The 69,615-nt window shown below is 33.2% G+C and overlaps 10 protein-coding genes, 1 long non-coding RNA gene and 1 pseudogene across 13 annotated transcripts in view; 4 read left to right on the top strand and 8 right to left on the bottom strand.

The window, feature by feature from the left end:
• LOC105768114 (uncharacterized) overlaps positions 1-4,962 on the bottom strand; it is a 6,785-nt gene extending 1,823 nt beyond the window's left edge. Inside the window, exons 1-5 of one of the 3 annotated variants that reach the window (XM_012587865.2) lie at positions 4,710-4,962; positions 4,486-4,582; positions 4,173-4,406; positions 2,687-3,064; positions 315-684 (exon numbers count right to left, since the gene is read on the bottom strand). In XM_012587865.2, coding sequence (XP_012443319.1) covers positions 315-684; positions 2,687-3,054 — 738 coding nt within the window. In that variant the 5' untranslated portion in view covers positions 3,055-3,064; positions 4,173-4,406; positions 4,486-4,582; positions 4,710-4,962. Of the gene's footprint in view, positions 1-314; positions 685-2,686; positions 3,065-3,341; positions 4,145-4,172; positions 4,407-4,485; positions 4,583-4,709 lie in introns of those variants that run through there. The other 2 variants (XM_012587866.2, XM_012587864.2) reach the window with 2 other exon arrangements.
• Positions 4,963-6,433: 1,471 nt separating this feature from the next.
• On the bottom strand, positions 6,434-11,954 carry LOC105771434 (vacuolar-processing enzyme-like; annotated as a pseudogene).
• Positions 11,955-12,289: 335 nt separating this feature from the next.
• Positions 12,290-14,736, bottom strand: LOC105771433 (vacuolar-processing enzyme). Its single transcript, XM_012592901.2, has 9 exons — positions 14,527-14,736; positions 14,274-14,438; positions 14,008-14,164; positions 13,793-13,878; positions 13,494-13,696; positions 13,187-13,235; positions 12,848-13,015; positions 12,529-12,735; positions 12,290-12,442 (listed from the first exon to the last, which is right to left on the bottom strand). Exons 1-9 carry the CDS (start codon positions 14,734-14,736, stop codon positions 12,290-12,292), a joined length of 1,398 nt encoding a protein of 465 aa, XP_012448355.1.
• A 1,165-nt stretch (positions 14,737-15,901) lies between these two features.
• On the top strand, positions 15,902-18,385 carry LOC105769714 (uncharacterized). Its single transcript, XM_012590528.2, has 4 exons — positions 15,902-16,291; positions 16,412-16,517; positions 17,481-17,624; positions 18,065-18,385. Exons 1-4 carry the CDS (start codon positions 16,032-16,034, stop codon positions 18,299-18,301), a joined length of 747 nt encoding a protein of 248 aa, XP_012445982.1. The 5' UTR covers positions 15,902-16,031; the 3' UTR covers positions 18,302-18,385.
• A 221-nt stretch (positions 18,386-18,606) lies between these two features.
• LOC105769713 (probable protein phosphatase 2C 72) lies at positions 18,607-20,348 on the bottom strand. Its single transcript, XM_012590527.2, has 5 exons — positions 20,072-20,348; positions 19,591-19,920; positions 19,378-19,492; positions 19,067-19,290; positions 18,607-18,969 (listed from the first exon to the last, which is right to left on the bottom strand). Exons 1-5 carry the CDS (start codon positions 20,246-20,248, stop codon positions 18,784-18,786), a joined length of 1,032 nt encoding a protein of 343 aa, XP_012445981.1. The 5' UTR covers positions 20,249-20,348; the 3' UTR covers positions 18,607-18,783.
• A 17,204-nt stretch (positions 20,349-37,552) lies between these two features.
• On the bottom strand, positions 37,553-39,036 carry LOC105769423 (uncharacterized). Its single transcript, XM_012590046.2, has 3 exons — positions 38,686-39,036; positions 38,387-38,548; positions 37,553-38,099 (listed from the first exon to the last, which is right to left on the bottom strand). Exons 1-3 carry the CDS (start codon positions 38,983-38,985, stop codon positions 37,743-37,745), a joined length of 819 nt encoding a protein of 272 aa, XP_012445500.1. The 5' UTR covers positions 38,986-39,036; the 3' UTR covers positions 37,553-37,742.
• A 1,697-nt stretch (positions 39,037-40,733) lies between these two features.
• LOC105769422 (serine hydroxymethyltransferase 3, chloroplastic) lies at positions 40,734-44,213 on the top strand. Its single transcript, XM_012590044.2, has 11 exons — positions 40,734-40,941; positions 41,418-41,845; positions 41,946-42,120; positions 42,214-42,331; positions 42,419-42,531; positions 42,668-42,790; positions 42,937-43,041; positions 43,176-43,262; positions 43,345-43,452; positions 43,576-43,648; positions 43,739-44,213. The coding sequence occupies exons 2-11, from the start codon at positions 41,451-41,453 to the stop codon at positions 44,014-44,016; spliced, it is 1,575 nt and encodes a 524-aa protein (XP_012445498.1). The 5' UTR covers positions 40,734-40,941; positions 41,418-41,450; the 3' UTR covers positions 44,017-44,213.
• Positions 44,214-45,184: 971 nt separating this feature from the next.
• Positions 45,185-45,986, top strand: LOC105771400 (uncharacterized). Its single transcript, XR_001126490.2, has 2 exons — positions 45,185-45,584; positions 45,737-45,986. It is a non-coding gene; the product is annotated as an uncharacterized LOC105771400 (long non-coding RNA).
• Positions 45,987-48,141: 2,155 nt separating this feature from the next.
• LOC105768670 (ferrochelatase-2, chloroplastic-like) lies at positions 48,142-49,702 on the top strand. Its single transcript, XM_052631412.1, has 7 exons — positions 48,142-48,294; positions 48,373-48,516; positions 48,596-48,697; positions 48,792-48,898; positions 48,991-49,230; positions 49,305-49,400; positions 49,564-49,702. The coding sequence occupies exons 1-7, from the start codon at positions 48,142-48,144 to the stop codon at positions 49,700-49,702; spliced, it is 981 nt and encodes a 326-aa protein (XP_052487372.1).
• A 385-nt stretch (positions 49,703-50,087) lies between these two features.
• On the bottom strand, positions 50,088-52,358 carry LOC105768671 (uncharacterized). Its single transcript, XM_052631088.1, has 3 exons — positions 51,573-52,358; positions 50,974-51,137; positions 50,088-50,421 (listed from the first exon to the last, which is right to left on the bottom strand). Exons 1-3 carry the CDS (start codon positions 51,711-51,713, stop codon positions 50,235-50,237), a joined length of 492 nt encoding a protein of 163 aa, XP_052487048.1. The 5' UTR covers positions 51,714-52,358; the 3' UTR covers positions 50,088-50,234.
• Positions 52,359-52,504: 146 nt separating this feature from the next.
• Positions 52,505-57,590, bottom strand: LOC105768669 (uncharacterized). Its single transcript, XM_012588742.2, has 6 exons — positions 57,182-57,590; positions 56,689-56,972; positions 56,503-56,592; positions 56,350-56,421; positions 56,021-56,137; positions 52,505-53,780 (listed from the first exon to the last, which is right to left on the bottom strand). Exons 1-6 carry the CDS (start codon positions 57,492-57,494, stop codon positions 52,671-52,673), a joined length of 1,986 nt encoding a protein of 661 aa, XP_012444196.1. The 5' UTR covers positions 57,495-57,590; the 3' UTR covers positions 52,505-52,670.
• Positions 57,591-59,437: 1,847 nt separating this feature from the next.
• LOC105770067 (serine/threonine protein phosphatase 2A 55 kDa regulatory subunit B beta isoform) lies at positions 59,438-65,080 on the bottom strand. The gene is made up of 14 exons (XM_012591112.2): positions 64,464-65,080; positions 63,395-63,498; positions 63,171-63,269; positions 62,955-63,074; positions 62,581-62,766; positions 62,330-62,421; positions 61,991-62,109; positions 61,523-61,646; positions 61,273-61,396; positions 61,048-61,116; positions 60,851-60,942; positions 60,666-60,743; positions 60,382-60,449; positions 59,438-60,133 (listed from the first exon to the last, which is right to left on the bottom strand). The coding sequence occupies exons 1-14, from the start codon at positions 64,576-64,578 to the stop codon at positions 59,991-59,993; spliced, it is 1,533 nt and encodes a 510-aa protein (XP_012446566.1). The 5' UTR covers positions 64,579-65,080; the 3' UTR covers positions 59,438-59,990.
• Positions 65,081-69,615: the final 4,535 nt, after the last annotated feature.

Raw genomic sequence — 69,615 nt, 5'->3', positions numbered from 1 at the left:
TATACGATTTTTATGCTAAGTTTCTCTCTTTCTTTGCAAAATTTCTCTATTTCTTTTTCTCGTAGACCAAAGAGGGGCATAAAAGTATTATACTAAATCAATTTAAAGAACAAAAACAAACCAACCCATTATTCATTTATTTCAAGTTGTTCACAATAACTGTCCTTTCTATTTCCAGTTCTAGACAACATATATTAAATTAATTTCACATAAAAACCAAAGACTAAAGATCCAAATTCATCCCAATTTTTTAATTTCGTTATCAGATTAAGCATGAATCGAATTCGAAAGAAAGGAAAAAGAAGAGAGCTTACATTGAGGGTACGTTGAATAAATTTTGATCGCTTTTTTGGTCTTTGTGGCAGTTTAGATCCTTTAAAGGTCATGAAATCTTCTTCTTTCTCTTTATTTGTTAAAGCAATCACGAATTTAGGTGGCCAAACCATGGGTGCAGGAGCTATCTCACCGCTCCCAGAAGATGACCCTCCTTTTTTGCTATCCTGAGCTGTCTCCGAAGATGCCGCCGATTTATTGTTGTGGTGGTGGTTATCATGGTTGTTGCTGTGGTGGTTGTAATTGTTATTGTTGCCACCTCTCTTCTCGTGCACACCCCTGTCTGGCGAAGTGAATCCTCTTACACCACCGTTGCTTTGGCCTCTCATAGCACTGGAATTCTCACAGTTCCTGGAAAGATAAAAAAAGAAAATTAAAATAACTGGGAAAAAAAGAATAAAATGCTGTGATATTTTGAAAAAATAATAATAAAGTTGTAATTAAATTTACAAATGTAACCTTGGAGTGATCTAGATCGGAGATGGGTGAAAGAGACTGGGTAGAATCTAGACAAGTATTGCGTAGAAAATGGTGGTGGTTTTTTTGGAGGGCATTCTTAGGGAAAGGGTGTGAGAGTTTGTGGGGTTTGCTTTTAAATAGGAGAGTTGTTAATTTCTTTTTTTGTTTGTTTGTTTTGCAGAGAATAAGTTCAGATATTTGATAGAAAAGAGTGATTCTATATCTATCGCGATCTAGGGTGCACAGCTGGTTTTTAGACGGGTTTTAAGGCTTGGGGCATTTTTGCCATAATGGAGGGTTGAAATATGGCATGGTGTTCCTAAACTCCAATTTGTGATCGGACGGCTGACAAGGGCTGCGATCATAGAAAGACTTTTTCATAGACACGTGGTGAGGTAACTGTCGATTCAATGTTTCCAATGAGGACACGGGCCCATGAGCATGGGACGGATGCGCTAGGCATCATCATGCCATCCAGGTTCACAATTACCATGTCTAAGATCGGTTGTAAATATTAAAAAAAAAGAAGAAGAAGCTATTAGCTAAGCCATCACAAGCATAGCAACTACCCAAAATGAAAACAAAGATCAAACACCGATTTTTACATGGAATTAATATTGGTTTTCTTCCAAGATTGAGGATTAATTAAAGGGCATGACCTACTCCACTATTTTTTAAGCCAACCATTAAAATAAAAAAAATACAAAAAAAAACAATAAACAAGAGGATATGTAGACAGATCTGAAAATCTAGAAAAATTAATAATTCAAACAGCACCTAGGGAAATACTTTCAAACAAAAAAGTCTAAAAATCTGAAACCTCCCTGAAAACAAGCACAAACTTGTTTAAGATTATGTTTCAAATAGTGTACTTACTATGACCCTCTTGGAAAAAGTTAAAGCTTCCCCCATAATTGATCTTATGTCTATTTAAAGAAAATAATCTCTCAATTAGCATGAACACAACATTCACAAACTCACCACGACCATATCCCGAACCTACACTGGCGCCTACCTTACGAAATGGAGAATGCACAATTGAGATATCCTCGCACAACTATTAGTTTGTGAAAAAGAAAAAGCCAAAATCTTTTGATGATTCCGGATCCCCACTAAAAATAGAAATCGGAGGCCGAGATGTTATTTAATATGAGACACAAACAAATACCATCACCACCAAGTCAAAAGGCCTATATGGAAATATCCATCCAAAGTACGTAGATTTTTTTTAGGAGTGTCAATAACGCCAACTGTGCAGCTTATCCATTCTCGCAAAAAACCTTTCTACTACCACTGGAAAAAAATGTAGTAGGGATAAAGAAAGCATAATTATCAATCAAAACCAAACAAGTCAACAAAAAAGAAACTATCGAACCTGTGAAAAATCGAGAACTTATGCCTCTCAGAAAATTGAGGATCTTTGTATCATGATTGAGAAGAATTTCTTTTAGGTATGAAAAATCTCCAAATTTCGAACAAAGAACAAACAAAAAAAAAAACAGAAAAGGGACAATGAAGTAGGAAAATATTTTACCTAGAGCAAAGCTTATTTCATCAAATGTTATGTCAAATAAGTTAATACAGATCAGTAAAAGAAAAGGACAAGGAAGTGGGACCCGGAAATGATGGATCTGTACAATCATTTTACTCGCGCCAATTTGAACGGAAAACCTAACGCAATGGCAAAAGCAAAACCAAGTGATAACAGAAACGAGACATCAAATTATCCAACAATATACCATATTACTAGTACCCTGACCCGATCCCCCTATCTCAACGGAGCGTACATACACGCGCCAAAATGTCAAACACTCGAAGAGAAAATAGTAAATCTGACTCTTGAGTAAATAACTGAACTCATAGATGAGCGTAATTTGTGAATATAATACAGTACCTGAGAACGCGCTGAGGTGGCGGGGCCTGAGGAGAAGCAGGCCGTTGACGGAGGTTAAAATTTCCAGTCCCGTGATTGTTATTATTGCTGGGCTGATTTGAAGAGTCCTTATCGGCCCTCACGACACGGCGATCGACTCGAACCGTGGTTCGGTTAACCGGGCCGGATTGGTCGTCTTTGACCTGGATCTTCATACACCTGAGACGCTTCCGGTTTCCCCACTGCAAAACAAAATCAGAAGACGACGCCGTTTGTTTGGCCGGATCTGAGCTGGATCTTAACAATCCCGCATCACCTCCGGTTCTCTCTCTGTTGTAGTTCGCGCTATTACCATTGTTATTGCTCCTTAAAGAGTCCTTCTCCATCATTTTCTGCACACTGTCCATGGTTAAAGCAAAAATTTTAAAATTTTAAAAAATTATAATTTTAAATTAATCTCAAAACTTCAGATAAAGTGCTAGCTCCGAAAGGACAAGGAAAAAAGAAAATACGATTGGGAGAATTTCAATAGGGTTTCTCTTAAAACTTCCATACAATTTGAAACAAAAATTTCTCAGTTTAGCATTAGAATATGAGCATTGGACGGCGAGGAATTTTCCCGGAAACTTTGAAAAAAAATCTGAGGAAAAATAAAGAAGAAGAAAGCAGCCTTAACCGTGACGAAAAGTTGAAGATGGGGAGAAAAACAAGCATCGAACGGCCTTTGCATCTTCTTGAGGGGAAAAAAGATGACAACCAGGAGATGAAATTAAGCGATTTTTATAAAATAATCAATGGATTGAAGGAGGACAATGGAGATTATGAGAATTATTGGTGGGGTTGAGAAAATTAAGACTACAATAGCAGCAATAAAATGACAAAATAGTTTAAAGAGCTGTTGAAGAGGAACATAGTTGGAACACGGAAGACACAAAGCAAGCGAAAGTTGCCTTTCCTCGTAGTTAGAATGTTAAAGTGCCGAGAAAATTCAATTTACGAACATGAAAAGAAAAAGCAATCGAACCATGAAAACATCATAACAAAAGAGGAAAGCCGCTTCTGAATGGAGACTTAAAGGAAGCGAAAATTTAAGATAGAGACAGAATATAGCGAAAAAAAACATTAAAGATCTAATCTGGTGAAAAAATCTAAGCGGAAAAGGTCAAACTCTACTTCAGGCTGTTTGAAAGGGGAAAAAAACCATTTAAGGATTAAGAAGAAACTTGTAACTGGAACTTTGAGGAAAAAGGAAAAAAGAAAACAAATAAACGGGCAAAGCGAAATTAAAATCTGAAGCACAGACTCTCCATAGTAATTAAATGGAGGTCTCAGGAGAAAGAAAATCCAACATTCCCGTTAAAAATCGACTCTGTCAAAGAAATCTCCGATTCTTAATCACAGCCCGGCCCTGGTGTATCAATGGCGAGTAATCATTATAGGTAGATTTAGAATCCATACTCAGATTGTCGGGCTCCTGATCTTATCGGCGAGAAAATGACTCTCGTACCTGAATAGCTAAGGCTCTGCCGTTACAACTTTCCTTTCTTCAAAGTCCTTTGCTATAAACACAAAATTTGTTCTGGACTTTCAACAAAATAACGAAATATGAAGCCTATTCTTCCGACTTTCAGTCGTTGTAAGATTCTTATGATTTTGATACGTAAGCAATTGATCTGCTTTTTTAAAGATTAATTCAGTCGAGAATTCTTCAGAAAGTAGCTATGCTGTCGTTCAAATGTATCTGTCAGAAAAGAAAAAAAAAATCAGAAACAAAATCATTCAAACATGTTTCAAATCTCTTGAACTTGAACTTCGTGTACCCGATTCTCAAAACTTCCGCAAAAGAAAACAAATATTGACGATCAGTTAGAACCAGCAAAAATGTTCCTCAAGTTTCTTCAATTGTATCTGCAAAATCTAGGAAAAAGAAAAGTTCAAAAAACTTTTTGCAGATTGCTCGTTAACAGCTATCCATTGAAAAATAGACAATGAAATCCATCACAGTAAACCAAGATATAATCAATCTCTGCTCTCAATTACAGACCTCACAAAGTCTCAGATCCTTCTCTTCTCCTCCCTCTTATGGCACGGCTTGGTTTGAATTTAGATCCTCAACATCTGATTAATCATACTATCCATAGATTTTCGTTTTTCCTTATGAGTATTCTGTTTGTTTCTCGAGAAAGAGAAGAAAGTAGAAGCAAATTAGCAGAGAAGAAGAAAATTTGAAAAAGAAAACAAAAGAAAAAGAGTAACAGGGAGGCTGTCTCTTCTTCTGATAAAACGAAATGCGCTCTCTCCCTTTCAAAACCAATTTTTAATACCTCCTCTTACCCTCCGTTACACCACAAGTGTACATCACCAGGGAATTTCTAACCATTGATCATTAATCCAACGGCTTCAATTGCCTTTTCTTTCGAACCGTTAACTCCGTTTATCTACAATCCCCGTTACGTAACTTTCATGTGCCTTATTATCCGTAACAATAGCTCACGGCGTTAATAATTAGCGGAATCTTCATAAAAACGCTGGAATTAAAAATATATTTTCTAAATTGCTTTTCAGTTTTTATTTTATTTTATTTTATCAGTTCAGTTTTAGATCAAAATTACACGCATTTTACAGTTTTTATTTTATTTAAATTTATTATATAATTGTTTATTGATTGAGTCAAGCTAAACCTATATATGTCATTAACATTTTATATAATTAATCAAGTTTGGTCGGTCTAACTCAAAATATTGTACTTACCTTTATGTTCAATCATAAAAATTTTATACTAGGAGTTAAATTATAGATTGTCTTTTTCTTAAAAATAGATAAATTAATTCATGCATGTTAAATTAAAAAGTAAATTCATTATTTTTATTAAAATTTAATCTATTTCGTGGTTAAAATTGGTATAGTGACAAAATAACTAGATAATTACATATGGTGTGCCACGTGTACCTTATCTTGATATAAATAAACCAGTTTTAATAATAGAAATGGATGAAATTGTTAATAGAAAGACCAATTTACTTTTGATCTAATGTAGAGGACTAATTTGCTCATTTTTTAATAGAGAAAACAACATAAAATTTAACTCCTAATATAAAATACTCCATGGTACTTTTACCTAATTACTACTAATCTCTCATACTATATGTCAGACATGCTTAGTTGATATGTATGCTTGATTGTTTTGTTATTTAAACTTATAAATTAGTGTATTTCTATGTTGAATAAAATGATGTGGTTTTACTTTAAAAAAATAAAAGATAAAATGATATGATTTTTAGGTATCAATGCAATGCTATGTACGTTATTTTGTGATTAAGAATTTTTTTTCACAGTGGGCATCGTTAAAGAATAGATGTTTAAAGTTTGGTTTTAAATTTTAATTCTGTTGCTGTGTGTTCTCTCACTGATGTTGTTGCCTGACTGATGCTTCGATATACTGCAAATGCTATGATGTATTTCCTTGTATGCTGGCAGGTCATTGCTAATATTTACACGACCAAAACACAAACACATGCAAAACACACCATGCGCGAATTAAACGTCTTAAAAATTTTGTTATCAGTTCAAAATGAAACCAAGGTTTTGCGTTGTTTTTGTATCTGTCTTATTGAATAATTTTCACAGGCTTGTTTAGTACGAAAAAGAGAAAGGAAAGAGAACGTTAGATAGCATAGGGACATTGCCTTAACCATTGAACTTATGTGCTACAGTTTTCATACAATTATATGCGTACCTTTTTTCTTTTGACATGATCATTTAAATATATGTTTATACCTGAAGCATATTTACTTAAAATTAAGCAGAAAGGTTCAGAGTATATACTAAATTATATGAACAATCACTTCCAGTTATTTTCCCCTTTTATTTCTATATTTATGCACTGAACCTTTCAATGACCGATCGGAATGCTGGCACAAGCTTGTGCCGATGCCTCAACCATCTGTTCGGTCTGAATTCTGGCATTACAGATGTTTTGCAAAGGAACGCCTGTGTTTCATCCCTTACGGGGTTAGCTTTCCACAGTGTGTCTCAAAAGTTCTCACCTGTGTAGGTGAACATAGCAAAGTGTCTTCTCAAGTAGCTAGGCAAACTATAGAATGACGAAACGAGAAGCTGAGGATCGAAAATATTACCATTTCTTTAAGGCATTTCCAGTCATCAACAAGAGGTTGTCCAGCTGGTCAAACTGTGTTCAGTACTTCTGGGCCTCTTTCGAATAAGAGCATGCCGATGAGTTTCACACTGTGGTCTATGCGCATTCTGCAAGACATAATTTCAACAAGCTGCTTTTGAGCTTCAGTCTTCTCAGCAGAGCCTTCAGGTGCCTTGCGATACTGTAAATTCATGTCCATTGCTGAATGTCTGATATATGTATACGCGACTAATTTATATTTTCATAAAATAAAAAAAAAAGGCATTAGAGACAAACCTTCTCCAAAAAATACACAAGATCAGCATCACGCTGGTTAACAACTGCTGTTGGTGGCTGCAAGGAGTCGACGTCAACGAATGTGAAATTATCATTTGCAGGATTTGTGCCAAAGTATGCAAAGAGAGCATCCTTGCTAAGCGCTATATCACCGTATTGCATAACGTGGGACCTGGTAGTCCGCTTTTTTACCTGCCGAAGCCATCAAAATGAAATTGCATAAGAGATCTCAACAGCAAAACCAGATGGTTTGTCGGACACATTAGGACATAAAAAATGGAGCCATAGGGAACATATATTCGATGTTAAAGGAAATTAGATGGACCGTTCTTAGATCTAAACCACACAAGGATAAAATGATTACCGCTATCAGCAAAAAAAATCACATTGAGGAAGGAAGAGGTCATCCGAATACAATTTTAAAAACCTTACAAGTTCATATTGCTTCTGCAAAGTCTCTGCCCGCAAATTATGTGCGTCGCTGCTCAAAAGAAACAGAAACAGTATATTAAAAGTGTTAACGTATATCACCAACCTCTAATCTCTTGACTTTTTATATTTGTCCATCAAATATTTAGATTGTGACAAGATGGACGTATGAAATCAATTGAAGATGTTGAATCCATACCTGTCTTCCATCCAAGCAAGACTGTATAAGTCTCCCAAACAGGTCTGATGGTACTCTGGGGGAGCACTTGGGTCATCTCCAGGACAATAGGCTGCAAAGCTATTCTCGCTTGCGTTCGATGCTGTCGTGGATAGATATTCAAACCTTCAGGAAGAAGACCCTCAAAGATACTTCCTGAATCACAAGCTTCAAGGTGGAATACCTACAAAAGTTGCATGTAGACAACACACTAAAATGTCACCAAAATGATGGATAATGGGTCCAGCAACCGGGAATTATTAACCACAACAATTTACCAGAGCCTTTATAAGTTCCTGAAGCATGTTTTTTCTTTAAAAGCTCGATAAGTTGGTGATATACGGGCCGGGCCTCGGGCACCACTTTTTTGGCCCAGGCCCGGCTCGGCCCGGCCCGATATAATAAATATATTTATTTTTTAAAATTTTTTTAATTTTAAAATATTTTTAAAATACTTTTTTATTTTTTTTAATTTTAAAATATTTTTAAAATACTTTTTAAAATATTTTTTTAATTTTAAAATATTTTTAAAATATTTTTTTTATTTTTAAAATAAATTTTTGGTATTTATTAAAAATAGGCCGGGCCGGGCTCGGACTTATGATTTTTTTCTCGGGCCGGGCCAAAATTTTTTATGAGCCCAATCCGAACCCGGCCCGGCCCATGAGCACCTCTAGTTCGGTGGCTAAGCCAATAGCAAATAGAGGTCTTCACTCCTTGGTTAAATGAGATAACTTTCTTTTAAACTTAAATAATTTAAATTCAACATTTCAACTCTTAAATAAATAAAAATTTGTATTTTGGCTAATCCAAAATTTAATAATGTAATTTAATTCTTTTTAACGCAAAGTTTATTTTTTTCTTTCAACATTTTATAATTATACCTCAATCTCTTAAATAAATTTATTGACTACACTCATAATGTCACGAATTAAATGAATATTAATTAAATTGCAAAAATTAATTTTAAATTAAATAAATTAGATTTTTAAAAGAATAATGAGTGACTTTTTGTTGAGATTTATTCTTCATGTTGGTATCGATATTGTAAATTTTTATATTTAGTTATTTTTAATGGCCATAATCTAAATTTAGTTGAATATTTTAACATAAATCATTTATATAAGTGATTCAATCATTTCTCCTAAAAAAATTAAGAAGTCTCACCTATCAATTATTAATCCTTAATTGGTTGCTAATTTCCTAAAATTTTGAAAATTTAAAAATAATCTCGATCAATAAAATTTTGGTATAATTATTTAAGACAGACTTTAAAATTTTTAAATACAGATTTCATAATTATTTAGTACCGGACTTCAATTCAACGTCTGCATATTGTATGGATGAATATTGAATGTTTTGGAATCAGTTGACAATGATGAGAAGTAAATTTATTTATTCACTTCAATATTGTATTGAAATTATAAAATTTGAAATAAAAATCATTTATTTTATTTTTATTTTGATAATGTGTAATTATTTTGAAATTTTGACTGCCTATAAAATTATAGGTCGTCATTACATCAAGGCTTTATTCATGACGGTTTTAAATAAAAAACTAAGACCCAATAATTTTCAAGACATGTAAAATATTTTTCATGTCATAATAATTTGATAAATAATATTTTTCATATTATATTGCTTCCCACATTTGATAAATAATATTTTTCATATCATATCCTTTTAATAGTTAATATCCACCAAATAGCAAATCTTCAGATCTCAACTCAAGCACTGCTTGTCAATAAAAAAAAAAACCTCAAATCCTTGATTCAACTAAACTCTTTCTTTCTTTTATTATTTCTTTATTCAATCATGGAAAATCCAAGCTTTCATTTGATTGGTCGAATTTTGATGGCTCTCTTCTCAACAGTGATGAATTTCGCACGGTAGATTTAAACATATTTTTCATGTTTGCTAGAGGAGATGAAAATGGCTTTTGATTTGAAGAAGAAGAGGAGAGAGACAGAGAACGTGGGTGGGGAAAGAGAGAATAAAAATATATTAATTCCATATGAATGATGACGTGTATGAAATGGCACGTGGGATGCTTTGATTGGCTCTACATGGTTGATTGGTTTTTTTTAATTGTGTTAATTCAAATAGATGGAATCGAATGTCAGAAGTAAAGTTAATGTATTAATATGGGAAAAAAAATAATATTAATATAAAAAGGGAGATATAGTTTAAGGGTTAAATTGTAAATAGAATATTACATTAAATATTACTTCATAATTAATTAAATTATAAACTTTTATATAAAGTATTATTTGGTAGATTGATATTGATTTTTATAATTTCGTTAAAACAAGCTAGAGAATTTATTTAAATATGCTTAAATACAAAATTTGTCTAAATTATATTGTTTCTCTCACTTGGATACCTAAAGTTTTTTTTTTGGTCAAAAGGTACTTAAATGATCATTTTGTCTCATTTTACCCCCTAAATCACGATACCAACCAATAAAAAGATGGCATGTGTACCTGTTTTGGGTAAAATAAGACAAAATTGATAGTTTAAGTACACTTTTGACAACAAAAAAAAAACTTTAGGTACTTAAATGAAAAAATAATATAATTTAGGGGTCAACTTTGTAATAAAGCCCTTTAAATACAATCTAATGAAATGTGTTATGTTTTTTTAAGGTCAAATATTTCTAGTAGTTCTTATACCATGCGCAAGTTATGGATTACTATAATTTAGTCAATTATGGTCGTTGTACTTTTTAAAATTTGAAATTTCATTCTCAATCCAAACGATAGCTTTTAAATTTGCTCGATCAAATCTTGCTATTATTCTTGTACTATGTGTAAGTTGCGAATTTAGTTCTTGTTCTCCAATTTGTTTATTTTAGTCCCTAAACTTCTCAAAATTTAAAATTTCAATTTTAATCAAATGGTAATCATTGAATTCATTAACTAAATTTTTTTACGAATATTGTGTGAAAATAAAATAATTAACTTAAAAGATTTAAAAATATAATTTGAGTAGGATTGAAATTTTAAATTAAAAAATAAAAGATTAAAAATGTCAAATTAAAATGTTGATGTTAAACCCACAATTTATAAATACTAATATCATAATTTGATTTCTTTTAATCCCACTTGGTAAATTTTAAAAAATTCACTATCAACCTACACAATAATTATCCTTTATATAAATATAAACAAATGTAAAGTAATTACATTAAAATAATATATACAAATAAATTTCAATATTAAGAAATTAAATACGTATTATATATATTTTAGTTTAAATCAAATACATTCTAAAAAGTAATAAAACAGATTGCACTACGTCAAATCCAAAATTCAGGGTTTTATAAGATTTAATAATCAAATTTATATACATAAAAAATCCCTTTGATCAATTGTCTAAATTGGTTATATGAAGTAGAAGGAATCTTTAGGGTGTTTGATTTGGAGACAAAAGACCCTTCTATTAATGGGTGAATGTAATTCTATGATCTAACACTTCTCTTTCTCTCAATATTATCATTTCCTTAATATTGTAATAATAACAATAAAATGTAGCTCTATCGTGGCTTCATAAAATAGACATTGGTCCAAGTTAGTTTCATATATACTATAAACTACTCTATGGTGGCTTGAGAAAATTTACATTATTTTATCAACATATACATCATTGTTGGCGTATTAAATATAAGAGTTCAAGAAATACAAGATTCTGTTATCATCTCATTCTCTTAAATTTGTAATGAAATTTTGGCTTAATTAAAAGAAATGGTTTTAGGAACTTTGAAGTCTTAAATATGTAACGGCCGATCGTGATTATGGTTATTATATAGTTGTTTATTTAATAATTTTAAAGATTAATTTTCTAATAAATTAGATAATTTATTTATGAAAATAGTTATAAAATGAAAATAATAAATATATTTTACTTATGGTTTTACTATATGCTTGATATGCCAGTGTCGTTCTTCATCTGTTTATGCTTTAAATTATGTAATTGTTTTGCATTGTATTTTACTTATGGTTTTACTTGTAATGACTAATGAGTGAATAAATAATCTCCGAAAGCTTTGGTGAAGAATTTTCATATAGAATCGACCTAATGGGATCAAAACTCTAAGAGCCCACCAAAGAGAGATTAAGTAAAATGGGATTGAATGTGCTGCAATCTTTATAGCAAGGAACAATGTCTGAATCATTCAGGCGATACTAACAGTAGGACGTCTCGGGTGGCATCTCTATGGACCGTAACGATTATTTGATCTCTCTCCAGTAATTAATTGGATGGCATATATATTTATTCACATTCCATCTCAAGAAAAAGAGAAAGGAAAGAGAATGTTATTAGATAACATAGGAACATTGTCTGAATCATTCAACACATATGTTAAAAACATTTCATACAATCTTATCCGGACTTTTATTCATTTATTCGTTTACACCCAACAAGCATATTTATGTAAAACTAAGCAACAAGGTTCAGTGTTAATACTAAACTACATGAACAAAAATTTCTAGATTTTTGTCCTTTATTCTATATTTTATGCACCGAACCCTTTCTAAAGAGAGCTTCAATGATCGGCATGAATGCCGACACAGGCTTGTGCCGATGCTTCAGCCATGTGTTCGATCTGAATTCCAGCATTACAGATGTTTGCGAAGGAACGGATGTATTTCATCCCATACTGGGCCAGCTTTCCACAGTGTGTTTCGAAAGTTTTCACCTGCGGAGGCGAACAGAGCAAAGTGTCTTCTTAAGTAGCAATATACAAAATATAAGGCAACAAAAAATGAGAATCGAGAATATTACCATTTCCTTAAGGCATTTCCAATCATCGACAAGAGGTTGTCCAGCTGGTCGAACGACGTTCAAAACATCTGGGCCTATTTCGGTTCCGAATAAGAGGTTGCCGATGAGTTTCACACTGGTGTCTATATGCATTCTATGAGACATGATTTCGACGAGCTGCTTTTGAGCTTCAGCCTTCTTAGCAGAGCCTTCAGGTGCCTTGCGATACTGCAAAGTAATGTCCATTGCTTAATGTCTTATATTATATTCTGACCAATTGAAGGGACAAAGAAAATTCTCGTGTTTAATTTATAGAATTCAAAAGACACAAGGCACAAACCTTCTCCCAAAAATGGACAAGATCGGCATCGCGCTGGTTAATAGCTGTTGTTGGTGGCTGCAAGTTATATTTTGCAGTATTTTCACCAAAGTATACAGAGAGATGGTCCAGGCTAAGCACAATGTCACCGTATTGCATGACATGAGAGGTGGTTGCCCTTTTCTTTACCTGTAAAAGTTGGCAAAATGAAATTGCACATAATCATAGATCTCAACAGCAATATAAACTTAAATTTGAAATCAAAAGAAATTTGGACGGACCTCTAGGTATAATTTCATAATTTCTTACATTTAAAATAAATAAAATATTGGCAAAATACACAATTTTCTAAAACCATACATTTTGATATTGTTGCTGCAAAGTCTCTGTCCGCGGATCATGTGCTTCACTGCACAAAAGAACCCTCAACATTAGAAAATTTCCTAATTTAGTCCAAACATTAATAGAAGCAAAATTGCTCGTATGTCACCCACTTTGCTCCTTGACTATTTGTCCATATATTATTAATTGTTAATTTCAGAACAAGGTGGAGCTATGGAATCAATGGAAGATGCTGATTAAATATACAACATTAAGAGATATGGAGAAAACAAATATAGGCAAATGATGAACATGCTTGGAATGGATCCATTATATTCATCCATACCTGTCTTCTATCCAAGCAACACTATATAAGTCACCCAAACAGGTATCGTACTCTGGGGGAGCACTTGGTTGGCCTCCAGGACAATAGGTTGCCCAGCTACTCTCTGTTGCATTCGACGCTGTGGTCGCATAGATATTCAAACCTTTGGGATCAAGAAGACCGTCGAAGATACTTCCCGACTCACAAGCTTCAATATAGAATACCTACAAAGTTACATGTAGACAATACACTCAAATGGCACGAAAGTGATGGATGAAGGGTACAACAACTGTGAATTATTATTGACAACAACAATTTACCAAGCTTTTATAAGTTCCTGAAGCATGCTTTTTCCTTAAAACCCAGTTAAGATCGTTAGCATAAATATAACTATCGTCAGGCATCCCTGGATTAACATAAAAACGAACGTTAGTACGTAACTGTAAAAACTAGTGTCAATTTTCAAGCTAAAAACCATATAATCCTCCTTCATAGTTATAAGGCTAAGGTGAATTATTAAGGAGAGACTACTAACCAAGCACACCGGAAGCACCATGGTCACTGTAGAATATGAAGATATGATCATTAGGGCCACTATTAACGACCTTCCCACTACCGCCTGTGATAGCAGCTTTGTTTCCGAGGATAACATTGAAAAAGTTGTTGACAGTGACATCGTCTCCTGTATAATCCTACATAATTACACCAATTATGCGATAATGAGAATCATATAAATTGTACAACTATTAATCAACGTACATCGTTTACAAATAAAGCAGTAGCCAAGAAAGAAGAACATACCTTTGGAACTCCATGATAAACATCAGAGCCGTTAGGACTGTTAATGATGATTCCAGGCCTGGGGTTATTTTCATTGTAAGCGATATCATCATACATAAAGACAACTATATTTTCATCTTTCAGACCACACTTCCTCAGGAGTTGATAAGCATGACAAACATCAGCCTGAATAAGTTTACCTTTGTTAACAAAATTATAATATTTTGAAGTGATCATATATATTTTTAAAAAATATCATGGGAAAATATATGACCTGATGCCTGTAATTCTCATATCCACGAGATCCAGCTATCAGGACCGCCCATCTGGAACCACCAACTCTACCATCGTCGCTTTGATGGAAGAACTTATAAGCTTCGGGCGATACTAACCGTAGGACGTCCCCGGTGGCATCTCTCTGGGCTGTAACGATTCCGGTCACCGATAAAAGAAGAAGAAGAACACCGGCCACGAGAGTAGTCATTATTTGCCCAAGCTTTGATCAAACTTGAATTAGATAAACAAAACAAAATGATATTGATGATAATGCAAAAAATCAATGCTCTGCACTGCGTATATATAGTTGCATGCAAGCATGCATAAGCAGAAGTAGAGATGCATTTCGATGAAAAAGTTGGGTGGTGGTCCACTTCAATTTCGTTGGCTTTTTCATGGATCTACCGAGTCCCATATGTCCATTACGTAATATGAATACATTTGACTTGGAATTTTTTGAAATCAAACCTTTTCTTTTTATTGAAACAAAGCTGACATGGCATTTGAATGTAATCTGAGTTTGGTTCCGTCGAATGTTAAAAATATCAGTGGGTGAGACTAGTTTATTTAACGATGAAATCAAATATTATAATGATGAAATTTGTGATTGAACATTTTTTAGTAACTTGCAATAATAAATTCTGATATTAAGAGATCAAACATATATTATCTATATTTTTTTTGAAAAGAGATTAATATAAAACATGGTAATAAATCAAATCCAAATTTGTCATAAAAAAAAATTCAATTGGAGTATACAGTTGGCATGAGGAAGTTGATATTATTTTGGTCACATGTACTTGCTATACACTAATAGTCAAAGATCTTGATGTTTTATATGAACAAGTAAATAATAACTTGATTCAATTACCAATTGAAATTAAAAAGAAAAAACCTCGATTCAATTACCAAGGGCGGTCATTTTCTATGATGCTAGTTGACTTCATGCTATGGTACAAAAGGCTGTCCGTTGATAACCGTTCACAACTTGTTAAACTCTTTTCTTATTTTAAATAAATAAACACATTATATAATATATTTTAAAATTTTATCTCATTAAAGAATTTTTCGCAAGTAAATAAATAATTTTGTCAACTAGTCGCTGATGACAAATGTAATGCAAGGTTTGATTAAGTACTTGTTGACATAAATCTCATATTCAAAACTAGATAACCACTTCCTCTACCCACTATAAAAATAAAATAAAAGAATCCCAGAGCTCTAGAGAAGAAATTCAATCTTAAATCATATGGGCTAAATCCATCATATTACGACAAAACATGGGCCTTGAATTTGTTAATGCACAAATTGCAAGGCTTTCAGCCCACCCGAAGTGACCGCTTCTTGAACTCTCTCTCAATTCTCACATCCTACGCCCTACTCTTAAACTCGAATGAATGGACCATCTCCGCCGACGAACTTCATAGTGTTTCAATCAACTCTCAATTCAAAAAGGGTTATTAAGTAAAATTTTGGGTCTTTTTTTTTTGGCTTGAAAATTTTATGGAGAAATGCGAGAGCATATTGGAAGCGATCTGCGAAGAGGATGATTTAGGAGATGGGGGAGATGTGGAGATGCTTGATGTAGAAGAAGGGGAGCTCGTGGATGGTAACTCCGTAAATGATCGAGACAAAAGCGGCTTCGCAGATGTTAATGGTGAAAATCAAGGGTCCCAAAGTAAAAATAAGAAGCGGAGAAGTAATAAGAAGAAGAACAAGAAAAAAAAGAGTGGTTCAGGACCTAAACCTTTGGATATTAACAGGTTAATTTTGTGTGGAAATTGAAATTTATTTTCATCAACAAATAAATGAACACGAACTTTTTTTTATTTTTTACGGTGAAATTTGGTTTATGAAACTTTGCTAAATTCGGATTTTTGCAGGTTTGTGTTAGATACTTGTAGACGGTTAAAAGAGAAGAAGTCATACATGGTGTACACTGCTGTGGGATGTTTGGGGATTTCTGCACTGAGTGATCTTGTTAAAGAGGTATTTTTAACTTAATACCTTGCAAGATATGAAATTCAATGTTGAATTTACCATAAATAAGTTAATTAATTAGCGGATAGTTTTTTTGGATATTCTGGACTTAATGTTGCCTGTTCTAGCTAGTATGCTCTCTTACAAGCTCACCTTGTCTGGTTGGGATTTATGGTGTATTAATACCTTATAACGATGTTTGTCACTTGGTAGCATTTCTTCCCTCTACTGTGTTGGGGTTTAGAGTTTAGGGGTTATCCCTTTTACAGTTTAATCCACAACCTCTATTCATTTTGTTCTTAAAGGAAAGGTCAGAATTTGGGTTGAAAACAATTCAACTCTTAGCATCTTATAATCTACATTGTTTCCTCTACCATTGCAGATTCCATTTGCCACTTAAAATCCTGTGCTCTTAGTTGAGATGACTGACTTCATTAGTTGCCTTTTGATATAGCTTATTACCTTTCTCTTTCCTAGATGTGAGCCACTCTGCGGTGATGTAGAGTATGTTATCAATTAGATCGTCACATATCAGAAGCTAATTATCAGAAACTAAGAATGAATATGTTAAAAGTTCATAAGACAATCATTCGCATGTATTTATTTGGATGGTAGGATAACGGCAAATGATGTAAGCCTCTTTTTGAATGGATACCATCAAGTTCGCTGGTAACAGGAGATGGGTTTGTGATTGTATATACCTTTTTTTTTTTTAATTCAAGAATTTCTAAAACATAAAGTTGAGTGGTATGAAGTGTGAACTTGAAATAAGTTGCTAATTTAAGAATCACTTGTATCGTTTTGCTGATAAGTGGTTGACAATTATTTGTATTTCGCTGCAATTGATAAGCAAATCTCTGGTTCTGTAATATCACTCCCTTCGATGTTTCTCTTTCCACGCTCAAGACCTTTTGCACTCTTTTCCCTGCCATTATTCATATCGGGAGGTATGATGAAACCTAAAGTTCTCAGGTGGATGCAATTCAATCTTGTGGAGGTCAGATGACTGCTGATGGCCGACGATGTCGGACAGGTGGTGGCATATTATGGAATATCATAAAAGCACGAGAACCAGCTGCTTATCGAGAAATAATGAAAAAGGCCAAGGAATTTGAGGTGTGTACTTATTTGCACATAAAGTTCTATTCTTTTTTTTTTTTCTTTTTGTCTGCTGAATATAAACATGTGTGCATGAAAACTTCCAAGTTCATTTGTCAATTGGATGTCTAAATAACAATCATTAGGAAACAGTTGCCTTGCCCGGTTGTTTATATGCTTTGCTTGTTTTCTTAGATTAACTTCCAATCTTCTGCAAAACTTTTGTAGATTTTGGTTTTCCGGCTTCGTTATCTAATTGCAGCAGTGACAAGTGTTGTTAACATTAGTATTATGATTCAAGGAACTCTGTTTTTCATAAAATAGCCTTTGAACTTGGCTTGAGATGGAATCGCAGCGTGATTTACGGGCCTTTGGCTCATGTATCATGTGGTGTATACTTTTTGTTCTTCAAATACTAATCTAGAACAGATGCCTAATTGGTATTTATAATCTTGCAGAAGCACTTTAAGCAACAATATGTCAGACAAGCACCAGCACAGAGCAAAGAGATCTCTTCTCAAGAAACTACACGCTCGAATGGAACTGCAGCAAGTGTTCCACAAGATGCTGGACTTATTCCTAATGACCCGACAGAAGAGTTCAGTGCCGAAGGAACACGCAAATCTGTTCATGAAAGAATTAGGGTCCCTGTTTCATATGAAGACCTTCTAGGAGAGGATTCAAAAGACCATTAATTTGAGCATTTTCAAAATATTGAAACTTTGCTTGGCATCAATTTTGCATGTATAGATTTGTTGATAAAAAGGGGTTTTACATTATTTGCAAAGATACAGATGAGATCATTTTCATTAATGAAAGAATTATGAGGTTTAAATTTGATTAAAAAAAAGTCCCTTGTTTTTTTACCACTTTTTGAGTATATTATGCATTAAGCAGTATACTTACATAGAGGGATCTTTCATTCGTACAACCTACTACATTATTGTAGCCTACGTTTTTTAGTCGTTAATCAATTGCATGACTCATCATGGAAGAATAGTTGAAACTGACTGGTTCCGAACTCGTTATCATGCCAACGTAATGGATACAACATGGTTACAATTCACTGGACCAAAGAGCATCTCAATCTTTGGAATAGTTAACGCTGGTTAACAAATTAGTCACAGCTCACAAACGGGTGTTTGAAAACATATGTTCCTCTCTGCCACACAACTATTTAGCTTGGCTTTTGCTTCTTGTGGAAGAAGAGGCAAACCACGGTGCAGTCATCTACTTTTGAAGATGGGAACTTCTTTTTCCATGAGGCGGTAGCCGCTTCCACCACCGCCTTTGCCGCCTCCTGCTCACTTTCTGCTTCCATCACTATGGAGGCAACTTGGTTGTTGTTGAGCACGTCCCATACCTAATAAACAGGCCCCCCCAGAAAAAGAGTTTTTTAGGTTTCATTCTTTATCTAGAAATAACAGCATTATTATTCCATTGAAAATGGACTGGCTTACCCCATCTGTTGCGAGAACAATGAACTGGTCATCTGGGGTTAAGTGATGACGGAAGACGTCAGGGACTGCAATTATTCCGTGGTTCTTGAGTAGGAAATCACCAAAAGCTCGAGACATGGCTAAGCCTGGAGAATCTTCATGGGGCAGCCATACACGCTGGATATGTGGTTCTCCCTTTAAAGCAAGGACCCTTCCGTTGCAATTTCTTATTCTTTCTGCTTCATCTGCATCAATATATTTCATCACCCACTCAATCAAAATATTTCATCAATATATGGTCAATGTTGGTTAATTGGATGATCTGTTCTTACTTGGTAAACCAGGCTTCAAATCAGTGGTTAATTGAACAGCCTTGATCCCGTTCTCGGTTATTGCTCCTAGCACTGCTCTTGAATCGCCAACGTTTGCAATAACAAGATCTTCACTCTTTGAATGAAAAAAAAAAGATGATAGAAACTTTATCATGGTACACACATAATTTTTGTCAAATCAAATTATGAACTTGAACTAGAAGAGTTTCTTACCTGTCTGACAACAACAACTGCGGTGGTTCCACTGGTGGAACAATCCAAATTCTCTTGAAGCATTATCTCCTTGTCCAGCACCTTGAAAGCACCGATACAAGCTTCTTGCCAATTAAGAAAATCCTTGTTTGGTATCGATTTGACGTCTGTTTTTGCGACTTGATGTTGAAAACTCTTATCATCTGCTGCTGTTCTAATCTTTTCCAGAGCATTCTTTTGGTTTAACAAAAGTGATGGCAACCTATTTCTCACCATATTGCTCACTAAGTGACCGTTCTTCCCATGACCATCAAAAACTCCACAAAATGCTCCACCTTCTATTCCATAGTCCTTCAAAAAAAAAAAAAAAACCAACCCCAATGCTTTGGTTAACAAAAAAAATCCAGTATTTGGTCAAACTTTTCTTCTTGAAGAGGATTTACCCTTTTAAACAGACATAGATATATATATATATAAAAACCAAAGAGTTGCAGTGACAAACCTGATAAAGGATGGCAGCATCCTGGTTTAGCCCTTTGCTTCCTTGTTTAGTATAAAGAGAGCCAAGTCCTTGAGTTCCAAGGGAAGCGATGTTTTCAGCCAAGAAGACAACGTTTTCGTGATGACAGTCATCGGCCTCGTGAATCTCTGAAGATGCAACGGATATGCAGATTCCCATCTCAACTCAATTAACACACACACAAAAAAAATTAATTAATTTCCAATGGACTTTGTGAAATAGTTTCCTCAATCATGTATTTAAGGACTCCGTAACGCGCATGTTAGCGAGATACCAAATTAATAATTATTAGTATTATAACATAAGAAGTGGTTCCCAATGACCTGAAGCCACACTCCAATTCCATTAATAAATTTACTGTTTCTTTCTAAATAAATATATTGTTGAGTATTATTATTGGCTACCCCAAGATTCACTTAAAAAGCCATATGAGGTGTACTTTTTCGTTTCTTTTTGCAACGATTCATCATCAATGCAATTATCAATTTTTATATTATTATAAATATAATTATTATTCTTTTTGACATAATATAACAATGATATTAAAAGTGTCTAAAAATACTAGTAGTAAAACCCATTATTTATGATCAAAATTTCATATTATTAACTATAGATTTGCATATTACGTGATTTATAAGTTATTATTTTTGGGTTATATTTTTTTAAATGAGTATAATATCATGATTGTTTTATTTTTATTTTTTTGATAAAATGTCTAGAACTACATATAATTTCTCCTAAACCCTTAAATAAGAAGATAATACGCTTCGGTATACTCAAATTCATATCTTCCTATACTGTCAATAATATCAATACTACCCAAGTTAAAAACTTATATTATTTCATATGAAAATCTCATAAAAACCCAACTGTGTGGCCCTGAGGGTTATAAAAGCCTATGTTTATTTGTGAAATTAAAGGTCGACTATTGGTCCCTACAAATAAACATAAGGGAAGGGCGGTTGATACTTTAACAAATATATGCACTTTACAGAGAAGAAGGAAAAAACAGCTGGATACAAGGCCAATGGAATTAATTAAATAAAATATTTTTAAAAAAAATGACCATGACAGTATGACACATCTATCTATATAATTATATTGTGATATATTATTTTAAAACATTATTAAAACTTTGACATACTAAATAACTAATTATTATAAAAATTAAGTTTAAGACAAAATTATGGAAAGATGCATCAAAATGTTGGTCAAGACTTGGAGAGAAAAAAACAAATAATAATTATAGCTATTAAAAAGGTTTAATCCTACCCTTTAAAGAGTTAAGACAGCGTAATCATAGTTAATCATATTCTGCCAAGCATGCACTAGTGGACAAATGGCTGGGTTTGTGTATGTCAGTATGTGCTATTAGCTTAATCTTATATAAATTTTATCAAATCGATCTTTACCGTATATATCGTAGACTTTCTTTGTGACCATTAGATTCTAAAGCAAATTGGGTGGGTTTTAGAAGTTGACTTTTTTCTTTCCTTTCTTATGTTGAATTATTTTAAACAAATAGACTTTTATCAAATAAATAAATCCATAAATTGAGTCTCCTCAATTGGTCTGTCTAATCAAAAATTAATATAATTAGATTTAACTAAAGGTCTGTTTGATTGACAGAATTGATTTTTCGGAAAATCATTTTCAACTTTTCCAGCGTTTGATTGGCTGAAAACATTTTCCATTTGGAAAATGAACTCCAAAACAAGGGAAAATGGGTTACATTTTAGGGAAAATGTATTACCCTTTCAATTTCCGTAAGACATTTTCCGTGCTCTCCTCTCTATCACCTCCTTCATTCCTTCCTTCATTTCCGTAGAAAAGCGCTTCATTTATCGATTTTCCAAGAACTTGTTTTTTAATTATTCAATACTTGTTTTTTAACACAATTACAAATAATTTATTTGATATTAATTTTTTCAATTTATAACGATTAATATTGTAGCTTAATAATTGAGTATTATTATAAATAAATCATTGCAATATATGTAAAAATAATTTAAAATATAAAAATTTATTAATATATATTAATATATGTAAAAACAACTTTTCCGAAAAATATTTTCAAAAATCATCAAGCAAGCAGAAAATATTTTACATGATTCAATCAAACACCGAAAATATTTTCCAAGAAATCATTTTACGAAAAGTAAAACATTTTCCGAAATCATTTTACGGAAAATATTTTACGGCAATCAAACAGAACCCTAAGTTTAAAATTTGAAATATTTATTGTTGGGAAAATTTTATTTAAATATCCTCGACACGAACAGAACTAAATTTAAATCAGAAACGAATGAAAACACCTATAGTTATAAGCCAAATAATATAAATAGATTTTTTCCACTTGTATAGATTCAAATAATTTAAGTTGTAAAAACATTTTAATTTTAAGTGTATCAAATAAATATTTTAAAAAAGTCTATCAAATAATTATTATTTTAATATTTTAAGTAAATAAATTTAAAACTAATCTCATATAATTATGATAAATTATATAAAATTAAATATGGACATGCAATATAAAATCGAAACATAAAAAATATCATAATATAATATAATATAAAAATAAAATGAAAAGAACTATTATAAATAAATAAATAAAAGCATGAAATGATACATATATATGTTTTTTCTTTCTTTCTAAAAATTTTATTATTATAAATACAACATACTAACAAGTACAATTCAAGTACAATTTGATGTATGGTCAACTACAATATAAAGTCAAATCAATATAAAGCACAACAAATGACGGGCCAAAAAAATCAAAGAAACCCGTTCATGGCATATGTACATGTAGGGGCAAATCCAAACAAAACTTTTAGTAGGGAAATGTAACACCCCTAACCCTAATTCGTCGTCAGAATAAGGTTACGGAGCATTATCGGACTTTTCAGATAAAAAACAAACATTTCATACCATTTAACATACATATTATAAACTAATCATAATCACTCATATTGTCTCTTATATGAGCCCTTCGGCCCAAAATACACATTACAAATGAATCGGAACTAAACTAGAACCTCAGAGAATTTTTTTGCAAAACTTCAAAATTTTTCTTAGGTGTAGGGGAACACACCCCTGTGTGGCCAGGCTGTATGGCTCACACGGTCAAGAGACACGCCCGTGTCTCAGGCCGTGTGGGCATTCGAAAAAGGGGCACACGGCCGTGTCCCAGGCCGTGTCCATGCCCGTGTAACTCCCTTACTTGGGTCACACGACCAAGCCACACGCCCGTGTATTAAACCGTGTGAGCATATTGACTTGTAAAATTAAGGTGCAGGGGTCACACGGCCAAGCCACACGCCCGTGTGCTAGGCCGTGTGTGTAACACCCTCTACCCGTATCCATTGTCGGAATAAGGCACGAGGCATTACCGGAGTTTACTGAACATTTTCAATAATTCTGAGTCATTTATTATTCATATTCTGAAAATAATCATAACGTCCCTCTATTGGGCCCTCGAAGCCCAAAACATTCATTAGAAACCTACTGGAATTAAATCGAAATCATAGGGAATTTTTTGCAAAATCCTAAATATATATAGATTTTAGAATTTTTTTTATTTCCGAATTAGGTGCAGGATTCATACGGGCGTATCACATAACAAATCTTTTCATAAGAAATTGCATAACTAAAACCTTTCCACTCTTTCATAAGCTCAATTATATTTTCATCTAAGCACTTACCATTCCAATGCACCTTATAATTAAACATATTACCATTCAACAGTAATTTGGCTCTTGCCAAAACTTCAAGCAACAACATTGGTCAGCGTACTTTAATATTGACAAACTTATTTTCTCGCCATGTCTTACTTAAATTTATTACTCGTCTTAATACACATAATTTTCCTTGTATCAACGTATTAAAGATAGTCTCATATTTACATGTCATGATACATATCATTTTCTTGTTGTTTCTTCTTAAATATAAATCATTCAATTCATTATGACAATATTTCATGTACCATAATTTTTATAAGTTCGATGTATATTTATTCCAGTAGCAGTTCATAATCTTGAATATGCATAATTATCACACAAGTTTCACATACATGTATTTTTCATGTCATATTTCAGTATATTAAATAATTATCATTTCTATGTATCTCAAGTTCAATTTCATGATTTTAAGTACTTATCATTTTCTATTTTTATCCCGTTGAATTTCTCGAAATTTCGATGGATTTTCAGGGGTACACTTTAGTGTACAAATTTGGGTCCGTCAATTCATATTCATGTGCGCACATTTTCCAATTCAGAGAGCACACTCCCGCGAACCTCATTTCTTACAACGGGATTACCAGTCCAGGCTAAATCCCCTGCAAGAGAGCACACTCCTGCGTACCTTATTTCTTACAGCGGGATTACCAGTCCAGGCTAAATCCCCTGTAATATAAACTCATAGGGTATTGTCGGGATTACCAGTCCAGGCTAAATCCCCTGCAATGACAATTACTCTAATGAGCTTGGATCTGAATTACCAGTCCAGGCTAAATTCAGACCCTAATTCGGATTATCCGTCCGGGCTAAATCCATTTTCCACATATTCTTCGGGAGGGCTATATCAAGATCACCCGTCTGGGCTAGATTCTTTTCACATATATTCTTCGGGAGGGCTATATCAGGATAGGATCACCCGTCCGGGCTAGATCCTTTTTACCGTCAATTCCTTTTCAAAGATCCATCGAATTTTCCTTTCATTCAACCGGGATTTCTTCCTCTTTTTATCAATTATATCAATGTTTCAATGAACATTTAAATCATATTCACATCAATAACATACATTTCAAGCATTTAAGAATATAATTCAGGTTACACAAACTTACCTCGTTACTTGTTCGTGTTTACAATTTCACTAATCCGATGTTTTTTCCTTTTCCACGTTCAAGTCTTGTATTTGAGTCATTCAGATCTTTATAAATAAATTTAATCATCATTTTCATTCATTTCATATTCTGATACATTCAATTAATGCTCTAGGCAAGATTATCATTTTGTCCCTAAGCTTTTAATTAATGACGATTTTAATCCTTAGGCTCAGAAAAATAAATTCGTGTAATTTTAATCCTTGTTTTAAACCTAATTATTCCCATACATATTGATAACAGCCCATGAATTCTATAAAACATCAAAATTTTTCATAATTTTAACACTTTTCAATTTAATCCCTAAAACATGTTTTCACCGATCTTGTTCTAATTTCATTAAATTTTGTAATTTAAATAAATAAACAATCCATTTCATGCAATTTGGTCATTTTTACATTTTTACAAAACTACCCATAAAGTTTTACTTTTATTCAATTTAGTCTTTGAGCCTAAAACGTGCAAATTATCCATGCTAGCTGAATATTCATTCATATATATTCTTTCCCTCCTCCTCCTCTCCATTCCACATCCTTAATTTATATAACATGCTTATAAGTAACATTATCTATGATTTCACTATTTACTTGTAAATTTATTCAAAGCTGTCCATTTGAGTCATAGTCACTAAATTATTTTTATCTTGATCTACAGAACTCTAAATTAGGATCTGCTAATTTTCCCTGAAACTAGACTCACATATATTCTTACCATAAAATTTTCAGAATTTTTGGTTTAGCCAATAAGTACAGTTTATTCTTTAAAGTCACCTCTATTTTGCTGTCTGACAGTTCCAACCCTTCTTTACTAAAACTTAATTATCTCTTTGTACAGAATTTGGATTGTAACAGCCCGGTCTAAATCTTAGTCGGACAGTGGTTTCGGGACCACAAATCTGAATTAGAAAAATATTTTAATATTATTTTCTGTGTCTATTATGCGTGAATTTGCTTGTGTGAAATTTTCATGTTTTAATTTTATCGTTTAAGTGTCCGATTAAATGAAAGGATTTAATCGCGTAAAATAAAAATTTAGTGGTTAGTTTTAAAAGGGCTGAATAGTGGTTGTTCTTTTATTAAGGAGGCTTTATGTTGCAATTTAACCATTATTGAAATGATGGACGGTAGTGGGCATGTTAAATAAATAAATTTTAATGGTTTCATTAAGGGTAAAATGGGAAAAAGTTAATTAATATGAAATAAAATAAAATAAAAACATAAAATGGTCATTATGTTTGTCTTGATGGCCGAATGCATGAAAGAAAATAAGCTATTTTCTTAGTTTGAGGGTTCGGCAACTTGAAGATCAATTTCGGGTATGTTCTTTGTTTGGTTTTTGATGATATTTATGTTTTTGATATCGTTGCTTCGTGTTCTTCAAAACCCATGCTTTAATTTTTGGAATTTATGATGATTTTGTGAAATACCATTGATGATAGTTTGTGATTTTTGTTGGTTGATAGTAGAAAATAAAATATATGTGATAGATTATAATGTTTGTTTTTGAATTTTTGATGAATTTGATTATTTTGAGTCAAATTGTAAGAAATATTAAATTGAGGGACTAAAATGTGAAATAAATGACATGCAAGGATCTATATAGGGCTAGGGAATATTCGGCCAAACTACATTGTGATTAATTTGAAATATTTTGTGTTTTGTGCAATTTGGACTGAATTGTAAAAATGTTAAATATTTAGGGCAAAATGGTAAATCAGCCATTTATGTGTTTTTGAATGAAATTAAATGAAATTATGTTTGAATGAGTTAAATTTGAATGTGTTTAGATCAAGAATTAAAGAAATCAGACTTGGATCGGGGGAAAAATAAAGTCGTCGATTAATCGATTCGTTCCGGTTTATCGCTATCCGAGGTAAGTTTATAATCAAATAGTTGTCATAATTCCTGAATAAATACTAATTATCTATGCTGAAATGAAAGTATGCAAAAATATGTATTTATAGTTGAATGTATTATTGTCGGAAAGTAGAAATAGATGTGAATGTGATTTATTAATAATTAGCACTAAGTGTGCGAGTATGGGATACCTATAGTTATATAAACGGCACTAAGTGTGCGGAACTAAAATGATGAGGTTGAATAAAAGGGCACTAAGTGTGCGAAATTAAAATGGAGATATTGAATAACGGGCACTAAGTGTGCGATACCGGGAGCAATTTGGTTAGATGAATAAGAGCACAAATTGTGCAACTTTATTATGGTCTAGAACAATTATTTAGTACATGATAGATCAAGTAGGAAATGGTTGAATAATGCATGATAACAAGGTAAGTTGGTTTCTTCGATTGTGAATAAAAAAAATGGTATATGAGGTAAATGAAAGTATACTAGTACATGAAGGCCTATATTCTGCCAAATGGTAAATTTAGGTGATATTATAATTGTGAATTATATGCATTTATATATATATGAATATGATTGCATTTTTCGGTTTTGTTATTGAATTATTAACATTATTGAATTGTCTATTTGATTATGACTTACTAAGCTATGATAGCTTATGGTGTATGTGTGTTTTCTTCAGTTTATAGATTTTGAAAGCTAGTTACGGACTCTGGAATCGTCAGCAAAGTCAATCACACTATCGTCTGTTCATCGGTATTTATAAAAGTTAAATATAAAATCTATGGCATGTATAGGCTATACTATCTTTTGAATATATATATATATATTGAATAAAGTGTGTATATATATAATAAGCTATACGAAAATGGCTTGTTTATTTTGTTATGAATGGTTTCATGTTTTGATTAAATATTATGGTTGATGATATGGCTAAGTTTCGTAAATGGTTGAGATGCTAATTTAATGTTTTTATATTTGGTAATTGAGATTGAAATTTGGATTAACATTTACTATGTGAAAGTTGTATATTGAGTTACTGTGATTATAGGATAGTTGAAATTGGTTATTTGCATAATGAATCTTGTTTATAGAATTGGCCTTACAAATGATCTTTGATCAAATGGGGAATAAATAATACTATATATATATATATATATATATGTATATATATATAGGATTTGGTGTTGGTGTGTTTGGTATGAAAATGTTGAATATTGTTAAATGTGACATTAGTAAAATAAAATAAATTTATATTCGCTAAAGTTGAAAAAAATTGACCATATGAATAGTAACTTTATTTGTTTGATGAACAAGAAGTTATATACAGCTTGATTAACAGTTTTGTGTAATTGAATATTAATATGGATATACTATGAAATCATATAAATGCTTATGGAATGTTCGCCCAATGATTATAAATGTTGGTAATTATAAGGTTGGTATAGGTACATATATTAAAACATAATGATTACATGTAAAATGAGTAAATTTTAAATGGGAATTTTATATACATAATTGGTCTTTGTTGTGTTTATAATAAATTTATTAGTCGAATAGGCGAAATGTGATATGACCGATAGTGGTGCTTGAAATATTCTGGATAAACTTTTAATTATTAATTATATGGTTACATATATGTTTGATACATGATATGAAATGACTCGAAATAAATTGATATTACATTTTTTATTAATTATATTTATTTTAGATTAGTTTGTTTCAGTAGGTTGAACATGCATATAACTATGAGTATTTGAATTTAAGTTTTGGTTCGTTAATACCTCGTAACCCAAATCCGGCGATGTTTACGGGTTAGGGGTGTTACATGGATGATGTTCCCGTTTGTTTCTATTAAAAATAGACTCATTCAGGATTTTAAACATATAAATTTAAGTCTCTAATTATTTTTATTCAATTTTTTATTATTCTCCAAAGTCAAAACAGGGGAACGCAAATTCATTCTGACATTGTCTCACAAAATTTATTATATCTCATGATTTACAATTCCATTACTTACACCGTTTCTTCTATGAGAAACTAGACTGAATAAGCTTTAATTTCATATTTTTTTTAATCCTCTAATTTGATTCCCATAATTTACGGTGATTTTTCAAAGTTAACCTACTGTTGTTGTCCAAAACTGTTTTAGTGCAAGATGTTTATTACCATGTTTATAACACTCTTATTTTCTTTCTCTACACTATTTCTCACCACTTTCTCTTATTTTCTCTTCACTAACATATCAAGAACATAGGACCATATATACGAAAACTTTACATTAACATCATTTCCATACTTTTCAATAATATCAAACTTAAAAATATATTAAAATCTTGATGTTCTTACCTTGCTCTATTGATTTCAATCTTTAACTTGATTTTCTCTCTCCTCCAGCTTCTATTTCTTGAATCTAACTTGATATTCTAGCTCCCCATAGTCTCCTTGTTATCTTTCTCTCTTGATGGATATGAAAATTCTTTTAATTTCTAGATGAAAATAGTAATTTTTTTGTGAAATGACCAAATTGTAAAGAAAAGAAAGTTTCTTTCTTTCTTTTCTGTTCATACGTTGGAATGCATGGGAGAAGATGATAATTCTTCATCTTTCCTTCCATATATATATACTAAATAAAAGAATAATAAAATAATAAAATATTATTTAAAATCAAATTAAAATATTAATAACTAATATTTATTTATTTATTTAATCTAAAATATCTCCAACATCTTCATTATCTTCTATATTTCTCTCTCTTCTAATTGACCATTTTGCCCTTTAGGATCTTTTAAAATTCCATCATTGAGTTATCACTTAATTTGGTAAAATTTTGATTTAATCCCTCAAAATTTTTCATCTTTTTCAATTTGGTCCTAGTCCTTCAATTTTTTCATATTTACACTTTAACCCCTCAAAGTTTGAGTATTTACTCTTGGGCAACAAAACTTTTCTCACTTTTGCGATTTAATCCTTTCTTGAACTAATATGTCATAATTTACTTCTGAATGTTGACATAACTCCAAAATTTTCCCTTTTTGTCGCTTTATTTCCTTATTTTATTATATCAAAGATAATATCTTAATATAAAAATTTTTGGGGTATTACAGTGTGAAACTACCTGGGCATTCTATTTCTCAATTTTAAAGATGCAGGGAACACACGGCCAAACCACATGCCCAAGTGCTAGGCCGCGTGTCACACACGGCTGAGACACACGCCCGTGTCTCTGCCTGTGTGATGAAAATAGGTCATTTTAAGGCCACATTTCTCACCCATTTTAGTATCAACCTATACACAACATTTAAACACATCAATGAACCATAACAAGACAATCATAACAATCCAAAATCATGTTTTAAATATAGTATATCACTATATATACCCAATTACTCAAACTTACCTATTTAATGTTAGAGTATGCCCAAAGATCAATCATGAGATGGTTGTAATAACATACTTGATTTATCATGTTTATTAATATAAGGCGTTACCATTATTATTTCAGTTTCTTTTACGTGTGTATAAATAAACTGTTTTATAATAATGTCCTAAGAATAATATGATTATTCTTAAAAGATCCTTAGTCAAGTATTATTGTTAGATAGGAAAACGATAATGCATTAAGGCTAACATGTAGTTGATTGATGATAAAGAGTTATCATTGATATGGAATGTCAGAATCGATGCATGAATATGTGTGTTAGAGAACAACATATTGGATTGACCCATTATGAGTATGTTTCCTGGATTATTATGTAATTGTCACGACATTACTTATAGTGATTAATATGTATATGATCCTCAAACTTGAGATCATCATAATCCCAACATCGTGAGTAGTATATTTTGATATAGTCAAACGTACACCGTAACTGGTTGTTCTATAAAGGCTGATGTTGGATATACCACAATCGATGTAGAGGGATATGGTTGGTCGATATAGAATAAGTCCCTCCTACATAATGGGAGTAATATCTTGGGCCACTTGATTAAGTGAGACTAGAAATGCATGGCCATGCTCAAATAAGTTGATATGAGATGTCATACTTATTTGTATATTGTAGTCTGCTTAAGGTATCAAGGAACATGGAATGGACTATACAAGTGTGACTATTCCATGACTTGTGTCCAATCCAGAGATAAAGGACTTAAGGATTATTGCATAAAAGGTTAATCATAAAAAAAAAGGTTATGTCGAATCATGATCTCTTGTGACTTAGGTAGCAATGATGCATTGCTAGATGCCACTCATTGTTTGTAACATTAGAATCGTTCTAGTATTACTGCTAACGTTACAAGAACCTACAGGGTCACACCCTATAGTTGAAATGAACGGAATAAACCATAGTTGGTATTATTTTTGGGTTTCACTTGAATTAAATTAATTATAGAATTACTTTAATTCGGTAATCAAATTTCCAACACATTATGTATAAGTTTGTTGTACGCATAATGAGGACATGAAATTGGTTAGCATATGAATTCAAATAAATATATGGTTTACCGAAATTATATTATAATTAATGCAATTATAATTTTCGGTTTAAAATATTATTATATTTATTTAATTCCTAAAAACCCTAAAATAATAGGATATAAGAATCCCGTTTTTCTTTTTTTTTTGGTCTAACAGCCGTCAAAGAAAAATTACTTTCAAAACCGTTTTGGGGATTTCTTCCGTTCGTAGTCAACTGGGTGGATTACGTAGAGGTCGGAATCTCGATAGATTGCGGCTTGGTTCGACTGTAGATCAGACTAAACATTGTTGAGAAGTTGTTGTCTACTCAGAACAAGCATTAGGTAATTTCGTAACCCTTTTCACCCCGATTCATTCCTCACACATGGATCCGTGGTTAGGGTCGCCGATTATTAAATTTTTCCGCTGCGCCATAGGAGTGCCGGCGATCCAACATTTAATTCATCCAATAACTCTACCTAAGTTCACCATAATTGAAATATACACAAACACATATATCATTCACACCAACATCATCAATATATGTCATATCCAACCTAACATATATATATGCAAAATTACAATTACTAACATTTACACAAGACAAACTTTGATTAAATCCACACAAACCCTATACATGCCATATAAACCATAGTGTACGTTTCAAAAACTACCGGAATAAGCTGGATAGTGTGACTTGATGTGCTGATCTGATCTCCCGACCTCACGATAACCTACAAAGACATTAAACAACACAAGTAAGCTTAATAAAGCTTAGTAAGTTTGATGGGTTAAACGTAAATCTTACCGAACCAACTAAAACAAATTAATTAAATAAATCATTCAATGTAAACTTCCTGCCAATCACAACTTCAAATGATGAATACACTTATTTCAGATCAAAACCAACAATAAACAACAATTCTTCCAATTTCAATTACATAAGTCATTTGCCAAATCTTACCAAATCGGAGAACGGCTTACGGATAAGAGTACATCATTTTCTAAAGCCCGCAGGCTGACAAAAGCTCATGAGAGCTAAACAGAAACCCTTATGGAAGCTCGTAAGAGCTGAACGAAAACCCATAAGGGTTAAACAAAAGCTTAAAAGAGTTGAATGAAAACCCATAAGGGTTAAACAGAAGCTCGTGAGAGCTAAACGGAAAGTAAAAACGAAATTTAGCAACAAATGTTGAACCTTGATTTACTTGGGTAATTTTCCACATTTTCCTCCAATGTCGTCAATTCGACGAATGCTGAATGTACTCAAATCTCGCGCTTCATTCGTTTCGAACATTCAATTTAAATTCATAACTTTAAAAATATTTCACTTTCAACAAATAGATATGAATAAATACATAATACCATTTATCAATTCAATATATATATTAAATTTTAACCGTACAAACTTACCTAGGTTAAATTGTAAGATTTGCAGAAGTTTAGGGACTATTCTGCTAATTTTCCTTTTTCACGAGTATCTACGGGCTTTTGATCTAAATATAAAATTACTAATTCATTAGAATATATTTCAGTTCCAATTTACTTCACAATTAATACCCTCAAATTTTCAAATTTACACAATTGCCCTAACTTTTACAAATTTTGCAATTCAGGTCCCTTAACTAATTAGTCTATCAAATGAAATAATTTTTATTAATTGATATTTTATCTAAATATTCTAGGCTATCATACAGCCCTTGATAAACAAAAATTTAATATCAAACCCTAATATTCAACCTTTTCACACTTTTGTCTTAAAATCAACATCTAACAAAATCACTTTTTAAAATCATCATACAACAAAATTAAAGCTCTAAATCCATGTTATTTAATCAAAACAACCAGTATTTGTCAATGGTAATTTTCAAAATTCTCAATAAAATAAAAACTAAGGTAACAATTAGTTGGACCTAATTGTAAAAGTCTTAAAAACACAAAAATTATAAGAGAAATGCAAGAATTAAACTCCCATGAAGCTAAAATATTAAAACCAGCTTTAAGAGCTCTTCAATGGTGTTTTTTGACAGAAAATTGGAGAAGAAATTGTCTAGAAACTCTTAAATCCCATTTTGGCTATTTTTATTTTATTTTATTTTCAATTTTGCCCTTAAATCACATGATTTTATTATTTTTCTTTGCTTATGCCGCCTCAACTATCCCATTTGTTTCTATTTACTCTTTAAGTCCTCTTTATTTACCATTTAAGTCATTTAATCTCTATTTCTTTTAATTAGCAAGTTTTGCACCTTTTTCAATTTAGTCATTTTTAATTAATTAACTACCAAAACGTTAAAATTTTCTAACGAAACTTTACTACTACCTTAATGGCTCTCCGTAAATATTTATAAAAATATTTATGGCTCGATTTATAGAAACGAGGTCTCAATACCTCATTTTCTAAAACCACTTAACCTAGGTTTTTGCCAATCAAACCTAATAGTTTATTATAAAACATAAATTACTAATTCAAAAATCATTTTAAAACCACGTTTGTCTTGTAAATACTAAAGAATTTGGTTGTCTTGAATCATTATTTCCGACAACACTTTGAAATTTGGATTGTTACATTGGAATTTAATTATAAATTTTCATAGATCAAATATAAAATTATTTTATATTAATTTATAATTTCATCATTTTTGAAAGGATTAAACAAAAATATTTTCATTTTTAAGGGCTAAAGTGTAATTTTATTATATATTAATTTATAAATTTTATTTATAAGAAGACGAGTTGAAAATTTTTATTTTAGGAGGTCAAAGTACAAATTCATTATATATATTTACAAATTTTCTATTTATAAGAGAATTAAATTGATTTTTTTCATTTTAGGGCCAAGGTTCTCTATGTATATGTTGAAATAAACTGTGATATGTATATGTTGGAATAAACTGTGAAGATTCTTACATTACAATTGTGCATAATAAAATTAAAATCCGAATAACGACTTAAGACTTTCACCATCGATATGATATATAATTATTATCACCCTTTTAAATAATATAAATTAATCTGTCCAAATTAATACAACATTAAATAAATTATTATATAAAATTAATATACAAGATAAAAATAAAATGAACGAATATATGAAAACATTAACACCTAAAAGTTCATTTAAACTTATAATAATATTTTAAAAATACAAAATTCTTTAATTTTGCCCTTTCGTATCTTTCCTTTTTTCTTTTTTTTTTCTCTTTCCTACATTATATTTTCTTCTCTCTTCCCTCACCACACGTCTCGAAACCCCACAAAAAACGAAGAATAAAAAAAGTGCAGGTGTCAAGAATCTAAGCCCCAACATTAAAAATTCAGCTAAAATGACTTTATATATTAAAGTATTAAGAATTTAAGTTAAAAAATTTAAGAAAGTCATATTAGAGGAATAAATAGTGGTTTTTTACATAAATAGGTTGAAAAAAAAAATTTACTGAAATAGGGTGTCAGAAAAAGTATTTACCAAAATGGGTTACTTTTTTCATTGGAGCCTATTAGATAGGCGCCAATGAATAAAATAATAATAATTTTTTTTTTAAATAAAATATAATTTTATACTTTTTCGGGTTAGTATAGAACCCGTATAATACATAGTATTGGCGCCTATCTGGGAGGCGCCAATGGTGGTGCCTACCTGGGAGGCGCCAATGGTGGTGCCATTCTGAGAGGCGCCAATGGGCCGGGCCAGGCCGGGCTTGGGCCTATGATTTTTACCCGGGCCGGGTCTGGACAAAATTTCAGGCCCATATTTTGGGCCAAGCCCGGCCTAGAGTCGGGCGAAATTTTTTGGGCGGCCCGGCCATGGACAGTCTAGGTGCCAATGAAGGCCTCATAAATTTAGGATTATGTTATAAATTTTGTGTTTGTAATTATTTAAAATTTAATTTATTAGTAATAAATTACTAAATTACTAATAAGTTACTAATAAATTTATAACATAATCCTAATTTACTAACAAATTAATTATAAAATAATTACAATATTCATACAAAAATTACAATATTACAATATATACCGACATTACAATATTCATACAAAATTATAATATTACAATATTCATACAAAAAATTGCAATATTCATACAAAATTATAATATTACAATATTCATACAAAAATTACAATATTCATACTAAATATAGATAATTTATAATTAATAATTAATAACAAAAATATTGCAATTTTATATGAATTTTGTAATTTTGTAATTTTGTATGAATATTGTAATATTATAATTTTGTATGAATATTGAATGTCGGTATATATTGTAATATTGTAATTTTTTGTATGAATATTGTAATTATTTTATAATTAATTTGTTAGTAATTTAAGATTATGTTATAAATTTATTAGTAACTTATTAGTAATTTAGTAATTTATTACTAATAAATTAAATTTTAAATAATTACAAACACAAAAATTTATAACATAATCCTAAATTTATGAGGCCTTCATTGGCACCTAGACCTGTCCATGGGCTGGGCGGCCCGGTCCGATGGCCCGCCCGAAATATAGGAGGGTTCGGCCCGAATACAATAAATATATTTTTATTTTTTATTTTTAAAATACTTTTTTTTTATTTTTAAAATTTTTTTGGTGTTTATTGGACAAAATTTTAGGCCCATATTTCGAGCCGAGCCTAGGAGTCGGGCCGAAATTTTTTTGGGCCCGGCCCGGCCGATGGACAGGTCTAGTAATGGCGCCTCTCTATAAGGCACCTTCATTGGCGCCTCTATGAGGCACCTTCATTGGCGCCTACGATAGGCGCCACCGACCCGACCCGACCGTTGACCGTATTTTGACCCGTATTTTTTTTAAAAAATTATTAAAAAAATATAAAAAAATATTTTATTCAAAAAAAATTATTATTTTTTTATTCATTGGCGCCTATCTAATAGGCTCCAATGAAAAAAGTAACCCATTTTGGTAAATACTTTTTCTGACACCCTATTTCAAGAAAAAATTTTTCAACCTATTTATGTAAAAACCCAATAAAAATAGTATTATATATAATTTGGTCAATAGACACAACAAATATTCTTACTGCTTGATTATTATTATTACTATTACTATTATGTGGTAGCGAGAAAGGTTGATCTGAATTTCATGAGAAAGTGTATATTTATCGTTTAGTCAAATCAAAATTTCTGGTGTTAAGTTTTATTTTCAACCTTTTCGCTATTCATTAAAACGACTATACTTGAGATTTAAGTTCGTAACTTTAAAATAAAGTACTGGAAAAAATATATACTGTCTCATACTTGATTTAATAATATTAATAATCAAATTAAATTCATTTTATTTTGATATTAATTTTTAAAAATAACATATAATCAAAATTGAGTCGATTTAGCTCAAATCAGCTTAGTAAAATCCTGTTTTAACCCCCGTAACACAAATGCCGACTTGCCAGCCTCGGAACCATTGACTACAATTTTAACAATTATTCATTAAGATAATGTTTTTCAATACTTGATAATGGAGCACTGAATCTATATCATTCTTATTCTTTAAGATCAACAATTGACTCCAAACTAATATTCGAAACCAAAACAAAACGATTTGTACTTTGAGTTCTTTGTTGGCCGTCTTATCTCTAGTGCTATAAGCTGATTGTCAAACGTGCCCATTTTTTTTTCCAGGCTAGAAGAAGCCTATAAAGGATAAACACGCGTTAATGATGACAAGGACGAACGTAATCCTAACACTGCAATACACTTTTTTATAAGCACGCTTGATTGTTTCTTTATGTCAGATTTTAGTTGTTTGGATAACCCACACATCTTATCAGAGACCATAACTTCTATAACACATGCATGCGTATAATCCTTTAATGGATATGTATTTCTAATCCAATTGGAAATGCTTGGAAATCTTGACTTTGGGAGATAAGACACTCAAATTGAATAGTTTTAGGGCTAAGTTCGAATCCATTACACAATCAAGAACCGATGTATTAATAAAGCATGGTAGAATCATGGAAAACACCATCATCACCATCCATGGACTTTGTATGGATCAAATCAATGGGATATAAAAGCTTAAATATGCACCTCTCATGTGGAATGTGGTTAATGTCGCTGCAGGGTGTGACAAAATGTTGGCTTGGATCTAAGGTTTCTGTATCTGGTACACTTTTGGGATGCCTTGTCTGGTATGCCTGCCTAAGTAAAACGATCAAAGAGATTTCATTATTAAATTATTGCTAAAAGGGATGCTACTCCATAACACCTTCCCACAACAACATGAACATTTAAAAGTTAAAGCTAATGATGAAAAGATTCCATCTCATATAAAAGAAACAGTTTGACAAACACAAAGGAAAAGGTTTGTTTGATATGTACAGAATGTTTGCAGATACATCTTAATTTCAGTACACATCCAGAAACCATACTGATGATAACGTTACCCAATGATTGAAGCCACATGAATTTCTGGTCCTCGATGTTCTCACCGACTGGTGGATACATGAACATTATTATCTTCACCATTTGCTGATTCAGCTGACTTCTTCATAAGGGGCTTGGGAATATCACAGTCATCTTGAGGGCAACGTTGTTGAGGGTGAGACAACAACATGGACATGAAGCGGAAGAGGGTACGAGGTAGCCCATGTCCACTCTCATGGATGTATCCTTCGTACTCGCTAACATGTTCAAGTGCATCAACCAGTGCATCGTAAACTGCCTGGGGACAATTATCAGGTCCAGGCTTGTCATGGAGGTACATCACATCCAGAGTGAAGAGCTTCTGGTTTACAGGCCATTGATGATGGGGTCGTATTGATGATCTGCAGTATATAAGAATCTAAAAGACAACAAAATATAACACCACTTGTAAGGTTTCCGAGCAACAGGAAGAAAACAGAATCATTTATATGCAAACCACAAATTACTTTAATCATTATTACAAATGGAAGAGATTTAACCATTCCTATGAACAGAATCATTTATAAACAAAATTGTCCAAGCTTGTGTATAAGACATACTAATTGGTAGGTACACGCTTACATAAGGGCTGTTGAGTTTGAATCTTTTCCCCTACTTAACCAATGATAACAATTGATTAGAAGAAGAAAAGAAATAGATACGGACCACTCTTAAAATGCGGTTCTGGGCACGAGATTTCTTGGCTTCATGAGCAGCTAAGCGGAATAAATTGGTGAGGTCTGCTTGCCCAGTAGAGACAGTGGTAGCCGAGAGTGCTCGAACAGCAGCAATGGTAGACTCAACATCACTACTAAACTCTTTTCTAAGCTATAAAAAACAAAAAAAAAAATGGACATTAAATTAAATGCCTAAATTAAAAAGATTCAAAACCCTAATTTTCAAATCAATGAAAGCCTAGATTATAATCAAATCTAAAAGAAAAAGAAAAGAAAAGCGAAAAGTACCCAAGAGGCGGTTTTGGAGAGAGTGGCGAAAGCGAAGCGGTGGTCGGGGTTGATAGAGAGCTTGGAATTGACAAAGAGAAGGATAGCTTGCTTTATGGAATCCAATCTGGTGACTCCCGCTGTTTTCATTTCAACAAGCGACTCTGCGTCCACATCAACGCAAAATATTATGTCCTCGCTGTTTATTCGCGTCGGATTCAATATGTAACGCCCTGCTCCTCCCACCGTGGCGTCGCCTTCGATTCCTTCCATATTCATTTGTCCCCGATTTCCTTCCTTCGGGAGAGAAGAGGAAGACATTCGCAACCAAACAAAAGGTAGAGAGAGAGAGAGAGGGGGGGGGAGGAAGGTGCCAAACGGACGAGTAAAACGATGCGTTTTGATCTTGCGTTATGCTTAAGAAAGTCCGATAAAACGCTACGTTTTGGTTTTCTTTTCCCTTTGTTTTTGGCTACTTTGCTCGTTTGGCGGCGAAAATGGCGCGTACGCATGACCACAGCAGCGAAGATCGTGATTGTTCTTCTAATTGGTCTCTTGACGAAGCACATCGACCTAGGTCTTTGTTCTCCTTTTGGGGAAATTTTGAAGATTTAATTTGTCTTGATTAGGGTTATATATGGAGATGGCATCGACTTCTCTGATGCTCAAAGCATCGCCATGGAATATACGGTTAAATTCAACAAAGTTTGTCTAAATCACGTACGTTTTATTTGGAGGAGTGCATTTGGTTGAAAATTTGTTACAAATTACAATACCACGGATAAAGCAGGTACTTACCTAAAACTTGAGCTATTAAACAAAGATTTGTTTGATACGACAACGTTAATATTAAATAGGTGCTAGTAAAAGACTTTACGAAAATAGTAATGGGCTGTTTGATTTTGTCTGTTTTCCAGTTTTCGATGCCATGCTAACATTTTATGTTTAGGTATTCAAAATTTCAAAGCTTAGCAAATGATATGTTCAAAAAAAATTTTAACAAGTGATATTCTGCATTTTCGTAAGAGTTTTGGTGATGAACTATATTCACTACATTAGTTTTAAAGGGGAAGCCAAATAACGTACGTTCTTAGACATCTCAAATTCACTGATAGTACTGATTTCTCCCGTCTGTTTTGCTTTTGAAATTTTAATGCTTCAAATCATTTATATTTACTGGATTTAATTGACAATTGAATAAAAATATTGTTGCAAGGATTGTTATGAACTTACGCCTAATCCTTCTCATCACAAGTAAGTTTTTCCTCAGTCCAAATGGCTATGAATTGGGGTTGTTTTCGGCCTAGGAATTTGGGTGAGCCTACACCCTACATTTCTCTTAAATCTTGAATTTTTATGTCTGATCGATCATGCTTTTGGTACATAACATTTAGTTTTTTTTTTTTTCAAATGTTTTAAAAGTTATTTCTCATATTGGTTCTGTTTTCAACTTAATAAACACTGATCCCAAAGTTTTACAAGGGAAAAAACCCAATGAAATCACTAACATCACAAAAACAAGCCACGTTGTATAGTTTTAGCCACCAAATCAAAACCTCGTGAGCTGGGGATGGTCAGAATATTACTAGCTAAACTTGTGTAACTTCATGAATTTTAGCCCGTTAAATAGTGGATATAAGAAAAAATTCCCCAACGATCGGAGACAAACAAGCCACCGATGACTCGAAAAAACAAACCGATTCAATTTGAGAAAGCGAGTCATTCGAAAAAAAAGACCTAATGACACCCTCATGCGGAGGCCGCTAGAAAGGACAGCACAGTAGACCAACCCGCTTGAGAAAGAGATAAACAAGCGGCTCACACTGCTTTTTGGAGAGTAATTACAATCGCGTATATTTGCCCCTCATTTTATTCCTTCTTTCTTTTTCTGCCAAAATGATATGCTTCCTTGCCTAAATTCAATGCGTGTCACTGTTTTTTTTTCCTTCTATTTGTTCGACCATTCTGATCACATGATCAGGACTTGATATGCCAAGTGGCAACATCAGAGCGCATTCCAGGAACAGACACAATACACCAACCCGCGAATTTATTTCTCCTCTTAACAAAGAAAGATTCTGCTTGCATTTTACGAGTTGAGCTCGTGAGGCAGGGAAATTAACAAATATCTCCAGTCCATCCGCTTGGCTTTACGACTCTATTATGTCAATAATGTTGTAGGGTTTAAACTATTAGCCCTTTACTTCGCTTGAACCCATTGCACTCCAAAACTAAAACGCTAGAATCCAAGAGGAAAGAACAGAGCTCTTCACAGAAGTAGGCTCTCCTCGCCATTTATTCTTTTGAATTATTCCCTTTTTTTATTTTCGTTTAATTGTTTATTTTTCATATTGAATTCTACTTCCTGGTTTCTGCCAGGTCTTTTTCTTAGCCTTATATTCATCGTTTTATATTTTATTGGTGCGGTATTTGTACTATCCTATCCGATTCTAGAGACTGAAAAATTTGCTCTTTTGTGCGTGTGTGTGTGTGTTTTAACTTAAGATTTTCTGTTTGTCTTTAGTTAATACATGTTTTAGGGTGAAGTTAAGAATTTTCTTTAAGTGTCAGCTTTTCATTAGCCTCCTGCTAGAACTTCACTTTCAAAGAAAAAATCCATTTTTTTTCCTTTTCATACGGGATTACTTTTAGGCTGTTCTTTTTTTTTTTTTGCTTTAAGAAAAGAACAAAAAAAGATGTTGAAATGAATATTTCATTTTAATTCTATGTTATGTTCCCTTGTAAATTCGCAGGACATTTGTGGGGAATACTAGTGGAAAGCCAGAATGCAAGCTTGTGGTGGAACTGCAATGATGGGTTCTTTGCAGCAGCCTATGAGAGTTAATAAACCAGCTTTTCCTTTAAAAGGGTCTCGTTTTGTTGGATACCCACACCAAGTTAAGCTTAACTCAGTGAAGCCCTGTAGAGCTCAAGTTGAAGGCAGCTTAGCTACAGGGAGGCCTAGCTCTTCAGTCTCTGCCTCTGTTCTCGAAAACAGCTTAGTGGACCATGGCCTCAGTGAAGCTGATCCTGAGGTAAGTTCTATTATTAAAAAGGAGAAGGAGAGGCAGTTTAAAAGCCTTGAGCTTATAGCCTCTGAGAATTTTACATCCCGTGCTGTGATGGAGGCAGTCGGGTCATGCCTCACAAACAAGTATTCCGAAGGACTACCTGGTAAAAGGTATATGCTATATATAATTGAGCAAAGTGAAAAGAGATTTAATTCTGTTTTTGGTTTTGATTTAATTGATTGCAGCCAATGATCTTTTTGTTTATTGCAGGTACTATGGTGGCAATGAGTACATTGATGAACTTGAAATACTTTGCCAGAAGAGGGCTTTGGCAGCATTTCATTTGGATAAAAAGAAGTGGGGCATTAATGTTCAACCGTTGTCTGGTTCTCCGGCAAACTTTGAGGTTTATACAGCTATTCTTAATCCACATGATCGAATAATGGTAATATTCTTCTGCCTGTTTTAGCTACCGTAAATTAGTGTTTTTCTGCTAGATGGTACTCAAATCAATGATTTCTTAATATAACTGGTATAGGGTCTGGACTTACCTCATGGAGGACATTTGTCACATGGATTTATGACTCCTAAAAGACGAGTATCTGGTACATCAATCTATTTCGAGTCAATGCCTTATCGACTTGATGAATCCACAGGTTATTCCTCGTTGTTTGACTTACTGAGTTTTAGTGGTTGGTATGTTTGCTTGGTGGTTGATTCAATCTGATAGAAATATGGAACAGGCCTTGTTGATTATGACATGCTTGAGAAAACAGCTACCCTCTTTCGACCAAAGCTCATAATTGCTGGTGCCAGTGCATATCCTCGTGATTTCGATTATCCTCGCATGAGGAAAGTAAGTTGTTTGTTGCTGGGTGTGCTATAATGCCTACCCTAGTTTAGCTATCATTTAATGAAAGCTTTTTCTATATATGTGTTGCATATATTCCTTCTTTTAGCATATAACTTATCGGATTGATACCTGTTGGAAGATCGCAGATGCTGTCGGTGCATTCCTCATGATGGATATGGCTCATATAAGTGGACTAGTTGCTGCTTCTGTAGTTGCTAACCCCTTTGAATATTGTGATATTGTGACGACAACTACACACAAGGTTCGGGATTAATATATTCAATTGTTGTGTGGAACTCTATGCATGTTAAATTCACTTGACATGCTACTTGTTCTGCTTGTTTAAATGTATATTAAGCGTGCTTGATCTTCATGTGAACAACCTAATTAATTTTCTCACTCGTTTAGTCTTTGAGAGGTCCAAGAGGTGGTATGATCTTCTTCAAAAAGGATCCTGTTCTTGGAGTTGATTTAGAATCTGCCATCAATAATGCTGTTTTTCCAGGTTTACAGGTTAGTTTGCCTCATTTGCTCCTTTTACTATCTGAATTCCCTATTCCAACCTCCTGCTGGCTTTCAAACATCAAGCTAAGGTTTTCAAGTTATGAACTGGCTATGTCATGAGAAGCCTAATGTTGTCTATGCAGGGTGGCCCTCATAACCACACAATTGGCGGACTAGCAGTTTGCTTGAAGCATGCACAGTCGCCCGAGTTCAAGGCTTACCAGAATCAGGTACTGTCTGTCAAAGATACAAAAAATTCGGTCAAACTTATGTCCCGTTTGTCAAGACTAATGTGGGTACTTCATCCTGCAGGTAGTGTCTAATTGTAGAGCCCTTGCAAACCGATTGGTTGAACTTGGCTATACGTTGGTTTCTGGTGGCACCGACAATCATCTTGTGCTTGTGGATCTGAGGCCATTGGTAAGTAACTATATCTTCTCTGATTCTTGAAAACTTGAATAGCTTCAGGAATCATTTTTGTTTCTTTTAAGACAGCCTAAGCTTCCTATGCCTCTCCACTTGTATTAACTTCTCTTTCAATAGGGTATTGATGGGGCTCGGGTCGAGAAAATACTTGATATGGCCTCTATCACCTTGAACAAAAATTCAGTGCCTGGTATGTTCTGCTTTATTTGCATTTACATACACGCGCACAATATATATATATATGACCAGTGTTGACACATCTCAAAATTTTGCCTTGTAGGGGATAAGAGCGCACTTGTTCCAGGTGGCATTCGCATCGGATCACCCGCTATGACCACTCGGGGATTTAAAGAAAAGGAATTCATAGCTATTGCGGATTTCATACACGAGGGTGTGCAAATAACTATTGATGCTAAAGGATTAGTTTCCGGGTCATCAAAGCTTCAAGAATTCTTAAAGTTTGCGGTGTCTTCCGATTTTGTGTTGACAGATAAGGTGTCGAGTCTCTGCAGTAGAGTCGAAGCACTTACAACCCAATTTCCCATTCCTGGTGTGTGAACAACACCGATTCACTAAGTAATTTTTGAGTTATTAGAGGCTGAGAAGAAACGTGAGAACAAGGTGAAATCTCCAACACAGATTCCAGGGTTTATATTTGAATAATTGAATGTATTCACAGATTTATGAAAATTTTCAACTGTTATTGAGATCTAAATCTGGTATTATAGCAAGGTAAGGCAAGTTCTTCAGTTCCACCCAAATCCAGGATTATACTTCAAAGGACTTGCAGTTTTCTTTGAGGATGAGGATGTAGCATAGATGCTAAGCTTTTAATAAGTTAAAGCCAATGAAACGAAAAGTACTAATGTAAAAGCTAATTAAATATGTCTTTAATTTAAACTGCAAACTTTTGAGTAATTTATAATTATTATTTAGTATTGCAATCAACTTCTTTTAATACTATATTTTTAATTTAGAAAAGTTTTATCACAATTCAAATTTAGAGCCACCGAAGAAAATGATATAATATTGATAATTATTTAGTTTACTTACAATGGAGTTATGCAAATAGAAAATGTTTTAGCTATACATGTATTACATACTATTATAAATATATTTAATTATTATATTCTAAAAATTTTGAAATGTCTAACACTCCTTTTAAAAATATTAGTCCTTAATGTCACATAGATTTTACATATTTATTTTAAATAATATATAAGAAAGTAAACTATAATATTAATTTAAAACAAATAAGTTAAACAAAATTTAATAACTATAATAACAATTCATGATAAATAAAAAATGACTATTTAATATTTTATCTATGTAGTTTTTTTCTAACAAGTTGAAATCTTGTCACATATTAAAATAATTACAAATTTTCAAGTTTTAATATTTTTTATTTTTTATATAATACCTAAAATTATCGTAATTGTACTTAACTCTTAACAAGAATATAAACACACTCCAACTTACTCCTGGATTGAAAATAATTCTGCTACTCAAAGTTAAATGCACACATTACTCAAAGTTTTAACACAAAATTATATATTTTTATAATTATTTTGGTTAAAATATTGTCATTGTCAAAAATTTTGACAAAATTTAAGATTTAATTTTTATACTCATATTTTTATTTAAAATTTTAATCTAATTGTTAAAATCACCTATCAAAATTTGTCTAGCATATGGTTTGTCACTTTAATTGTTTTGATTAGGCTATCCTATTATTTAAATCCAATAATTAAAATTTTGATTAGATTGTCATTGTCAAAAATAAATATGTTAAATTAATAAATTTTAATAGAAACTACGGACTAAAATTAACAACTAAATCTTAAATTTTGTATTTTAACCTAATATTTTTATAATATAATAATTATATCTACATAATATTTATTGTTTTCTCAACATCAAATTATTTACTCCCAACAACGTTTTATTTCTTCCACCAAGAAGAGCCAGTTTTATTCTTGTCTTTTTTTGTAAAATTTCCAATTCAGTTCACTCATCTCTTCTTCCTTAAGGTCTTTAGCAGAGACAGACGGGACTGCTTCATCGAAATAATCGACGCAACATCATTACACCACAGCAAATACCAATCTGTTGATATTCTCTGTAAGGTGAGAAAAGGCAATGATTAATTGATTCTGAGTTTTAAGATTGATAGGTGGAAGTTCCATCTTTGGTTTCATTTTCCTTTCGAGGCTAAATAATATGATGAGATGATTAATATTACAACAGTTAATTTGTCCTCTAACAACTCTCGTATTAGATTTCTTGTTTGCTTGTGTATGTTTAATCAGACCTTACAAGATTCAAAAAAATGTCCGATCAGAGTTCTTCAGCAAGACCAAAAAATAAGGGGGAAATGCTGTGGTGGAACAGAAGACACCTTCAACTCCAAAAATGGCTGCTAATGAAACTGACGAGATGAAGGGTACAAAAGTAAAAGGAATTGATGGTGAAATGTAGGCTGAAATTTGTAAAATTTCTTACATAAAATTAGAAAATATTTCAAGCAATAGTCTTCCAGTAAATTTCTTTTGAATCCAAGCGGCAGACAAGGCGTCTCGAAAAAGGCTCTCACTGCTGACTCGATTGTGGAGCCATTAATACAAATTAATCAATACCAATAATACAAAAATTACATATTTATATATACATATTTAGCTGCTTTAAATTTGAAGGAAACAATGAAGAAAGAAAGGCGGCCTCCAATCGTGTAAGCAGCTAGCTTTGGGCACCATGCAAAAGGTGGATTGCTATTGTAAAACAACAAACACCCGTGTCTGACTGGATGCCCGCTTTCAACTGTTAGCTTTAAAAGTCTTACCGTTTGCTTAACATTTTTTATTCTCCAAAAAAACGTCGATGAAATAAGACAAAAATTAAATATAAACGGGTTATTGTGTCATGAAACAACGGTGAGTTTCATGGGTCTTCTCCCGTTTAACTAAATCTGGGCTCCAAGCGGCAGTCAGGACGCCATGGATCGGCACCTGCTGTTGACTCTGTTATGGAGCCGCTCAATCTGCAACTATCTGACTCACCACTACTGATCACAGAATTCCCATTTGTAATATAAGAAAACAAAATCTAATAACCATATAAACTCTAAAATGAAATGCATAGTAGAAGAGAATGAACTGGAGAGAGGAGCGGAAGATGAGATTGGATGGCTGCTTACAAAATATAGTCAGTGCTTGCTTGCTTTTATATAGCGGTTTCTCCAAAACCCTAAAGTACGGGTTGTGTTGAAATTACTTGATTAGACATTGGCTTTTTAAATGTTGATAATTTTATTAATTTTTGGAAAAATTTTAAATCCTTCAAAAAATTATTGTTAGAATATTTTTTTTTCATTAAAAGGGTGGCATTTACTTAAGAGATGGTTGGATACACAAGACAGCCAGCACGATCTACTTTAACAAACAAAAACATAAATTTTGAGTTACTTTTAAAAAAAAAACATTAAAATCCCCCGGTGAATTCCTTAAATATGTTTCAGGGAAATTGAGAGATTAAAGTTTTTTTTTAATTATCGAAATAGATCGATTTTAAAGAGAATATGTGAAAATTAAAAATGCGGCAATTTCAATGGATTTTACAAAAAAACGCTTTAATTTGGATGCGTTTTTAGTTTTGGTTAGATGATTAAATGTTAGTTTTTTATTATTGAGCGTCGGGTTCGATTTCTTTCTTACTTACATTTGTATTTTTATTTCATATTGCTTTAATTTTATAATTATTTTTAATTCAGTTTTTAAACATATTAGCTCCTTTCATTAGATGGTTAGATGATTACAATTACATCCTTAAGTATGAGGTTTTATTATTTTTTTAAAAGTATTAATGTATCTTTTATTTCATGTTGTTTTAAATTTTTTTATTTTTAATTAATAAAAATATATTATTTTCAAAAAATTTCTATTTTATAAATAAAAGAATTATTAATTGTAATATTCGCAATTTTGATTTGCGTAGGCATCTGTCCCAAGTAAAATTAATAGATGAAATGAAACCATTCACTCTCCCACAATCAGAACCTAATCGGCCAGTTCAGAAAAATAAAAAACAGATGAAAACCCAATAAAAAGCTTATTTTTGAAATGATTTACAAAGATTCTTGAAATTGTTTCTATTTATCAGCTGAGTAGAGGTTTAATACCAACTTTTTTAATTTACCAGTTCAATTTCATGACATAATAACATTACAATTCTGAATTCAAACACCATACCGACTTTGGAAGTTTGTGAAGAGGTTTAATATTAAGGCGCCTTTAATTCGTTAATGTGAACTAAAAGGTTTGTATTAGCTTTAACAATACGTTTACTCTTCTCTTGAGAGCCAACCCAGTTTTTCTTCGACTTTCCATTTTCCATAATCTCACATAAACACACACATTTCAATTCAGTTCAGATTCCAAACTATGGTGGCCGTATCATTATCCGGCAGATCAAAGCTTTGGGTTTTAATCAAAAGGTTCATACTGTTTTTTTTATTTGGTTTTTAGACCTAATATTTTCTTTTCTACATTTTTCAAACTTCTTGTTTTCGTGAACAGAATATATAATCCTTCGGTCATCTCAAGTTCATACTCGAATACCCAATATCATAGCCGTCTCATTGGTGGCCTAATTCAGAAGAGAAATCTCAACTTTCAAGCGAACAGCACCATGGGGATTTGCACATCCAGTGAAAAATTCGTGCAAGAATGCCGTTGCAGACATGCCGCCACTGAGAAGCTTGGTGTCCTACTTGTGAATATTGGAGGACCAGAGAATCTTAATGATGTTCAACCCTTTCTGTGTAACTTGTTTGCTGATCCCGTACGTATAGCCTTTTTTTTTATATCCATTTCTGGGCTTTTTTAAATCTACTAATGGTGATACCGTTTCCTCATGCAGGATGTAATACGGCTGCCTAAGCTGTTTAAGTTCCTTCAACGACCATTGGCAAAGTTAATATCTATTCTTCTTGCTCCCAAAACCAAACGATGGTATGCTGCCATTGGTGGTGGCTCACCTTTGCGTAGAATAACAGATGAACAGGTAAAAATGAAAATCCCTTAATTCTAAAAATTTGAGACGTTTACCTTGTGCCGGTGCCGGAAAATTTTGATGCATGCAGGCAGATGCTCTTAGAACGGCTTTGGAAGCTAAGAATTTACATGCCAATGTATATGTGGGAATGCGATGTTGGTACCCTTTCATGGAGGAGGCAATTCAGCAGGTTCGTAATCATATCTTTTGATGGTCGAACAAGTTTTCAGTCTTCAAATGCATTTTTTTTTTCTATATTTCTAAGCATTATTTATTTTATGCAGCAGATTAAGTGGGACAGGATAACGAAGCTTGTTCTACTGCCATTGTTTCCTCAGTTCTCAATCTCCACAACTGGGTCAAGCATACGAGTTTTGCAGCGAATATTCATGTAGGTGTTAGATCATTTTTATTAAGCCTATTCCTGCTTGAAACCATCCATTGTTGTTCGCCGTTTGGCTCTGAATGCAAGTTATGTTTCAGGGACGATGCATATTTATTGAGATTACCTGTTTCGATCATCCGCTTCTGGTACCGACGACAAGGTTATATTAGGTCTATAGCTGATTCAATTGTGACACAGTTGAGCAAATTTGAAAAGCCTGAAGAGGTCCTTATATTCTTTAGTGCCCATGGTGTGCCGGTTAGCTACGACGAGAATGATGGAGATCCGTACAAGGATCAAATCGAGGAGTGCATATACTTAATTATGCGAGAGCACAGGTTAGTTTTAGAACCCGAGTGTCTGCTTTCACATGGAATAATAACAACTTATCCATGCTTGCCTTACAGAGTAGAGTTGGTCCGGTGCAATGGCTGAAGCCCTACACTAATGAAGTTCTTGTTGAGCTTGGCCGGAAAGGTGTGAAGAGTCTTCTAGCTGTTCCGATAAGGTCCATCTGAGTAGCTGTTATCATGTGGATCGAAATGCTTAGATTATGTGGTGGTAGATTAATTCAACTTCCATCACAAATTTCAGCTTTGTAAGTGAGCACATAGAGACTCTTGAAGAGATAGACATGTGATACAAGGACTTAGCTCTTAAATCCGGTATAGAGAATTGGGTCGGGTGCCTGCTCTAGGTTGCACCTCTTCATTCATCACAGATCTAGCTGATGCTGTGGTTGAAGCTCTACCATCTGCAAAAAGCCTATCAATCTTAAGGGAAACTGCCAAAGAATCCGACTGCCGTTGAATTCCCGAAATCCCTTTTCTCCGGAGCTTGAGATAGGAAAACGTGAAAATGATAACCATCTTAAAAATAGAATAATACAAGTGCATGGATCAAAAGGAAAATGGAATTAACCTACCAAAACCAACAAGAGGATTGAGGGAGGGCATTTTGAGATTTTATTTTCATTCACTTTTGGTCTTTCATAATTTCCATGTTATTTTCATTCACTTTTGGTCTTTCATAATTTCCATGTTCAAAGAGATGCAGAAAGCTGCTTACGACCACATATTCTTTATATATCTGCCGCTATCCTTGAGAAATATCTGTGCATATTGACTGCACAGCGTTTGGTTATGCATCTTGTTATGAGATTGATCATATTTATGCAAGGAGGAAGATGAGAAAATTATTGAAACAGAAAAGGTTATCGCTAGCTCAGTCTGATTTTTCTTACAGAACGGCAAAACCGTATGTTTTGACGGAAACATTCAAGAAAACGAATACAGTAAAAAGCTAGACCAGCTCATCTTAGAAGCCGATATTGGTGACTCAATTAGATGTAATAGCCGGTGAAGGTGAAACCTCGACCAACAATCTCTCCTGTACAATACCAAGCAAAACATTCTAACCCGAACAGCGTAGCAATTCCTGCATCTTCAATCTTCCATTCATTCCTTTTCTTCCACATTAGCTTCACATAATCCATCTCCTTCTGGAATGCCTCGTATCGGCTAGGAATGCTGCATCGAATTCACATGTACATATCATCACAAGCACAGAAAATCACAATCAAACAACACTAAGCAGTGACGATATAAGAAGGAAAACTTGTCTGTAAACAAAGCAATATCCAATGGATCAGCATGAAGGTTTGATCAATGCAGGGAAGCATAGGGCAATCGATAGAGGCTCAAGGAAAAAGAAAAAAATGAATATACGATGTTGGGAGAAGTCTATGCTAACGTTTAACACTAAAATGCAGCCACGCCTTTTGTTTCAACCCATCACCATGCTTTGCATGGCATTGATTGTTATAGGAGAGATTGCAAAAGTCGAAGCAATAACTCGAAACAAGGACAAGAACCCTCTCCGTTGTCCTTTTACCGTTGCCACCAAGATCAACTACCAGCATAAGCTTCCTGCTCAGACCTTTAACATTCAACCATCATTTGCAGTGTCTATCAATCTATATGCAAAGAATCTCACAAAAGAGGGAAAGATATCACCCAAAATTACAATGCAGTGGTTTGATCATAGGAGATAACCTGGCTAGACGAGTGTAAAATAATTACTTTGACAAAAGGTTACATTTCTCAACAGTGGGTGGGTCCTGAATGTAGTGTTTATTCTGCTCAAGTAGCTGCTTGTAGTACAGAGGAGCATGCTTTGATACCAACTGGGATGCTCGAGTTGCCTTGGACTGCAACTGAGCTAACTTGAATGTCAACGCCATTAGCTTCACAAATAAAACCAAATATCATGATTGAATCCGTATAATTTTACGATAAAGCGTTCGACTTGCACCAAAAGATTTTCAACTCAGCATCGTTGTTCGTAAAATTTGAACATTCTCCATCAAATCATTCCAGAATTGCGCGTCTTAAATACATCATACCGTGACGTAATTCCCACACGATAAATATATCCAAATTCTAAAGATCAAATCAACAAATCAATTTGAAACAAGAGAGGAGACGTAATTTCTTAAGCAGCATTAAACTAATTAAAACAAGGAAATGAAAAAGACGGGAAATATGAACATGTTCCAAAGAAAACCTATAAAACCTCCATAGAACTCGGTCGGTAAACAATGAAGATTAAAGAAAGAGACAACAGTATAAGAGTTGAATAGGGAAATATTAAGAAGGAAATAAGAGTGAAGCGTGAGAACCTGTGAAGAGGAAACAAATGAATAGTTTTTTTTGCGATACGTGCTTGGGGGTTGGGAGAGAGCAAATTGAGAACCGAGAATATACCTTACCCTATTAATATAAATTCCTTCCTGGTGAGTTCTGCTAGCTTGAACGTTCATTATTACGCCATCTGTCAGAGACCCAGTCTCCCCATTGCCGAAGAACAGGAAACAATTTTCAGTTTCAAGTTTTAACACATGGCAGCGAAGAATTAACTTTGAAAACAACTCGGTTAGTCTGCAATCTCCTCATTTTCCTCCTGTTTTTGGCCATATTCTTTAAAGTGATCCCTATTTTTTTATTCATTGTGACGATTTTGCCAGAAAGATACTGTAAGTTGAATTAAATTATGGCACCATTATTGTCAAGAAAAATAATCGAATGCTCCTACTATAATTATCATTCATTATATTTAGGTTTGAAGATGAAGCGAAATTTTCGGCACACAGAGAGCTGAGCAGCGGGAAATTCTATCACCTTCCTTTCGGTTCAGCCCTGGTCTCACTCCGATAGGATTTTAGGTTTGGAGAAATAAAAGGCGAAAGCACATGAGAAAAAAAATGGCTAATATTGGAACGTCAGAGACCGAAAATCACCAGAAGAAAATTGTAAGATTAGCGGAATAATAAATGGTAACGTAGGATTACCAATTTAACAGGGGGCATTTCAGTAAATTTCACTTTTTTGGGTATTATTTTCAGTTTGTTTGGCCCAGATGGCAATTGCTTGCTCCCTCGTCGATCATTGATAGGAATGCTGCAGCATCTGCCTTGTATAACATTATAACCAGCCTCCAAAGGATAAGGACATTCCTCAAGAATATCAATTTATAAGATGAACAAAATGACTACTTAAAACAAGCAATTATAGTCCTCAGATTAAAAAGATAAGCATAAAAAAGCAAGACAAATAAACCATCCAAAACCATTTGCAGCATCAAAATATCGAAGTAAAACACTAGCATTACTTTAAATCACATTGCAAAAACTATAGCTAGATCTATACCTGGAGTACAATAAAACCATTTGCATGAAGTACCAAAATATTTAATCGTCTTAAAACAAACTTACCCCTAATCAAGTTCGCGGTGATGCATTTCCAGCTCCACCTTGCTGCCCGGTTTGAGCAGCTGGCGCTGCCTCATAAGTGCCACGTGTGCCCCCACTTGCATTGCTGTCAGAATGATATGCTGGAGGCTGTGAATAACTGCTATAAGAGGCATTATATTGTGCTGCATAGGGTGGGGCACCATATCCCGGCTGAGCAGCTGCAGCACCACCATAAGTAGATGATTGAGGCCGTTGTGAACCTGATTCTGCTTGACCATAGCCAGAAGATGGAGGCTGTGATTGATATCCTGCCTGGCCATAGCTTCCTGGGGTGGTAGGAGACTGCTGTGTCTGCCCATAGGCAGGGTGATTGACCACTGGTTTCTGCCCTTGTGGTGGTCCATAGCCCGACTGAGCTGGTGGTTGACTCCCATAGCCACTCTGACTGTAACTAGGTTGAGTACTTCCTTGAGGTGGATAACTGCCAGGATTTGGGCTAGGCACCTGACTTGTATTGTACCCTTGCTGACCCACCGCAGAAGGCTGGGTAGAAGTAGGTACTTGACCAGCATCCCCTTGACCACCATAGGAGGGAGTGTGACCCTCTTGAGTAGGGTTCGTTGCACTGCCATAGCTTTGTGCTGAACCATAACCTTGTTGTTCATATGATGCTGGCTGTCCATAACCTGATTGTGGAGGTGCATGGTATCCACCATAGCCATCCTGAGCATAACCTTGTCCTGGTTGAATGTAGCCAGAAGCTGGTGGCTGACTGTAATGGTAACCACTATTATCAGTTGGAGCTGCTGAACCACCAGGCGTTTGCTGCTGCTGTGAAGAAGGCTGTTGATTATAGTAATCATAACCACCTGCAGAAGAACTTTGCTGGTTTGGTGGTATAGCTGACTGGTCCCAACCAGAGGCATATCCACCAGATGAAGGTTGGGAAGGATAGCCACCATAAGGTGGCTGAGACATGTTATACTGTGGTGAAGGGCCAGGATAAGCTCCAGGTTGCATATAACCATAGCCAGGTTGCTGCATTTGAGGAGCCCCTTGGCCCCAGTTTGCAGGTGGTCGTGCTTGATATCCTTGCTGTTGATAACCTCCAGCCATTGCTGGATTTCTCATACGATTCTGCACAAAATTATTTCCTCAAATAACAAGTTCACTTTTATTTGATGAAGGCACAGTGGCACATAAACACATACAGCGAAACAGAATATGCATCTATAAACAAATAGGGATATACCAAAAAAAAACTAAACAGCAAGTATCAAAATCAGCATAAAACTGCAAAAATACACAAAATATGTCCACAGTGGATTTAATGGAGTTTGTACAATAGTACGAAGGGTTTAAAATGCCTACATACCGTATGGTCGGAGGGAATATTGTGTTTTACTCCAGCAGAAGCCCATCCTCTCCTTAATTGAAGTGAATGGGTGCAAAGAGAAAAAAAACCCAGAAACACTAATAGAAGCTTTCATATTAAAGACAAAATAACTATGTACTACATTGCCATGTACAGGCAAGAAACTCACAGTTAAAAGTACACTACATATCACCTTATTCAATAGTCCTAGAAAAATCAATCAACACGAATTAAGCAAATTATCTCTTAAAACAGACCCTAAAATTTTATATACCAAAAAGGAAGGAAAAATGCAATATAGATCAAACACTTAAAGATTATTATCTGCATTTAGATTGGATAATCAACCTTTATCATCATATTTTCTTCATATACACCATCTCAAAGTCAGAATTTTCTGATGAAAAAAATCCAACACAAATAATGAACGAGGAGAAATCTGATGCAAATAAAACCCGACAATTAGGGTTAAAGAACATCTTTTAGTTAGAGAAAACAATCTTTTAGCAGGTAGAGAGTGTAATTTAAATTTTCAGAGTAGAAAATTCAAGGTTATGAGAACTTGTAATCCCCAGCCAACAATGTTAAAGGATAACGGAGAAGAAACCAGGGACACTCAAATAAGTAAATAAGATTGAAAAGATTAAAGATTCAAAGAATAAGCCAAATTAAGCACTATATTAAGTACAAAAAACTAAAGCACCCATGTTAACTATTTAACAAGTGGGAAGACTAACAGAAATAGGAACATTATTTAATATAAGAGTCTAATATTTAGCAACCTTAATATCCAACAACTTCAAGCCTCTCTGAAAATAAAAGATTCCTAAATATTAAGCTAGGATCTCAAACCATAGCACACAATGCAGAGGAAAAGCCAAGACAGAAACAAATGCTGGTGTTATCAATTGGCCAATACATACTAAACCAAAGGATGACGAAAATATTGGAGTTCTATCACCAGAATGAAGTCCTTGTTTATAGCACTATATCCTAACATCTGAGGGGGCAAGACCTGCCTTGCAAACTAAACATAAAACATCAGCTCAAAACTGAAGTAGAACTAAAGAACAGTAACCATCTGTGACTCACAGCTGTTTGAATCCTTAACACACAATTTACTTTAATAATATATAAGAAACCAACTGCAGATAAGACCTTGACAGTTTGAATTTGGCATGTAATACTATAAATCCACCGATAAGATTTCAAGAAGGATACCAACCAGTTCAAACTACCATATGTTAGCTCCTAACATAAAACTAGAACCATAAAATTTTGATACAAAACAGTCGTCGAATCTCTTACAAAGTAGAGGATCTGCTCATCTTCCACTAGTCATCTTGACAAATATGACAATTTCTCAATCAGCTGTCATAGCAACAAGGATCACCAGCAAAAGATGTCTGCAACTCTCAAGATTTAACAAGTGGAACAAAGGGAAGAAAGATATTGATGATAATGTAAATCCAATCTATATCTCAAAGTGGCTGAATAACTACACAAGAAACGGGGATATAAAAGCACCTAGAATTATTCATCAGAATACTTGGAAGAAATGGTAAAACCTGTGTGGGAGAACCATATACTTTCTCAATTGGTACATACAAGTACGAGGAAATGTAAAAATTTGATAAAATAAAGGGCAGATTTTCAGAACATTGACCAGAGGCAATGATTGACAAATCATAATAACAGTCTATTTAGGAAAAAATGAACATATGGAGTAAGAATTTAGTCCCTACTTTACCCAAATGGACAACGATGGTTTTACCCTGCAATTAATAATATAAGGAATACGACGACAACAAACTGAAAAAGCATAATGCTTCCAAAATCACAGAAAATCAACACTCAAAGAAGAACATTTATGGATAGAACTCCAGGAGTGGCATGCATAATGTACGTACAAAACAAGCACAAGCGATCCAGGTAAAAGAAGAGGGGCGGAATATTTTAACTCAAGGAAAACATTTCCTCCTAGAATCACATCCAAGCATACCTCACTTATGACCTCATCAACCAATTCTCTAGCAGTTTTAATCTGTTCACTAGTCCCATCTATGTGTAATGTCCTTTCTGTAGATGTATCACCTGGGGGCAAGTGCAACGGGATCACCTGCACAAGAATAGCATATGAACTGCTGTCAAACCATATTTGCAGGTGCAATTATGACTGGTTCAGAAGAGCATAGTTAAGAAAATGCTTAAGAATAAATAAAAGCTGGTCCAAAGTTAGCTGAATATAATTCAAATAAATACACATCCGTGGATATGAAGCTAAGCAACAACAGAGAACTTCCAAATAAAGATGACTAGTATGACTCAAACCTGAATACGAGCTCCAGTTCTAGCTTGCATATTTTTAATTGTTTCACCACCTTTACCAATCACCAGGCCAACCTGAGATCAAGCAGAATAACATATTATCTTGAAACAACAAAGTCAACGAACAAAGCTGAGTAACACTTTAAATTTGGATACCTTGTTATTTGGTATCTTCATTTCAAAGTGCTCACTTCCAGCATGTCCTGTCAATCTTCGAGAAACTATGCCAGAACCTCCTGCTTCAGCCTGGACAAAGCATTAAAAGATATTACTACATTCCTTAAATTCTGCAACAGGTCAATACAACAATTTCACATGGATAAAAAATGAAGGATGAATAACCTCCGCCAGAACATCATTTATCAACTGCTCAGCCTTAGCTATTTGTTCAGCAGTACCCATGAGCTCCACAGGCCTAGTCACGGAATTAGGATCTGCATCCATATCTCGCTGGACCTGAATCTTTGCGCCAGATTGCAGTTGAAGATATTTAATGGTTTCTCCAGCTTTGCCAATTATAACACCAACCCTATTTTGTGGAATGTCAATCTTTTTGCTAGTACCATGGTAGCTACCATATGAAGCAGGTATTGCCGAAGGAGCAGAGCTTGACATGTGCTTTATATCTGCATTTATTAGAGCTCTTCATTACGCTTTGCATCAACTTTCAAAAATCAGATCTATACTATTACCAGCTGAAAAAGTCAATATATAGTTAAAAGTTCGAAACCCTAAATACAAAACCTAGATGCAATAATCCCCTCAAATAATGAAGTTTCTACCATTCAAGAAACCGTGTTATGGGCAAGAAACAGAGACAATGGGGGAGCTATACCAGAAGGAGCGGACATAAATCCCTTCTCGTTATCAAAACCACCGCCAGAACCGTTCTCGACACGAGGGCGCTTGGCTTCAGCGCCAGCGGAGGCCGCGGTAAGGCGAGCAGCAATCTCCTGAGCTCGCTGCTTGGCCATCTCGATGCCGTCAAGCGGTGGCGGGACGCTGTTATAGGAAGGAGGAGGAGCGGAATCTGGAGACGAGAACCCTGTGGACCTCCGGCCAACGGAAGACAGCGGCCCCTGGTCATCGTATTTGCGCTTGTGGCTACCGGAGTCGGGGCCTGAAGAGTAATGTCCTTCGTCTGCCATAGTTTGAGAGAGAGAGAGAGAGAAACCCTAGAGGGATTGCGATATAACAATTAAAACTTTGCCGGTGGATTTTATTATCTATATATTAATCCTGGATTTGGATATTTTTTCCTCTTGTGCGCGTGAATTGGATTTTTCTTTTTTTCTGTATGTACAAAATAAAAAATCCACTGTAGGTCATTGATTCAATGTGCGCGACCAATCGTGTTTTTTTTAATTTTCATATATTTATAAAATGACTCTTCTTTTGGATTGTTGGACAAGTTGTCGCTCATAAAGTTTTTTTTTCTGCACAAGTTAATATAATTTATTATTGTTATTCCTACTCTCACTATTAGTAATAAAATATTATATTTTATATTTACTGCAGTAAATATTCTTATGACATAAGTGAATAGTCCTTTGTTACCATTATGAAATTACCAATAATTAGTGTTATTTATCATATTTGGTATTGTAAATTTTGAGAAATAACAAATTTAAATTAAGTTTACATTTTTTCTTTTGCGGATTCAAGTAAATTTAAAATGTAATATCTTCTATAAGAAAATATAATATCTTCAAAGTACAATAGTTAGTACTTAAACAATGAGACTTTAGAATAGGTATCATTGCATACCCATAAACATAAGCTTTAATTTAATCAATAAAGCAACAACATCATGTCGCTCCAATTAATAATGGTTTACTACTAACAATTACTTTATTTATTTGATAGTTATAATTTTAAATTTTACATTTACACATAATTATACATCTTATATAAAAGACTTTAACATCCTTTAAAATGTAAAGAACATGAATATCTAAATAACACATGACATACGGTCAACAATACAAATAATAAAAACCTATTTTTTAAAATCCAAGGTCATTGACCTTAGAGATCATGTACTCGGCAGTCTTGGAGAGGCCAAACAAAGGGATGGAGGTTGAGGAAGAAAAAAGGCAAGCCTACGTGGTCAGAGAGGAGGAGAGAGTTGTGCGAAGAGGAGGTTAGGTAGGTGATTCGCAATGTTTCGGTTGATTAACATCACAATTCCCTAATTTTTGTGTGCAAGATAAATTTGAAAGTTTGAATTCGATAACAACTTTCAGTCAGAGTCTCGAGTTATTTGTTAGTGCTTATGAACTGTTTATTCATCATTACTTATAAAAGGTTTATTGATGTATATTATTTTGAATTACTTAAAAAATGAAATTAGAAGGATACATACAACTTAATAAGAAATGTTAAAATTGATTGCAAATAATTTAAGAATTGTTTGGAGCTTTAGAATATAAGCATACTTCTTAATCTTTCTCGAAAGATCCCTCTAATTAAATAGGAAGCACACTTGCATCTAAACATGCTAATACCCCTCTATTTATAGGGATAAATGTAATTTTCACATAATTTTGCAACTTCATTCTCTACTACAAACATGTCAGCTCTTTCATAACTTCCTGACGAGAATTATAAAAGAAGTTGATAAAATTATTATTATTATTTTAAATACTACTATCTCTAAACAATCACCTACAAGCACAGTAACTTTTACTTTTCTTATCCAAAAGTAGCCCTCTACCATTTGCTGAAGTTAATTACTTTATTGTCGTTCGTTCACATAAATCAAGTTTCTATACTTTCCGATCATTAACAATATTAAAACTGTTTAAATTATAATATAATTTAACGTTTAAAAATACCGACAAATTTCAATGCATTAAAATTTCATATTAAATAGACTTCGAAACATTTTTAACCTGGTCATTATTTTATAATTATTTCTAATATTAATTTAATTGATCGGAGCTGAAAGTGTTATTTAAGTATTATGACTAATAATTTCTGAAGGGATTAACATGATAAACATTTTATATCTTGATTAACCTGTTACATACAACTGAAACATGGAAGTGACGAACTAGCATTTCTTTGTATTTGATGTAAAGAATGGATAGAAATTAAGTAGCAACAATCATAATTATGAAAAATTATAAAGTTAAAATGGTACAGTATTTTAAGCACATAATAATATCAATGCGAATTGATCCAACAGTATATATATATATATATATATATATGTATATATGTATATCTATATCTATATATATAGCTTCGTTTCTTTTGCCTTTGATGTTGGGGGTTAAAGATACCATTAGTCTCTCAAACCCAGCAAGGCAACGTTGCATTGCAGCCCTAGCTAGAGAAGCTTTTGATTCAGACTTCAGTTCAGAAGTTGGGGGGGGGGGGGAGTGCTCATTTTCTTCCACCTAAACAAAACATAGTAGGGATAAACACTGTGTCTAACCCTACAAAGAATATTTAAATCAGTGGGCAACAGATCAACAACAGCTACATTGAACTCTGGTGTGAAAGACATGATCGGGAATTTCCATGAATCACCAAGATTGTCTGATAACATCGGCTGCAGCTTCTTCCCCATAATTAATTAGGGAAGAATTTGAAGCGATATCTCTAGTAAAATAATCTCGAGCTTTGTTGGGTCAGCTTCATGCATAATACATGTAAAGACTGTTTGATGCAGCACAAGCAATAGAGTTTTCAGTCGGATGCCATGCTAGGTGTAGCAACTTTGTTGTGAAATCAGAAGTGTTTCCGTTAGCATCGACTCCCAAGTTATCTGCTCCTTTCACTGAAAATGGAGTCAGAGAAAGAGATATATAGATAAATAACCCTCAGACATGTATACAATATATAAAATGTTTTCCATGAATCAGTAATTGTTCGAGAACTAGTTAGCAAAAGTCATAATCCTAATTCACCAATCACAAATCAGTGATTAAATGAATTTATTATGCAAGAAAAGAATATTAAACTGACGGAACACAAATCAAGACGTCTCAAAATTTTCAACTCTGTACAAAGGATGTTAAACAATACCTCGTCTGACAACACCAGAGAGACTACCAAGGGATCTGCAAGGCCTTGATGAAGTCTGTCCTTGTCCCCTGGAAATTCAATAATAACTTAAAAGGGGAATAATTTCTGACAACCAACAAGACATTGATTGAGGGCTTCTCAAAACAATAAAAGGTCAAACAAATACCTTAGAAGCTACTCACGTTATCATGTTTATGATAGTCAAGTAGCCAATAATATATTCCCTTTTTCTTTTCTTTTCCTTTTTTTGGATTAAAAAGTAGCCAAAAACATCAAAACATTACCTCGTGGGGTTTTTGCTGGCTTCCAGTGTTGTTGCTTCTGCACTACCTTCAGAACAACCAAATACCCGGAACAGATTGCTGAAATCACAAAAAGACACCACAGTATAATAATGTCCAGGTCCTGGCATATAGTGGATGTTTAATTTAAAAGGATAAAGAGAGCCATTAAGATATATAAACCATACCTATATGAACCAGTAGCCACTCGAAGTCCATCTCCACTAAGACAACACTCAAATTTGTCAAAGATGGAATCATTTTCATAGAGATCACAAAGCTGCTCAAGATCCCAAAAAAAAAATCCACCGTGTGGAGACATACTTAGTGTCCCTTTCTAAATATGATCTAAACCCATCAGAAGAATCTTAAACAAATATGTTACCTTAGGTCTAAGATGTTCATGAACCTGGAAAGTAGCAACTGGACCAGAATCCATATTTATGTCCCACAACTGTCAGCCGAAAAATGAAGACCTTGTTACAGAACAATAGAAGAGAAAGGAGTATATAAATCTAGAGATTCAGCTATTATACTAGCATCATATCCGAAAGGCATGACAAAGGTTGCTTGAAAGAGAAAAATTAATTTTATATAGAAACTTATCAACCTTAAGGGTCATGTAGTCACGACTTAGAATATGTCTCCCATCATTAGCAAACTTAATGTCCGAGATTGATGCTATGATCTCTGTGAAAAAAGACCTGGTGCCGGGATCATCTTGTTCCTCAAACCTGTAGCATAAAAGAATCTTAAAATCAGAAGGAAAATACAATATAAGTGGCTAAATCTAATGACGATTTTTCAAACCACAAAAACAAATAAACCAATAAAAAACAGAAATACCCCAGGCCACTTACAATTTGCTGTGAGTATCACATAGTGCAGACTGTCGCATATCAATAAGACGTATTGAACCCTTTGAACTACTATAAGCTAACATATTACAGTGCTTAGGATGAAATTCTGCTGAAGTTATCACCTCTGCAAGTATGAACTGAAGCAAATAAATTATGCGAACATGACATATACATATAGTAGTATGTTTACAGGGGATCATAATATAAGCTGACAGGAATGATGTTTGTAAAACCCAAAGAGTGAGATAGGGCCCTGCCTCCCTTCAACCCCAACTCCTACCCTCTCAAAAGAAAAAGAAAAGAAGAGAAAGACAGAGAAGGAGGGTGGTGAACTGAAAGGAAAGCAAAGAGGGATGGGGATACCAGAAAGAATAGGTTCTTTTTCCAATCAACCATATGCAATAGAAGAAAAAAGAATAAGAAAATCCAAATGGATCCAAAATTGCCAATCAAAAAACGGATTCCCACCAGTCAAATCCTCCATGTTTGCAGGTTTCACATCAACAATGTTAAAACTTTGGTTGCTAATTTCCAGGTTCCAGAGATTAATTCGCAGATCATCAGCCGAAATAAAAGTTTCACCATCACTACAAATCAAGAAGAAAGGAATAATTAAGTATTTGGTAAAATCATGACCAAACTAAGAGTTTTCAGCTTCAAAAGTCAAGCACCATCCTCAAACCACAACAATAAAAAAGATTCAGCCCCAAGAGAGTTGAAACTCGATGGAAACTAAGGAGATGTACCATAAGGATTGAGAGGGCGAGGAAAGGTTGAAGCTAAATTAAATCAAATAAGGATATGGACCTGTTATTCGAAATGGAATTAATATGATAGTCATGGGCATGAGCATATATCCTTCGACATCTAGCCATAAGATTCGTCTCAAGACTGGTTACCTGATTATATAGCATTAAATGTTAGACTAGCAAATCATATATACAATAACATTCACATATCAAACATTGCCTAAACCATTGAAGCATAAAAAAAAAAACAAAAAACAAAATATCTTTAATTGTTATTCTTAGAAATAAGCATTCTGGATTGGAAACTACCACTGGCAAACGCAAAGATGGGAAACCCCCAGTTGGGAATGAAAAGTCATTTCTTATGTATCCTCCATTCTCAATGAATTGTTTGGAGCTTGTTGATATGCTTGAATCAACAATAGGACCATTTCCCATGGCTTTGCTGGAGTCCATATTCATGTCACATACTTTTTTGACCTTCTTCTCTTGTACCTGTCCAAATTTGACATCACATTAGAAAAACTAACATAGCAGCAGGGTTTGATTTTTAGATTTTCTGTGCTGCTGCTTGTGGGAAATTGGTGTTCCTTGGAAAAACAAAATAGAGAGATTATCACGGTACTAATCTGAGTACAAATTCATGATGGTAAAATCCAGAATAAAAAGATGCCTTTACCTACCTTCCAGAACTTTATTGTTTTGTCATTTGTAGACAAAAGAAATAGAGCACCATTGGCTGACTGGCACCACCTAATTTTGTTAATCTTCTCCTCAATTTCCAAGCTCTTGAGATAGTCAAACTGTATCAAACCAATAAAGTTTATCACTATAATGAAAATTCAAGTCCAGAAATGTTTGGTAAACTAGAACAATCTAAAACTTTGCGTAATAAATACCTCAGGTTCATGGCTCTGAAACTCAGTTTTATATCGAAACTCAGGGTGCCTATTCATTGGATAATCCATCTTCTCCAGATCTCTCCAATGTCCAGCATACTACATATTATACTTTTTTGTCAGAGAACTTTATAGCAAAGTGTGGCAACATAACATGGAGCAAGACAGTGACTGAAGCAAGATACTTTCAGAAATATAAACAGGAAAACAGTCAGCAGACATACATCTCGAGTGTCAGTCCTTTCAAACAAAACCACCCGACCCCCGCGATCTCCAGTGGCAAGGTGATCACCAGTTCCATCAAATTCAATAGCAGATATGATATCAACTGAAAAGAAAAATGAAAAAAGGACGTAAATGAAGTGAGCAGATGAAGCAAAACATGAAGGACAAACAAGAACCAAGCACATCATACCCATGACTGGTTTCTTCATACAAACAGAATTGTCAAGAAAAAGGCATTATGGATAATAATATGTCCTTAAAAAGTTCTAATTTAATTCCTCTTATCATTGAGGACAATGAAAGGAAAGCATCACGGAGAGAAAAGCTAATAAAGCTCAGTCAAAAACAGCTCACATAACCAATATACTTCCCACTGGCTCAAAACAACAGTAGCTCATAGATCTAGTCACTCACATGGCAGGATTCCAAGTCAAATGATTTGATTAGTTCACTTGGACCTTTTTTCTATTTTCTATAACACCTCCAATGCAAAAGAAACTACTACAGTAATTTCATACATGAAGAAAGTATACTTCAATATTGGTCATGTTAGTCAAAAGCATCAATGACGCTTGCAAACTGAGACACTTACCAGCAAAGACTTGTTTAATACCTTTTTACATGGTGCACCAGTCTCCAATACCCTAGTATAATTAGATATACTCGCAAAACTAAACAGCAAGGCATGTATGAATAACAGTTTATAGATTAATAATTTCTATAATTCCGTAAATAACAATTAATCTCATCTCAAAATGAACCAGTAATTATAGAACATGAACAGATTGTTAAACCACAATTTACACGTCATTGTTTCGCATCACACTTTAAGAAGCTATTGAGTGATGAAGCTACACCTAGATCCTAACATTATACTTCTATCCAATCGAATATACATCAAATTGAACTCACGTATACCAACTTAAACAATGGGAAAAGGATATAGCAATGAGGAAAAACGATTATATGATAAAAATTAACTAAAATTGGATGATTGATAAACAGTTAGACGTAATTAAACCCTAAGAAGAATCGAATTGAATAAATCCAAAATTCCAAATATTACACCTTCCTGTACTTCCTCTCCGGCCGTCCGTTCTCCAAACACCTGCGAGAACTTCCAGTCCAGCGGTTGTGGTGCTCCCACCGAAGCCACAGCTGCTTTGGCACCGCCGTTGCTCATTGCTTTTCCCCCAGAAAAAAGAGCGAAGAAATTTAACAGATTCCACCTCAAGAATTGAAATAAAAGCGAACTCAATGCATCAACGAGCCGATCTGGCACTCAGATTTTCAACAAAATCGAAACACTTCATTGATTCGAAGCAATCTCCATTTCATAAATGCAAGCTCTCAATCGATCATATAGATAAGAAAACAGCTTCCACAATGATAAATTATCCGCGCCTTTTTTTTTCTTTTTCTTTTTTTTTTCGTTTTTACAGGTAATGAACATCGATCAGATAAACTTTTAAAGAAAAATGAACAGCGACGAGATTTTACTGTAGATTGCCTTCATCTCTCTCATAGATTGAAACTTCCACAGTTTTTTTTTTTTTCCTTTTTAGTTTGAGAGAATAGAAAGTTGGAGATTAAAAGATAATGACGGAGCAGGAAATGCGACGTAGCTTTTTGGCGGATTGTGGGATATATATCTCTCTTTCGTTTCTTTTCTATTCTGTCTCTTCTTTTATTTTCTTCCTTTTTCCTTTTTGGTTTATTTTTGCAACTTAGGGATGTATAAGATGAAAAAATAGTAACTCATGTGGGCCATAGGTCCGCTATATGATACAAAACGACGCCGACTATCCTCTCTTTCAATTTTAAGGGTAAACTGCCCCCAATGCCATAAACTATTAGTAAGTTTATATTTTGGTCACTCAACTTCAGAAGGTTACAAAATAGTCATTGAATTATTCGAAAGTTTTCATTTAATTCATTGTTATAATCGAGTCATTAAATATGAAATAGGGATAGTTAAGGAGTTATTATATTGATGAATTGAAATTTAGTTAAATAATTTGGCCGAAATTATAGTTAATTAGGGCTCATGGACTAAATTGTAAAAGTCCAATCGCTATAAATTTTTATTTGATGAAATGCTTGATGATTAAAATAGTAATTATCCAAATGTCCTAAATGGAAATCGAACCATTTTCCAATAGAAACTAGTGGATGATGATCACATCTCCACTAGATAAGTTAAATGTTAGCTTAATTTAATTAAACTAAGTTTAAGTTAATTAAGCTAAATTAATTAAAATTTGACCCTACTATATATAATAAAATTAGTGGATGAGAAGTTATCTTCTTCATTCATCCTTGTCTTTGCCAAAGAAGAAAAACCTAAGAAATTTTTGTAACATACAGCCTTAAATTGGTATGTGAATTCAAGTCTTTTTTTTCTTTTTGTAATTTTATGAATTTGAACTCATGAGAGCTTAATTTAGCTATCCCATGTACCAATTTCTTGAAACTGTTAAAATTTTATAAAGTTGCATTGTTGGTTTCTTGAAGAATTATGTGAAATTGATAGAAATTAAGTTTAATTTATGAAAAAGATTAAATTGTAAAGCTTAATTTTTATTTCGTACATTGGGGACCAAATTGAATAAAATATAAAAATTATGAAATTTCCATAGGAATAGGAAGTAGAGGGTCCTTGATGAAAATATGTGAAATCGAATTTCAATCCAAAGCTAGGAATTGAAAGTTATGCTTATATTGGGCTTAAGGACTAAATTGAATAAATTGTAAAATATGCATGAATTAATAATTGTTTGTGAATTGGCTGGAATTTTATATTGATATATGTTATATGATTGTACGTAGCTAATGTCAACGCTGGGCTATCGAAAGGGAAAGCAAAAGCGAGAGTTGTTGAGGAATGACACGAGACCCGATTTGTATTTCTATGACTCGGGATCAATTTAATTATTGGATATTTATGATGTTTTGCATGATATAACATTGAGATGAGTTCTCAATGGCTATTTGAACTGAATTATTATGTTCGAGATTGACATTCTGAGACATGGACTAAATTGAATAGAATAAAAAATTATATGATTTGATTGATATGTGTTATTTAGTATGAAAATGTATTGAAATATACTATATGATGTGATGAAATGGTGAATTAGTGATGACATTAAAGCACGACACGTGGTTATGATGTTTATTGATTAAATGTTACCTTGTTAAACTCGAGTATTGTTTATATTAGTTGCCATGCCCTAGGTAGAAAACCATCGTTGCCAAGCTATTCGGGATATTAAAATATTTAGATATTGAATGTCATTGTTGTCGGGCCGTACAGGATGGTAGGTTAGGTAAACCGTGAGAACTATTGTTGTTGAGCCATTTGGGATAGTAAAATGTAAGTATGGTGAAAGCCATTGTTGTCAGGCTATCCGAGATGGTAGAATGTTGAATTTGAATAACCCATTGTTTCCAGACCACTCGAGATGGTATAATGAGTCTTGATAGCAAAAGTCATCGTTTTCGGGCAACCTAAGATGACAAAAGTAGTATAGAAGTTATGAAATGTTAATGATTTGGTATAATATGCTTATATGTGTGTTAAGCTAGATAAAGTATGTATGCTACTATATGTATTAGTTGAGAACGAGCCCCAAGAGCTGATTGAATAATAGTGAACCAATATGTAACACCCCTTAACCGTATCCAACACCGGAATAGGGTACGAGGCATTACCAAAACACATACACTTGTAAACGTATTTAACCGAGTTATAAAATTTCATCAAAATTAAAACTTTCAAAATAATTAACATGTTTCTATAACTTTTCACAATATATCCTCAAAATATTATAATCATAATAATTAGGGCCTGCGAGACCCGATACATACTCATGCAATTTAATGCTTCATTTCCATTTCATTCAATTCGCAATTTCTCATGCTCATAATTTAAATCATATCACTAGCAATTTCCATTTAATTCACGTACAATTCAATGACATCAAATTCAAAACTAATACGTATTTACCATTTAACTCAATGTTTATTGATTATACCATTCAATAACACATTTATGAAATTCTCAATTTAGCAATGAAAATATCACTTTAGTTTGAATAACAACATCGTCCGATATAAATACACTACCACTTATCCATTTACTTTAATTCTTTCGGCCCATTTGTCACTTACCATCCTTAATCAAATTAGGGAACGGTCACGGAAAATTGAGTACTTCACTTTCACTTTGCCATAGTATAACTATGGTCTTACGTATGATCACTTATCACTTGTCCCTGATCAGATAAGTGTAGCCACCTATCACTTTGTTTACGATCGATAAGTGTAGCCACTTATCACTTTGTTTCTTGATCAAATAAGTGTAGCCACTTATCACTTTGTTTCTTGATCAGATAAGTGTAGCCACTTATCACTTTGTCTCTTGATCGATAAGTGTAGCTAAAGCTATTACTTATCACTTTGTCTCTTGATCGATAAGTATAGCCAAGCTATCACTTATCACTTTTCACTTGTCACTTGATCGATAAGTGTAGCCAAGCTATCACTTATCACTTTCCACTTTCCACTTGTCACTTGATCGGATAAGTGTAGTGAAGCTATCACTTATCACTTTGTCACTTGATCGAAGTACTCAAATCCGGCGTCCGCTCAATTTGATCATTTATTCATATATCGGGCTTACCAACATGTGTTAATTCATAAACCATTCATGGTATTATTTCATGCCAAATCATATACTGAATATACCATACACATATACTATGAAACTTTATTTTCACACATGAGCTTAAACCATGACCAATAATGCACAAAATAAGCATCATTCATATTTCATCGTTTATGAGTTATAATCAAACATATGACCATTTATACACGAATCATTCATATATTTCCCAATTTTCCTCCTCCTCCTCTCCATTCCACATCCTTAATGTATTTTACGAATCACGTTGACTTAAATTCAAGCATTACAATTTCTGATTTGGTCCAAACTTTCGAACATAAGCTAAAATCGATACATTTATTTGATCCAAAATTAAAAGTAGGTTAATATTTATTACATTTATTAATTCTATCATGATTTTAATTTTCTTTTTTATTCCCATGATTCATAAAATCACATATTAACATCGAATAACAAATATGAAATTAAATCAATAAATTCCATTTTTAATGTATTTAATACAAATATTTCTTTTTAATCCTCAATTTTCTAATCATTACTTTTACCACTTTTTCAACCAATTTTAACATCACTTCAAGTTTATTCAACCAAATTCAAAATTTTTTAACATTTTATAAATGGTATTAAACCAAATTTTTTACACATAATCAAACATCCATAACAAATACATATTAAATTCAATTAAAAATTTTAAAATTTCTTTATCACTTTTGTTCTCACAAAAATTATTAATCAAATTACAATAAATTTCTATAACTATAATTCAAATATAAACTATATCTTATAATTATAATTCATCAATAAAAAATTATATTGATCCAATCCTTTAATTTAACTAATCATAATTTTCACTAAATTTTTATTTATTTCTAATTTAATAACTCAGTTAAACTAATCTTAAAAAATTTTTATACAATTAAAGGATGTGAACATAAATTTACTTCTCTCATGATACATATAAATTTTTTCTCATTAATACCCATACCCGAATTATCCAGAATTAAACATCATTATTTACAATTTTCAATCATTCTACATTAAAATTACTACATGTATACATATAATTCCAATATTGCTTATTTTACTCCATTGCCAATTAGATCTTACGAATAGTACTATTCCGATGCCATAGTCACTTATTCATAATACAATCACATTTGCTGCAAACCATGTTTCAATCCATATCAATACCATAGCATATCTTCGAATCACTATACTTCAATCATGCATACCCATATGGTTAACGAATACATAATAATTTATCATTTCTGGCAAACCATATTTCCAATAAATAATTTCAATAAGTTTCTTTCTCTATTTATTCCATTCAATTTATACATTATAAATTATGGTTTACAAAACAAATAACTCATTATCTTTATTTACAATTAAACATAATTTTTATAAATATATTACTTTTCAAGAAACCATCCATTTTATAAATTTATTATCATATACTACAAATATGTTAACCAAATTTTAATACCAACAATGGATAGCTTATACAAATAAACTTTTTTTTTTAATTTAGTC

The sequence above is a fragment of the Gossypium raimondii genome, chromosome 5 (assembly GCF_025698545.1).
Source record: "Gossypium raimondii isolate GPD5lz chromosome 5, ASM2569854v1, whole genome shotgun sequence".
In the NCBI taxonomy this organism is placed as follows: Eukaryota; Viridiplantae; Streptophyta; class Magnoliopsida; order Malvales; family Malvaceae; genus Gossypium; species Gossypium raimondii.
Note: the sequence above shows the minus strand (reverse complement) of the source record. Positions and strands in the feature narration are given on the sequence as shown.

Coding starts and splice junctions, on each gene's coding strand:
- LOC105771433 (XM_012592901.2), bottom strand. CDS start 14,736: ATGACTACTCTCGTGGCCGGTGTTCTTCTTCTTCTTTTATCGGTGACC. Junction 14,439..14,526: donor ATGAGAATTACAGGCATCAG/GTCATATATTTT, acceptor AAACTTATTCAG/GCTGATGTTTGTCATGCTTA. Junction 13,016..13,186: donor TGCAGCAACAATATCAAAAT/GTATGGTTTTAG, acceptor CAACTTTTACAG/GTAAAGAAAAGGGCAACCAC.
- LOC105769714 (XM_012590528.2), top strand. CDS start 16,032: ATGGAGAAATGCGAGAGCATATTGGAAGCGATCTGCGAAGAGGATGAT. Junction 16,518..17,480: donor TGAGTGATCTTGTTAAAGAG/GTATTTTTAACT, acceptor TAAAGTTCTCAG/GTGGATGCAATTCAATCTTG. Junction 17,625..18,064: donor AAAAGGCCAAGGAATTTGAG/GTGTGTACTTAT, acceptor ATAATCTTGCAG/AAGCACTTTAAGCAACAATA.
- LOC105769713 (XM_012590527.2), bottom strand. CDS start 20,248: ATGGGAATCTGCATATCCGTTGCATCTTCAGAGATTCACGAGGCCGAT. Junction 19,921..20,071: donor ATGCTGCCATCCTTTATCAG/GTTTGTCACTGC, acceptor TTTTTTTTGAAG/GACTATGGAATAGAAGGTGG. Junction 19,291..19,377: donor TTTGAAGCCTGGTTTACCAA/GTAAGAACAGAT, acceptor ATATTGATGCAG/ATGAAGCAGAAAGAATAAGA.
- LOC105769423 (XM_012590046.2), bottom strand. CDS start 38,985: ATGTCTTCCTCTTCTCTCCCGAAGGAAGGAAATCGGGGACAAATGAAT. Junction 38,549..38,685: donor TCTCCAAAACCGCCTCTTGG/GTACTTTTCGCT, acceptor TGTTTTTTATAG/CTTAGAAAAGAGTTTAGTAG. Junction 38,100..38,386: donor AGAACCGCATTTTAAGAGTG/GTCCGTATCTAT, acceptor GTTGTCTTTTAG/ATTCTTATATACTGCAGATC.
- LOC105769422 (XM_012590044.2), top strand. CDS start 41,451: ATGCAAGCTTGTGGTGGAACTGCAATGATGGGTTCTTTGCAGCAGCCT. Junction 41,846..41,945: donor GAAGGACTACCTGGTAAAAG/GTATATGCTATA, acceptor TGTTTATTGCAG/GTACTATGGTGGCAATGAGT. Junction 42,121..42,213: donor ATCCACATGATCGAATAATG/GTAATATTCTTC, acceptor TAACTGGTATAG/GGTCTGGACTTACCTCATGG.
- LOC105768670 (XM_052631412.1), top strand. CDS start 48,142: ATGGGGATTTGCACATCCAGTGAAAAATTCGTGCAAGAATGCCGTTGC. Junction 48,295..48,372: donor GTAACTTGTTTGCTGATCCC/GTACGTATAGCC, acceptor TTCCTCATGCAG/GATGTAATACGGCTGCCTAA. Junction 48,517..48,595: donor GTAGAATAACAGATGAACAG/GTAAAAATGAAA, acceptor TGATGCATGCAG/GCAGATGCTCTTAGAACGGC.
- LOC105768671 (XM_052631088.1), bottom strand. CDS start 51,713: ATGAACGTTCAAGCTAGCAGAACTCACCAGGAAGGAATTTATATTAAT. Junction 51,138..51,572: donor CATTTGTTTCCTCTTCACAG/GTTCTCACGCTT, acceptor TTATTTGTGAAG/CTAATGGCGTTGACATTCAA. Junction 50,422..50,973: donor AAATGTAACCTTTTGTCAAA/GTAATTATTTTA, acceptor AATTCGATGCAG/CATTCCTAGCCGATACGAGG.
- LOC105768669 (XM_012588742.2), bottom strand. CDS start 57,494: ATGGCAGACGAAGGACATTACTCTTCAGGCCCCGACTCCGGTAGCCAC. Junction 56,593..56,688: donor TAAATGATGTTCTGGCGGAG/GTTATTCATCCT, acceptor TGCTTTGTCCAG/GCTGAAGCAGGAGGTTCTGG. Junction 56,422..56,502: donor TGAAGATACCAAATAACAAG/GTATCCAAATTT, acceptor GCTTGATCTCAG/GTTGGCCTGGTGATTGGTAA.
- LOC105770067 (XM_012591112.2), bottom strand. CDS start 64,578: ATGAGCAACGGCGGTGCCAAAGCAGCTGTGGCTTCGGTGGGAGCACCA. Junction 62,422..62,580: donor CATCTTTGCGTTTGCCAGTG/GTAGTTTCCAAT, acceptor CTATATAATCAG/GTAACCAGTCTTGAGACGAA. Junction 61,117..61,272: donor GTGACTACATGACCCTTAAG/GTTGATAAGTTT, acceptor TTCGGCTGACAG/TTGTGGGACATAAATATGGA.